At 45.5% G+C, this 64,199-nt stretch overlaps 1 protein-coding gene across 1 annotated transcript; it reads left to right on the top strand.

Moving 5' to 3' along the window:
• The first annotated feature begins 14,111 nt into the window (after window positions 1-14,111).
• Window positions 14,112-35,238, top strand: LOC134759982 (uncharacterized). Its single transcript, XM_063715338.1, is given in 4 exon segments — window positions 14,112-14,315; window positions 28,408-28,728; window positions 28,730-28,966; window positions 35,074-35,238. Coding segments are annotated over 4 exon segments (927 nt in total).
• The last annotated feature ends 28,961 nt before the right edge of the window (window positions 35,239-64,199 follow it).

Genomic DNA, 64,199 nt, shown 5'->3' with positions numbered 1-64,199 from the left:
CACAGAAGCCATGAGGAGAGCCATCCTAAGAGGACACCACTCTATGGATAGGAAAGGGGATAGATGTGAAGAATCCAGGTCCTTGTTGTCGGCATTGGCCCCTTATTTAAATAACCCTGGAATTGCCCTCTCTCACCTAACTTCTGCTTTTATGAAATAGTAAATGTTCCTACAATGTATGGATAATGTATTCAAACTCCTATGGTTCAAACTCTTTTCTGCTGGGCCTTCAGGCTGTGGTTCTTATATTCACTTCTAATATCCAAGGACATTGTGTAAGGGAGATAGTTCTGTCCTGATCATTTTTGGATCTTCTTATTTTGTTGTCTTTTCTAAACTACTATGTATTTCCTTTAAACAGTCACCCCAGCCAGGTATGGTCAAGTATCATATAATAAAAACTCTAGAAATTTAGGACTCACTGTCTTCTGAATTTGCTGCCTTTAGTGTTCTCTATTCTCAATTCTCCCAGCTTTAAACGTTTTCTCCATTACCCAGTATTCAACTCTCTCTCTTCCTCGGGTTTGACTTTGAGTCCTGCCTTTTCTATTTCGGCTTTAACTTCCCATTGGTTAAGACCCAGGGACTGAAGATTCTACTGCCTTCCCATGATTTCGGTAATGTCCCTAGGATTTTCCCTCCCATTTCCTACCTCCGTATTATCCCCTTGATTCCTTTCTGGGTCATCTCAGGATCTTTGCTTCTAATCCTTTTTTGCTGGGGTTCCTCTTCTGGGCTATACTGCTAGCACATCTGCTTGCTCAGTCCAGAGGTTTTATCCAGTTGCTGGAGTTGCTGGGACTCTGTCTGCACTGGCTCTAAGTTCCCTCCCTTAAGTGCTGAGTTGTCATCAACTCTGCTTCCCAAGAGGGTTGCTCCTCTTGCGTGTGCACTTTATGAAAAAAGCCAGCAGCAGCTGTTACCTAGGAAGAGTTTCTCCCTCTGCGGAGTTCTGCACAGTTGTCTCTGCCCCTTCTCTGACAGACAGAAATTTAAATCTTGCTCTGGATATTTTTGATGCAAAGAGACACACTCTCAAAGGACACACTCTGTTTTATGCTGCTGACCACCTTCTCATCCCCAGGCTTAGAAACCAGGCTTCCTTCTGTTTGGTATTAGATATTTTAGGTATTTTGGTATTTATATGAGAACTACATTAGGAGCTGAGAGGTATGCAAAAATGTACAAAAAGTCTCCCTGCCCTTGTTTTAGTAGGAGATGCCTGCCTACCTTCCAGCTCTTAAATTCCGTGCTTCCAAATAAGAGAGTAAAATATTCCACTTTGTGGATTGCTAACAGATTCTTGGACTGAAGCAAAAGTCACCCTTAACACACCTGATTGGATAACAATGCAAAGTACAGTGGTATAACATGTGCAATGCATTGTCTTTTCCTTCTAAAAACTCATTTTATGAAACTCCTTAATTGAATCAGGCTTGAACTTCCTGTGGCATAAAACCAAATAGAATTACACCAATGCTAAAAATGTAAATGTATCCCAGATACCACTGACTGATGTATTCATGGGAACATTTAAGCCTGAAGACTTGTATGCACACATTTTGATGATAAAGCAGAGCCCAACGATCAAGCATTTGAGATAGAAACATTTATGGGAAATTTTTTAAAATTCTGTTTTCTTAGGATTTTAAAACTAGTTTTGACTTTGAAAGCCTAGAATGTCAGATCTGGGAAGATCTCGAAGAGATCATTGGTTCATTCTTCAGATGGTGAAAGGGTGCCTGGAGGAGTAAAGAGACCATCCAAAGGATGGAGCTGAGGCCAGGTCAGTTCAGCACACTTGCATTCAGTTTCTACTTTGTGCCTGTGACTGCCCTGGACATTGAGATCCAGACGTAAAGACACAATGACTGCTCTTGAGGTCACCCCCAAAGTGTTCAGATGTCCAGATCAGTTCTTCTTCTGCTTTCTTTCTCAATTCTGAATAGATTTATTGAGAAATAGGAAACGCTATATTTTATTTAATAATTGGTCAGGCATGGTGGCTCACACCTATAGTCCCTTGAGGCGAGCAGATCATGAGGTCAAGAGATCAAGACCATCCTGGCCAACATGGTGAAACCTCATCTCTACTAAAAATACAAAAATTTACTGGGCGTGGTGGTGCACGCCTGTAGTCCCAGCTACTCAGTAGGCTGAGGCAGGAGAATCACTTGAACCCAGGAGACAAAGGTTGCAGTGAGCCGAGATCCAAAATAATAATAATAATAATAATAGTAGAGCATGCTTAGGGGAGCCAGAAAAAATAAAGGAATATCTTCCTATCTCCTAGTCTTGAGACCCATTCCCCCAGCAGAATCCTACACTGAATGGCAGAGGGTCAATTAGCTCTGCCCATTGCAACTTCTTTCAGTGCCCATAATTCCACTGCAGAAGCTTAATTCTTATTATTCATTCATAACACATCAATGGATAGCCACAGCCTGGTGACATTTCGGCTCATCACCCTCTCCCTGTTCAGTGGCAGGTTAGGGGATATCCTTTGGAGAATGCATGTATGACATGCTTATTTTCCTTTTTTGGGGGTGGGAAAAGCGAGAGAAGGCAGCAACCCAAGTAGGAAAATTGCTCAGGGTGATGCTACTCTACTAGTGTGAAGATTTTGGCTCTGATGTTGGGACCTGCTATCTCTCTTTTAGTGCCGTTGCCAGGCAGACTTGTTACTGACACAAATTTTCCTCCCTGATAAGTTGAACTCTCCCCCCTCCCAACTTCATTATGTGTGCTGCCGGAGCTGTGCTATAGAGGAAGCCATGCCAGACACTGTGATTCACGTGCCTAAAATATCAACTGGCCTGAGTATGCGAGTGAGGCGATAAATCTGGAAAACATAAATCAGATCATCAGATGCTGTATCTGTTCCTGCACACAGGCTGCAGCAGCCATGGCAAAATGCCCTCCAACTCTGGGGGCTACACCCAGGTGGAGGTTAAAGGATATGACTTACAGACCAAGGAAAGCTGGGTGAGGAGGGCCAGAGCTGATATGCAGAAGAGGCCTTAAAACCACTGACATTCAGCACAGACACCAGACATGAGACTGGATTCAGCCTCTAAGACTGCAGGGAGAGGCTGGACAAGGAAGCATAAAGAGAGGTCCCAAAATCTTCTAATGTAAAGAACTTGGGCCAATGTATAGTCCCTGAATCTGGACATGAGAGAGAAGACAGGCTTCAGCTTCACTAGGAACTCTGTCAAGATGGAAAATAGAATTTACAGACTCTGGTAGGTGGAGAGCCTCCTTAAAGAACACTCTAGAAAAAACCAACCAACACTGCCCTTCCTTTAGTGAACAGAGAAAAGTGCTCCCATTGAGCCACTTAATCATTCCAAAGCACAGAAGAAAAGGGCCTTATCTCTATAGCTGAGGCTAGGCCATCAGATCACAGGCTTTCTTGACCTGGGCCTGGGGACAGCTGGCTTGTTCACAAATGACAGTGCTCCTCCGGGTCTGACATGCCAGGATTACTAGTTCCAAAGTAGTTTTAGAACCGCAGGAAAGTAAGGAGGGTTCATAGCTCAAATTTCTAAACCTCAAGCCCTGCTTTGCCAGGGTTAGGTCCTGCTGCATCAATATGACTCTACCCAAAAATCACATCAGACCCTTTGGGGCTTTGTGCCTGGGGATGCGGGAGAATAACTGGGAGTAGACAGGAAACAGACGTAGGGTGAGGTGGAGCTGGGAGTAGCATTGGATATCCATTTAAGGAAATTAAGCAGCGATCCAGGTTCCACCCCAAAATGTCCAAGAGTTACACCCTAGGGAGCAAAGGAAGACCCATGAGTGGATTGAAAGGCTCCACCTGACATCATGGTATCAGATGAATATGGTCAGTGCACCTGTCTCCAGGCATCAGCCAGTGAGAACCTCTCAATGCACCACAAGGTGAAATGCTGAGAAATTCATTGTAGCTTATCTCTTTTGCTACTGTGACCTGTCAGCAAAAACAATGGAAAGATAATTTTCCCCTTTCCCTTCCAGGAAAGGCAGCCAGGGCTTTGTGTTCCCAGACCTGGGTGCCTTGACCCCAGGCAGGGAATTTCCAGCTATTTGTGAATCAGGCCCACCTGGGGGAATTAAGGAGGCTTCCAAGAAAGGAAAGGGTAAGGTATAGAAGTTTTTGTTCTTTGTGAGTAAGAGCATGCCAGGGCCTGACCCTGAGGAGGTGATTGGATCCTGGGAACTTGGAAAACAAGAAAGGGTAGGTTTGTGGGATTCTTCAGATAGCCTGTCCCCTAAACTTTGTGACCCAGCCAGATAAGAGATGGGTGTGAATGTTCACTGATCTTAGACATTGTGGCTTTGGGAGCAGGATTAAGTGTTCTCTTAGGGTGCCTGGGGATGTGGAGAGGAGCCTCAAAGGCCATCTTTGTGGTTGCCTGGAGCAGAAATACCCAACAGAGGCAGGGACCTTCCTTTAGTGAACAGAGAAAAGTGCTTCCATTGAGCCACTTAATCATTCCAACACATGTGTCATGTCAACACATGACAGAGACTTCAAAGAGAAGAAACAGCCACATGATAAAAATGACCCAACTGATGGACTATAAGCTGCCGAATGAGTTAACCTTGATGATCCGCCAGGTCCAAGACTTATAATTCTACATGGCCTCTGTCTCCTCTTTGCAAGCTGATCACGATGCAGAATGACTGACGCAGCACCCATGAACTTCCAGATCACAAGCATGCTCTGTTCTCCTTCCTACCTGTGCTGGGGTGATAGTTGTACAGCTGTGCACCATCTGAGTGCCACCATCTAGTGATAAGTCCGTGAGTGTGGATACTGGGGGAAGACATGGGTTGCAGATTGGCCAGGTCCAAGGTGCTGACAAGAAACATTACAAAAGCTTCTATTTAACTTTAAAAGCTTCTATTCCTTTCACTGTCAGAATGTGAAGCCCACAGCTGCACATCATCAGGCACCAACATGCAGGAGGCCATTTCCTTGTTTGCACAGGAAGCTCCTGCATACTCTGTATTGCTCTAGAGTCACACCACTGAGCCAGCCAAGGTCTCGACTCTGGCCCTGACACATGGCTGGCTTTGACTTTGCTTTCTGAGTTCAGCTCATTTCCTGGGTCATCTCCCCAGTAAAGACAGCACTGCCTCATCAAGGCAGGTGCTCAGCTGGTCATGCTCAAAGTCCCTCGATGCCCTATGACTGGTCAGCGGTCTCAGGGGATGAGATGTGTGGGTGTCAGTTGGCTTCCTCATGTCCCAATGCTGTCCCCTTCACCTCTCCTTATCCCACTTTCTAATGTTCACCCTCTCTTCTCCATTAGTAAACTCCCAAGACTTCTTTAAGGTCGACCTTAAACACCCTTCTCTGGGATCCTTCCCAAAACCCCAGGCAGAACTCACTGCTTCTACCTCTACCCTTGGTCCGTGATTTTATTTCATTGTAGATTATAGTTAATTGCTTACCTATCTTCCTTTCTTTTCTTTTTTTTTTTTTTTTTGAGATGGAGTTTCGCTCTTGTCACCCAAGCTGGAAGGCAATGGCGATCTTGGCTTGCTGCAACCTCCACCTCCCAGGCTCAAGCAAGTCTCCTGCCTCAGCCTCCCAACTAGCTGGGATTACAGGGGCCCACCACCACACCTGGCTAATTTTTGTATTTTTAGTAGAGATGGGGTTTCACCATGTTGGCCAGGCTGGTCTCGAACTCCTGACCTCAGATGATCCACCCGCCTTGGCCTCTTAAAGTGCTGGGATTAAGGCATGAGCCACCATGCCTGGCCTCTTTCTCACTTAAAAAATCCTTGGAGAAAAAAAAGCCATCTTTTACTAATTCCCTGAGCCTTGTGTAAATATAAGTGTAATAAGTATTTTTCCTTATGTCATTTACAAATTCATTTAAAAAGAAATACTGTGTAGGTGGAAAGCCCAAACTAGGGAAATATCTGGTTTCCAAGAGATCATAAGCTATCCACGTCAAAATTTCTGGTAAAATTGCCTGTGGAAAGAGAAATTTTGTGTTTTAGAAAAATTGTAGTAAAATATATGTTAACATAAAATTTACCATTTTAACTATTTTTATGTGTACAATTCTGTGGCATTAAGTACATTCACATTGTTGTGCAACCATCACCACCATCCCTCTCCAGAATGTTTTTATCTTTCCCAACTGAAACTCAGTATCCGTTAAACAATAACTCTTTATTTCCTCCCTCCCACCCAGTCTCTGGCAGCCACGATTCTACTTTCTGTCTCTATGAATTTGACTACTCTAAGTACCTCATATAAGTGGAATCGTATTTGCCCTTTTGCAATGGGCTTGTTTCACTTAGCATAATGTCTACAAGGTTCATCCATGTTGTAGCATGTGTCAGAATTTCCTTCCTGTTTAAGGTTTAATCATATTCCTTGTATATGTATACCACATCTGACTTAGCCATTCATCTGTCAACAGACACTGGATTGCTTCCACCTTTTGGCTATTGCTGCTATGAATATGAGCATAAAAATATCTGTTCAAATTTCTGCTTTCAATTATTTTGAGTACATAGCCGGAGGTAGAATTTCTGGTAATTCTCTCTTTAATTTTTTGAGGAATCACCATACCATTTCCCATGGTGGCCGTACCATTTTAGAGACCCACCAACAATGCACAAACATTCTAATTTCCCCATACCCTCACCAACACTTGTTCTTTTTTTTTTGAAATGGAGTCTTGCTCTGTTGCTTAGGCTGGAGTGCAGTGTCTTGGCTCACTGCAACCTCCGCCTCCCGGTTCAAGCGATTCTCCTGCCACAGCCTCCCAAATAGCTGGGATTACAGGTGCCTGCCACTACGCCCGGCTAATTTTTTTGTATTTTTAGTAGAGACAGGGTTTCACCATGTTGTCTAGGCTGGTTTCGAACTCCTGACCTTGTGATCCACCCACCGTGGCCTCCTAAAGTGCTGGGATTACAGGCATGAGCCACCACACCTGTCCTCTTTTTTTTTTTTTTAATATCCATCCTAACGGGTGTGAAGTGGTATCTCGTTGTGATATTGATTTGCATTTCCCTAATGATTAGTGATGTTGAACAAAAGATAAATTTCTTTACTAAATATTTTTTAGATTATTAAAGAAATATATCATATACTGTAGAACATTTGGAAAACACAGAAACAAAAATTAAAGTATAGGAACATACAAGAGAAAGAAAACTTTAATTACCTAGAGGTAAATACTGTTAACATTTTAGGATATCTTTTCAGTCTTTTTTCCCGTGTAAATGAATTTTTCTGGCAAGAATCAATTTTCTTAGCAAGAAGCCCCCACCCAACTCTGCCCCCAGAAGAAAACTTTTTGTTCAGTGAGTTATATGCTAAGTTCCCTGAGGGGTATGCTGGAGGAAAAAGATATGTCGTTAGTTTTTTATTTAATACTGGGTTTTTTTGTTGTTGTTTCTGTTTTTTTTTTTTGTTTTTTTGGCTGAGCAGGCATGAAACAAAGAGTAAGAGTCGAATTGCTAAGGCGATGAGACTTTTAGGGCTGTTCATGCTGGAAGGAAAGCATTCAACCAGAGAAAAGTAAACAGGTGAGGTGAGGTTGCTGGCAAAGGAAGAGAGCTTTGGAGGAAAGAACAGATATCCATGGAAGACCTCGATTACATTTCTGTCATCACACCAGACCTCCAGTAAAATCTTTATTGTTTACCAGTGCATGGCAAAGTACATTTGCTTGCTAGGAACATCAGGAAGGTGCCAGAAGACGGACAAGGATGAAGAACAAAACAAAGGCTCGTCTCAGGGCTGAAGCAGAAAGAGATAAGAGCTCATGTGCTTATAGATACGGGCCTTTAGAAAGCTTGGGAGGGGGGCCGGGCGCGGTGGCTCATGCCTGTAATCCTAGCACTTTGGGAGGCCGAGGCGGGCGGGTCACTTGAGGTCAGGAGTTTGAGACCAGCCTGGCCAACATGGTGAAATCCCATTTCTGCCCAAAATACAAAAATTAGTCAGGCATGGTGGCAGGAGCCTGTCATCCCAGCTACTCAGGAGGCTGAGACAGGAGAGTCACTTGAACCCAGGACACAGAGGTTGCAGTGAGCCGAGATATTGCACCACTGCACTCCAGCCTGGGTGACAGAGAGAGACTCTCACACATACACACACAAAACAAAACAAAACAAAACAAATGCTTGGGAGGGACCAGGCAGGGTGGCTCACGCCTGTAATCCCAGCACTTTGGGAGGCCAAGGTGGGCAGATCACCTGAAGTCGGGAGTTCGAGACCAGCCTGGCCAACATGGTGAAACCCCATCTCTGCTAAAAATACAAAAATTAGCTGGGCGTGGTGGCTCACGCCTGTAATCTCAACTGGTTGGGAGGCTGAGGCAGGAGAATTGCTTGAACCTGGGAGGCGGAGGCTGCAGTGAGCCGAGATCATGCCACTGCACTCCAGCCTGGGTGGCAGAGCAAGACTCCGTATCAAAAAGAAAAAAAAATGCTGGGAGGGTACTGTAGACACTGTTCTGTTAGCGTTTCCCCCTGTGATTTAATAAGCTTCTAAAGCATCCTGTCTGCAGTTAATTATCCAAAGTCCACTTTTTCCTCCTGGGATCTTTTCAGTTAGATGCGGCTGTGTGGCTGAGTTTTAGCCAAGGTAGAGTGGATATGGTTTGTACCATTTCTGGGCCAAGGTTTTTAAGAAGCAGGGGTGTGCCCCTTCCTGCCTCTTCCCTTTCTGCCAGCTTAATGAGGGTGATAACAAGGCCTCAGGGGATGTGGGAGCCAAAAGGCGGAAGAACCCTGGGTTTCTGAAAAACCAATGGAATCATATGGAACAGAGCCATCTGCCGATCAGGATCGCTTGCTTCAGATTATTATGTGAATGAAAGTTAAGTTTCTATTATTACAACAGCCTAGTCCATCCTAATATACCATCAATATATGCAATTTAAATTACCTAATACTCTATTATTAGACATTCAGACTGGATAAACTGTATTTTGAAGTGTAGTATTGTGTGTTTAGCTCAACTTCCCAGTAGTGGGGTGCATCAGGTAAAATGCTTTTGGCTGTAAGTAACAGAACACCCAATTTAAACTCATCAACAATAAGGGATTTAACAGCTAACCGGGAGTCCATTGGTACGGTGGACTACACTGATTGCTACAATGACGTGAGGACTCAATTTCTTTCCGCCTCTCTTCTCTTTTATACAAATGTTATTTGCCTTCTAGGGCTAATTTCCTGGTGATTGTAGAAGAGCTGACTGCAATCAGGCTTACACGCTTCATTGTTCCCATGCAACAGGGAAGTATGTTTCCCACAATCAGCCAACAGCAGCTCAAAGCTTTGTGCTGATTGGCTCATCCCTGAACCAAATCCTGTGGACATGTGGGTTCGATTACCCAATTGTGGCCTTGACCAATCAGGGCTGCCTGCTGGAGCTGAAGTTGGCCTGGTCCCACACAAATTACATGACTGCCAGAAATGATGCCTATTTTTATAAAGGGACAGAGAGACTGGGTTGCCCAGATATACAGAGGAGGAAGTCACTTGACTTCAGTTTTTTTCTGAAATAGAAAAAGTTCTTTTGAAGATGCTAAAAAAAAAAAAGTGAAGTAATTTCACCCTTACATGGATTAAAATATATCTCTGGAAAAATTACTTTCTGCAAAAAAGACAAGAGGATTGAAACTGTGAATGTGATTTAAAGCCAAGGACACAGATTCCACAAACTGGGAGAAACTAAATGACTTGGAAACAAAGTCCAGCTCTTTCAGAAATTATATATATATGTAATACATAATATTCTATATACATTATTATATATATAATATACTATAATATATAATTTTATATATAATGTATACTTTTATATATTTTATATTAATATATATTTTATATATTATATATCATATATTATATATTTTTATATATTTTATATATATATACATATATATATTTTAAGATGGAGTCTTGCTGTGTCGCCCAGGCTGGAGCACAGTGGCATGATCTCGGCTCACTGCAGCCTCTGCCTCCCAGGCTCAAACGATTCTCCTGCCTCAGTGTCCCTAGTAGCTGGGATTACAGATGTCCACCACAATGCTCGGCTATTTTTTTTTGTATTTTTAGTAGAGACGGGGTTTCACCATGTTGGCCAGGCTGGTTTCGAACTCCTGGCCTCAAGTGATCCACCCGCCTCGGCCTCCCAGAGTGCTAGGATTACAGGTGTGAGCCACTGTGCCTGGCCAGAAATAATATTTTATAAGAAGCACTTTCGTAGTGAGATGGTACAAAGGCACAAAGCGGAATAAAAAAAGACAGTGGTATATCCTGATGTCATGTGCAGAATATTTAAGTTCAAATGTGTTTCTCAGACTGTTACCTCCATGTTATTGAAATATCTTGCACACTTATATGCCTTAAGCCATGAGTCAAGGACACTACCTCTATGCAAAGTTCAAGCTACATATGCTGATCTTAGCTGTTTCCTGGACTTTATACCATGTACTAGTAATAAAAGAGAGGTAGTTAAGTGAACGTTTTTCTTCCCATATTACATTACTCTTTACCTTTAAGACAGGAATTAGATTTTACTTGTTGGTTCAGAGAATTAGGCCAATTATTTTAATGCCACATAAATAATTTCTCTCAGTGCAGATGCTCTTTGATACACTTAAAACCCCTGCCTGTGAAATCTGCACAAAGAAAAGAAATGCGAAGAGATCTGCTATAATTAAGATTAAGCTCAACGACAAAGCAGGCATTGAATTTAAAATTAATTGGTAATGTCAACCACAAAATGGTCTAATTCACCTTTTCTACTGTTCTATGGAGACAACAAAAGCAAGGGAGCCTGCTCTGCTTGTTTTTCTGTCCTACCCCCTCCCTGGTACAATCCAAGTTGTCTTTCTAACACAATCCTCGACATCCAATTCCACTTCTCCTTCCTCCACCGAAACCTCCTGGGCTACTACAACCCTTATCTCCAGACTTCCTGGCACTCACTGAAAGGGCAGTAAAGAATAGGCATAAAAGCTCAAACAGTGAAGTCAGTCAGACCTGCAGTCAACCCAGATCTCAATCTACTAGCTATGTGACTGAAGGCAAGTTATTAATCCACTTTAAGCCTCAGTTTCCTCCTCTGAGATAACGCATGCAGAACACCCAGCACAGTGCCTGGCTAGAAGCGGTGAATGTCAGCTCTTACTCATATTTCTATTTTTTTTTTTTTTTGAGATGGAGTCTTGCTCTTTTGCCCAGGCTGGAGTACAGTGGCACAATCTCAGCTCACTGCAACCTCCGCCTTCTGGGTTCAATCGATTCTCCTGTCTCAGCCTCCTGAGTAGCTGGGATTACAAGCACGTCCACCACATCAGGCTAATTTTTATATTTTTAGTAGAGATGGGGTTTTGCCATGTTGGCCAGGCTGGTCTCGAACTCCTGACCTCCAGTGATCCACCTGCCTTGGCCTCTCAAAGTGCCGGGATTACAGGCGTGAGCCACCACCCTGTCCTGTTATTCATATTTCTATATAGTCTCTCCCCATGCCATTTAGAGTCTCACAACACTGGACAGGTAGTCCAACTGGACAGTGCACAACCTATCCCTCTTGTGCTGAACTAAAGGGAACTAAAAATGCATTTCGAAGTAGAGATGGTTGTGGACCAGGTTAGACCAGGAAGGCCAATGGCTGCAGGATGAGGGTTGCACCAGGTGAGTCTCTGTTCTAAGATGATAGGCTTGCAATGAGTACCCATAAATACAGAATGAAACAACCACAAAACTCCAACCAACTTAGGTGACTAAAAGAAACTCCAGGGCTTCTGCTGTAAGAGAAAGAATTTGAACTTGAATGTCAGCACCAGCGTCCAAAAGAGCACTGCTAGTCAGAACTTTTTGTTTAATGCCTGGTCAAGCAGACATTTGGATTTTGCTGGAATTTAGAAATGGGCCAGACTCACATGTGAAATTTTTGTCTTAGATTCTGTCTTAGTACATCTACTATAACAAAATACCATAGATTGGGTGGCTTATAAACAATAAAAATTTATTTCTCACAGTTCAGAGGCTAGGAAGTCCAAGATCAAGGTGCAGGCACATTTGATATCTAGGGAGCACCCGCTTTCCGTTCATAGATGGCTGTCCTCTCTCTGTATCCTTGCATGGCAGAAAGGGTGAGAAGGCTCTGAGGTCTCTTTTATGAGGGCACTAATCCCATTTATGAGAGCTTTGCCTCAGGACTTCTTCACCTGCCAGAGCCCCACCTCCTGATGCCCTTACCTTGGGGGTTAGGATTTCAACGTATAATTTGGGATGACCCAAATATTCAGACTAGCAAATTCCAATTGGGTTGGATGGGAGAGGCAATATTTTGTTATGGGAACTTTGGGGTGTCGCTTTTCTGGCCAGAAAACTCTGTGGCCAGTGGTGCCTCTGCGTGAGTTTTGCTCGGGTCTGCTGAGCAAACAGTGGGTGGGCTCATTCCACCCACTCAGCCTGGCAGGCTGTGCTGGGCTCATGCTACCAGCCTGGATCCCACGCCTCGAGGGAGACTGCGAGTCAGGTGTGGAGCAGTGAGGGGTGTGTGAGCAAGTGTGGGGTCCAGCCACTGTGCACAGTCAGATACACTGACTGCTGCCATGGGGCGGGCAGCTCCAGGTGCTGGCACAGGCGTCGGCTCTCTGCGAGGCTGTGGCTGGGCCAGCTGCACCACAAGCAGCTTCCACAGCTGGCACCAGGGAACACGGTGGTGCCCAGAAGCTTGGAGACTCCAGGAACCTCAGAGCCCCATACGGGTAGTCACAGCCCTGGCTTGGGGAGCTCCCAGGTCTAGGCTCCCCAAAGAGCTGCAGCTCCTCTCTTTCTCTCCTTCTCACTTCTCTCCTCCTTGTCACTCACAACATGGCGAGCAAGGGGCGTGTTTCAGCCCTGTCTGTATTACAGCTCTTTTAGCCCCGCCATTTGGCAGGTCCCAGATTATCGTCCTGTGTCCAGGAGGAATGAGGTACACAGACAAGTGGAGCGTGAGCAAGACGAAGAGGAGCTTTACTGAACAATAGAACAGCTCACAGTAGACCTGGGGTATGCAGCTCCTCTGCATAGCCAGGGTGTCTCGATGAGTGTTCAGCTCTCAGCAGGGAGGGTAGCGCCTCTCTGCTGGGCAGGTCGTCCCAAGGAGTGTTCAGTGTTCGGTAGAGAAGCTAGCTCCTCTCTGCAGCTGGTTGGCCCATCGTCTCTTCAGCTCTCAGCAGAGAGGGTAGTTCCTCTCTGCAGGCAGGTCTCCTGATAAGTGTCCAGCTGTCAGCAGAGAGGGTAGTTCCTTTCTGCAGCTGGTCGGCCTGTCATCTCCCCATCATCTTTTCTGTCCTCTGCTGGAGTCTGGCTGAATCTGAATCTGAGGCTTGCATGGGCCTTACCGGGGAAGAAGTGTGTGCTGATTGGTTCATGGGTGGCCATGGGCAGGCCCAGGGAAAAGCTCCATAAGTTCCCCCTGCAGTCTGCGGGGACTGGTGGCATAGCCCCCAGGCTTCAGGCCCTCCCCAGTTTGAAGGTGGGGCTTCACTCACTGGGGACCAGCCCCCTTCTGCCCAGGAGTCTGTCTGCCTTCTACCACTATTCATGGCGCCCAAGCTGTTCATGCCAGGCAGCGCCTGCAGACCAGTGACAGACTGTCCTCAGCCCCCCTCAGCCTCCTTCCAGTGCTTGTTGGTACCCAAAGTCCAGAGGGGGCCGAGGTGCCAGGGGGCTGGCATGTCAGGCATTCAGCACTGCCCCCAGTGTGTGCACACTCATCTGGGCTGTGACAGCCTAGGGCTTGGCCTCGACTTTGCTCCGAGATCAGAGCGGGCACCAACAGTGGAAAGAAGCCAGGCAGCGCAAGCAGGCATTTCTGATGGGGGTGAGATGGGGGCGGGTAGCAGGGGGCCTTCCTGGGCCCCCAAGAGTGCACAGATGCCTGGGTCTGTAGCCATGGCAGGGTGGCTGCAGGCTGCACCCGGGGAGCTTCCACCCCACCAACTCGGAAGGGGTGGGGCTTCTGCTTGTCCCCGGCTCCCACTCGGTCTGTGGAGTATGCAGCCCCAGCCACGCCTCCTTGCAGCCTGGGCCGGGGCCTCCAGGTCCTCACTGGGCCAGTCTCTGCCTGCTCCTCCATGCCCGACTGCACTGCTCCCCCACCAGTGGGCAGCTCAGCCCGCTCCATCATAGTGGCCTCTCGGGCGGTGGGCTCCAGGAGGCTCCCAGGAGCAGGCTCTGGGGACTGTCCACTTCCTTCTTGTGCCCTCCTTGCTGTGGCTGCGAGTGAGAGCAGCCACACGGGGCCAGGGTCCGGAGCGGTAGAGGCTCTGGGCCTGGAAGTGGGTCTCACCTAGCCACGCCAGAGTGGGACGATGCAGTTGGCTGCCTCAGGGACGTGGGGCACAGGGGTCCCACTGCTGCCATTGCCGTTCCTGCTGCCACTGCCTGCGTCCCTGCTGCCACGGCCGACGCGATGGCAGCAGATGCTCCAGATGGCCCGCTACTGCCATCAGTTTAACATTTTTAAGAGAACAACATATTTTCACTCACCCAAAAAAAAATGAATCAATAGTCTGGGCATGGTGGGTAATGCCTATAATCCTAGCACTTTAGGAGGCCAAGGTGGGGGGATCCTTGAGCTCAGAAGTTTGAGACCAGCCTGGGCAACATAGTGATATCCTGTCTTTACAAAAAAATCAAAAAATAGGTGGATATAGTGGTGCACCTGTAGTCCCAGCTACTTGGGAGGCTGAGGCAGGAGAATGGTTTGAGCCCAAGAGGTGGAAACTGCAGTGAGCCATCATCGAACCACTGCCCTCCAGACTGGGTGACACAGTGAGACCCTGTCTCACAATAAATAAATAAATAGGCCATTTACAAAGGATTTTTATAAATTTGTTAGTTGAAAGAAGACTGTTAGGCCCTGAATTGGGCAACACAAGCTAACCAGCACTTGTACTTGGAGTGACAGAAGTTTCTTTCTTTCTCAAATACAAATATTCATTCGTTGCTTTTTCATGGCCAGTGGTTAAGAGCCTGGACCACAGAATAATGTAAATCAGCATCAGAGCTCTGGCTCTGTTCCCCATAAGGCACAGGATCTAGAGTAAGTTACATGTGCTCTCCAAGTATCCATTTCCTCATCTATGAAATGGGAATAATAATTCTCCCTAATATAAGATTTGGCCCCACCCAAATCTCATCTTGAGTTGTAGCTCCCATAATTCCCACATTGTGGGAGGGACCCGGTGGGAGGTGATTGAATCATGGGTTCGGGTCTTTCCCACGCTGTTCTTGTGACAGTGAATAAGTCTCATGAGATCTGTTGGTTTTATAAAGGAGAGTTCCCCTACGCAAGCTCTTTTGCCTGCCGCCATGCTCTTCCTTTGTCTTCCGCCATGATTTTGAGGCCTCCCCAGCCATGTGGAACTGTGAGCTAGTTAAACCTCTCTCCTTTATAAATTACCCAGTAATATGTCTTTATTAGCAGCATGAGAATAGACTAATACAATACCTCACATGTGTGCTATGAGGATTAAATGAGCTAAACCATGCAAATAACTCAGCCTAATATCTTGCACATAATAAACACTCAATAAATGCAAGCAGTTAGGATAATAACTATTCCACAATTCAGGTTGCTTACTACCTTTCTTTAGCACTGTCTTTAAATGCTCTGACTAAAGTGTTTAATCACACACTTTACATGGAACTTGGAGATAGTACTTTGCTGTTTTGAGGAACTGACATTTTTTTAACCAATGAATTTTCTGAATAGTGTTCTGTGGATATTAAGAATGATAGGATGAGGCCAGGCATGGTGGCTTACACTTGTAACTGAGCACTTTGGGAGGCTGAGGCAGGAGGATGGTTTGAGCCCAGGAGTTCAAGACCAGCCTGGGCAACACAGCAAGACCCTGTCTCAAAAAAAAAAAAAAAAGAATGATAAGGATGAAAGTTGTCACCAAAGGTTTGTGTAGGAGATGAGAAAACTAGACCCAAAGGTGAGAGAGGTTGATATAACTTACAATTACTTACCTGAGAAATCAGCTCTTCTTCCAAATTGAGTTGTTTTCCTACCCTCAGCGAAACGTGCTTCAATTTATTCTCTGACTTCAGAAAACTTCTGTAAGTCAAATACCTACCAAATCATCTATGCCCTTGAACTGAATCTAGGAAACTCTGAGAGATGATATTTATGCACTATATTACGGCAAGAATGGGCTAAAAAGTGTAATTCTCCTTGAAGAACAGGGTGTCCTTTGTTTATGTATTCTGAGGTGATGTCATTGTCTCCCCGGTCACCGGGTCACTGGGAGGGTGCAAGGAGTTGCGATAGGGCTGGCCTGGAGCTGTGATGGATTGCACCTCTCACCTGAACTCTTCATGAACAATAGCCCATTTGTCAGGCTGTGGACCTAGGCCTTTCTGCTTATGAAAGGAGGCACAGTCATATGACCTTCATGAGGCCTGAAATTCTCACATCAGCCTTCTTACAAGAGGGCTGTAACCACAAAAGCCAAAAGCTATAGCTGGGGCCAGGCTCTGGCAAGGCACTGGGAATGCAGAGGTGACGACCCAGACAGGCATGGCCACTGGCTTCCTGAAGCTTACACTCTAGTGGGAAAGACAGCATGTAAACAACTGGCAAACAGGAATTAATTACAGTTGAAATGAGCACCATGAAGCACAGAGCAGTGCTGGGTTTTATAATAGGATCTAATGGGGAGGGAGAGGAAGAGCTAGGCATGACATTGAAAACACATTTTGAAAAATATCAAAACAAGTACAGAAACATGACATAGAACACCAACTGTGCTTCAGTTTTAAAGGTAAAGCTGAAGACAGCAGAGAAACATCACATTTACCTAGGGTGGGACTGATGGGGCCTTGTCCTTTCCAAAGTTAGGAGTTGAGGCTTCTGGTTGCTGGGAGTGGCTCAGGAGGAAGAGTTTGAGAAGCTCTGGCAGGGACATAGAGGGTTTGGGTTTTGGAGGTGGAGCCCTCCAGATGTAAAAGTCCCCTAAAACAATGAGAAGGAACCTGCTGGATGGCTGGAGGGCAGCCCATGTCCAGGAGGTCCACAGCCCAGATTGGCAGCCATCAATACCCTTTCCTGGCCACGCCATTCTCCAAATTGCTCACACAGCTGGCACTGTTGCCTCCTCAGCCCCGGCTGCCCCTCTCGTTTTATGCTGCCGTCCAGTCTTCCCTCAGGGTGCAGATGAAGCTGTTTTCTTGAGACACAAAGGAGTCTGTGCATGTGTGTGTGCACGCACACACAGAGAGAGAGAAGATGAGAGGAGAAAGACATCTGGGCCACTATCCTTTCCTGCTGCACTCTGTTCAACTCTGTTTATCTCTCTCTTGGGGGCAATTGTCAATTCATCTGCTAATTTACCTGATTTTCAGTCCATCTCCTTGGGACACAGTGGGCTCAAAGACATCACCAAATAATGTCAGCCACCCCTTCCCCAACCGTCTAGCTCCAGTCCAGCATCTTCAAACTTCTCTTACTAGACTTTCCTGGATGAGGCATTTCTGAGGCGTGGGGAAGAAGCTGTCAGATGGAAGCAGTCCCTAGCAGTCACTGCCGTGGGTTGAGGAATGACTGAGGGGAAGAGAAGAAAATGGAAGTAGAGAGGGCAGTCTTCCCTTTCACAAAGTGTGTGGGCCAAGGTGGTATCAGTTGCAGGTGAATTTCTGGGACCAGGAAAGCTCATAAAACAACAGAACCTGAATGTTTTGGGGGACTTACCCAGAACTACTAAATCCTAGAATTTTTTTGTTTCTTATTTTTAAAATTTTAAAAATTTTTTGTAGAGATGGGGTCTTGCTATGTTGCCCAGGCTGGTCTTGAACTTTTATCCTCAAGCAATCCTCCTACCTTGGCCTCCCAAAGTGCTGGCATGAGCCACCATGCCTGGCCTTGAATCATAGAATTCTTGAACATCATCAAACCTACAAAAGCCCGAAGTAAAACATAGTCAAGAATAACTGAAAAATAAAATGATCTCTTTGAATCTTTAATAATTCTATTCTGGCTGGGCGCAGTGGCTTACACCTGTAATCCCAGCACTTTGGGAGGCCAAGGTGGACACATCACTTGAGGCTAGGAGTTTGAGACCAGCCTGGCCAACATGGTGAAACACCATCTCTAAAAAAAATAACAAAAATTAGCCAGGCGTGTTGGACTGTGCTTGTAATCCCAGCTACTCCAGAGGCTGAGACATGAGAATCGCTTTAACTGAGGAGGTGGAGGTTGCAGTGAGCTGAGATCACACCACTGCACTCCCAGCCTTGGCGACAGTGCAAGACTCTGTCTCAAAATAATAAATAATAATAATAATAATAATAATAATAATTCTATTCCTACAAGACTCCAGTTATTTGTAATAGCATCTCACTTTCTTAGATCCCTTGACATGCGTCATTAGCGGTTGTCTTCCTATCAGATTAGTTTGTCACATACAAGAAGTTTTACCTTTATGACAACCACAACGAGCAGAGAATGTTGGTGTTGATACATGAATGCTGATAATTAATCTCATTCTCCCTAAGACTCCATTTTTGTATCCTAGCTTCACTATGAAATTTGATGCTTTATTATACTGAATACATTTTTTTAAATCTCAAGAATGTAAGTTACACAATGCTACAGTTTGAATGTGTCTCCCAGAATTCATATTTTGGAAACTTAATTCCCAATGTGACAGTGTTGGGAGGTCGGGGCTAATGGGAAGTGTTTAGGTCATGAGGAATCCATCTTCATGAACATATTCATGCCTTTAAGGGCTGGTGGGAGTGGGTTTGCTCTCTTGCGCTCTTGCCCTTCCACTTCTGCCATACAATGACAAGCAAGAAGGCCCTCACCAGCTGCCAGTGCCTTGATACTGGACTTCTCAGCCTCCAGAACTGTGAGCCAATGAATTTCTGTTTATTATAAATCACCCAATCTCAGGAATTCTGCGATAGCAGCACAAATGGGCTAAGATAGTGGCATTTCAAACCAACTGGAGACAGAATAAAATATTCAGTACATAGCATTGGATTGATATGCCACTTGTTTGGGGACAGAGAAAAGTTAGATTGCCCCACTCCACCTCATACCTTACTTAACAATTAATTCCTTATGACCAAAGAGCTGAGCATAAAACAAAACTAACAACTTTAAAATATATTTAGCAGAATTCGAAAAAAAATCCTGAGATGGGGAAAATCTCCTAAAACAAGATTTAAATCCAGAAACCTTAAACAAAATAACTGACAGTTTGTTTACATAAAGTGGCAAATTTTGCATCTAAAAAGATACCATGAACAAAATTGAAAACAAAATGGGTGTGGTGCAGTGGCTCATGCCTATAATCCCAGCACTTTGGGAGGCTGCGGTGGACGGATCACCTGAGGTCAGGAGTTCAAGACCAGCCTGACCAACATGGAGAAACCCCATCTCTACTAAAAATACAAAGATTAGCTGGGCATGGTAGCAGGCACCTGTAATCCCATCTACTCGGGAGGCTGAGGCAGGAGAATCATTTGAACCTGGGAGGCGGAGGTTGCAGTGAGCTGAGTTTGTGCCACTGCACTACACCCTGGGCAACAGAGTGAGACTGTCTCAAAAAACAAACAAAAATCCAAAACGGCTAGGCTGAAAGTAAACCTTTTTGAGTATACCTGACAAGCAGCCTCCCCAGGTAATCTTTTCTCAGTAGAACTCCTCTTATCTTCAACACTCAGACCTCATAAAATGTACATATCTCTCCAATAGAATATTTTTGAACCAATGTTTATGTAGAACATTTTATTTGTACATTCCCCAAACTCAAGATAATATTTTTAAACAAAGTAGGATGTGTGGGAGGGAAAGGGGAAGAATTTTCCAGTTACTTTCCAATTATAATTGGAAGGATGTCAGAATCACATGCAGATGTTTTGAAAAGTACCAAGTGTTAACAAAGGGATGTGAGTAGGATGTTGATGGCTACACACAAGCAAATGTCTGTTAAAAGTCACATGAACTGTTTGGTGATCAGGAAACAATGTTTTGTGAGGTGGGGTGGCTCACGCCTAATCCCAGCACTTAGGAAGGTCAAGGCAGGAGGACTGCTTGAGGCCAGAAGTTTGAGAGCAGCCTGGTCAATATAGCAAGACTCTTTCTACCAAAAATTAGAAACTTAGCCAGGTGTGGTGGCACTCACCTGTAGTCCCAGCTACTCAGGAGGCTGAGGTGGGAGGATTGCTTGAGCTCAGGATTTACAGGCTGCAGTGAAATATGATCATGCCACTGTACTCCAGCCTGGGCATCAGAGTAAGATCCCTTCTCTAAAAAGATTTAAAGGAAGCAATGTTGTATGCATCTTATGTACTAAATAATTTGTTAAATACATTGACATATTCTGGTGTTTTAGGAAATTGACTGGCAGTGTTATATTGATAGGAAATGGAATCCTCATTAGTATTTTCATTCAGTTTCTGGTGTTTAGGGATGGATTTCTGATATAATGGAGACATGTTTGTATTCACAAATGGTAATATAGACAGATTAGTATTGAGAAAATACATAAAATGGTTTGTTCAAATCTAAAAGAAAAAGATGAAACAAAAAGATTTAAAATCACTAGGAAATGGGTAAAGAATGGAAACAGACAATTCACAAGAGAAAAAAAATTGTGAAATTGTGAAATTAGCCAATAAATATGAACAGTACTCAACCTCACTGTAAGCAAAAAAATACATTAAGTGTATTCACCTGATCTTAGCCAAAAGGCCGAGAAGTGATATATTAAGTATATTCAAACAATGAATTACCCTTTTAAAATCCATCAGATTTACAGAAGAGAAAAAAATTGATAATATTGAGTTGTTGAAGATTTGGGAAATCAGGCACTTTCATGTTTCTAGTGGCTGTGAACATTGATGAAGGCATTTTTCAAGGCAAATTGCTAGTATCTATTAAAAACTGCAATGCATACATACTTTAACAACTTATTTCTAGAAACCTATCATTCCGAAATACATATATTCACAAAGATATATGCATCTATATGAATACATATTGCAGCATTATTTGTAATATCAAAACATATTGAAAAGATCCAAAATGTATACCAAGAATTTAAATATATTATGGTATGAAACACCATGCTATTGTTAGAGAGAGTCGGGTAGACTTATACATACTGAGATGAAAGGTCTCCAAAGCATATCAAGTGAACAGAGCAAGTTGCAGAAAAATACATGCAAAATTCGATATTTATGTGTATGCCTGTAGAGATATGTCAGCAAATACATAGGAAAGGAGACTGAAAGGATGCACACTGAACTGTCAGGAACAGTTGCTTCTGGGAGAGAAGTAGTTGTTGGAGGAGGTCCTGGACGATGGTATTCTCCATTACCAAACATTCCAGTTTCTTGCCCTGCAGTGCCCCTCTCTGCAGGAGGCTATTTTCCCACACTATTGACCTCAGGAATGACCATATTACTTGCTCTGGCCAATAACTAATGTTGGTCATTTTTGTGCAAAGTTTTAGAAGTCAGGGCACCTTTTGCCTTGTCTTTTTCCTTCTGCCACGAGATCGGTGATATTTCAGATAGAGGTTAGGTTCTTCCATCAGTTTTGGTTCTGGAGTCAAGATGGTAAAAAGCAGAGCTGTAGTGGACTCATGAAAAACATGCATGGCCGGGCGCCGTAGCTCAGGCCTGTAATCCCAGCACTGTGGGAGGCCAAGGTGGGCAGATCACTTGAGGTCAGGAGTTTGAGATCAGCCTGGCCAACATGGTGAAACCCTGCATGTACTAAAAGCACAAAAATTAGCTAGGTATGGTGGCACGTGCCTGTAACCCCAGCTACTTGTGAGGCTGAGGTGGGAGGATCGCTTGAACCCAGGAGGTGGAGATTGCAGTGAGCTGAGATTGTGCCACTGCACTCCAGCCTGAGCAACAGAACAAGACTCCGTCTCAAATAAAAAATAAAAAATTAATAAAGGCTGGGCGCAGTGGCTAATGCCTGTAATCCCAGCACTTTGGGAAGCAGAGGTAGGCAGGTCACCTGAGGTCAGGAGTTTGAGACCAGCCCTGCCAACATAGTGAAACCCTGTCTCTACTAAAATACAAAAATTTGCTGGGTGTGGTGGTGCACACCTGTAATCCCAGCTACTCGGGAGGCTGAGGCAGGAGAATCACTTGAACCCAGGAGGCAGAGTTTCCAGTAAGCCAAGATCGCTCCACTGCACTCCAGCTTGGGGGAAAGAGCCAGACTCTGTCTCAAAATAAATAAATAAATAAATAATTTTTAAAAAGAAAAATAAAAATAGAAAAACATGTAGTGTGAACAAGAAAAAAACCTCACACCTGTAATCCCAGCACTTTGGGAGGCTGAGGTAGGAGGATTGCTTAAGGCCAGAAGTTTAAGACCAGCCTGGGCAATACGGGACAAATAAATAAATAAATGAATAAAGTCACTGAGGTTTGGAGACATTTATTACTGTAGTATAACATGGCCTACTGTGACTGGTACCAATAAAGGAAAACTTCTACAGGTTTTCTTCCATATTTTTTTTATTGTATAGACATTTTGGAATACACATATACTTATGTATTACTTATAAACTAATTTTTAAAAAATGACATCTCAGGCCGGGCGCAGTGGCTCATGCCTGTAATCCCAGCACTTTGGGAGGCCAAGATGGGTGGATCATGATGTCAGGAGTTCGAGATCAGCCTTACCAACATGGTGAAACCCCATCTCTACTAAAAATACAAAAATTAGCTGGGTGTGGTGGCACGTGCCTGTAATCTCAGCTACTCAGGAGGCTGAGGCAGGAGAATTGCTTGAACCCAGGAGGCAGAGATTGCAGTGAGCTGAGATCACGCCACCGCACTCCAGCCTGGACGACAGAGCGAGACTCTCTCTCAAAAAAAAAAAAAAAAAAAAGACATCTCAGCAAAATTACAAATGACCACATGTCAAGGGCCTTCAGGATTGTTGACAATTAGAAACTGCAAAAGCAAAATCCTGGAATTCCAAGGGCAAATTTGAAGTGCTTGCCTGAAACATGACTGCACACCAGCACACTATGTAGTGCTGTGAGGAGGTAAGAGGTATGTTGTCAAGCCAGGGACCAAGAAATATAGTGGTTAACTAGACAGGTGAGAATTCTTCTTGTGTATATTAGAGGAAGGACATTCAGGCAGTCAGCGTTCCACCTTCTAACCACAGTGCTGAAGCGCATCCCAGTAAATGGTGGGATCATAGTGGTTGCTTATGTAGACATTATGAGATGTCGTTCTTCAGTAGTAGGGATTAAGTTGCAATAATTGCTGAGTCACTGTTGTCTGAAAGTGCCTGCTCTTCAAATGTGTCCTGAACACAAAGAATTTGAGAACCCCTGACTCAGGAAGTAGGGCAGGTAATTATGCATAGACTCTTCCTTCCTGGTGGCTGCTGCCCCTCGCCTAAATCTAAATGCTCAGCACCTACTCCTTGATGGAGCACCTGTTCCATGGGGGCCAGACCTATGCAAATCTACCCCCAAAAGTCCAAGGAAGCTGAGAGGCTGAAGAAAGAGGCTGACATGTCCAGTTCCTCAGAAATAAACACTTAATAGGACTTACAAACAGAAGCCATGTCTGTGTCTCAGGCAGCGGTGAGGCAAGATGGTGGATCCTGCACCATCTATTCTCATGACCAGGGCTTATATGCTATTGGGAAAGGGTATATGTGATTCAGAATGGATGTGTAGAACAATTGAAGTCCTATAACATCAAGGTTGTTTTGACCTCAGGGCAGGATTTACAGTAAGTACCTACTCTCACACAAGGAACATCAAATAAACTGGAAATCTTAGAGGACCTCCTAGAACAAGGGTTAATCAGAAGTTAAAGTGATGGATTAGCATCCAAGATGGAGTTGCTTTGGCTTCCACAGCACCTCCTCTTTGTCAGGCACTGGAATTGCTGTTAGCAATACAGACACAATTCTTGCTCTCAAATGCATAGCCTAGTAGAGGAGACAGATCAGTAATACATACATAAAGGCACAGATAACAGTAATAGCAGTAGTAACCCTTTCTGAAAGGGGTAGTAGTTTTCAAGCATTTATAGTTCACACATACACACACAAACCAACCCAGCAAGCCCAGTATAATTTCCCTACTTTTACAGATGAGGACATTGAGATTGGGAGAAATGAACTGGCTTCCTTACGTTCCGACAGACCATAGGTGCAGGCTCAGCCTCAAGTTCTTCTCGTCCATACTAAGTGACCTCCTGTGCAAAAGGATGAGTAAATAATAGCATCAGAGTGAAACAAAAGGCTGTGAGACACAGAAGAAATCAAAACTTTAACCTTGAATCAAAATTTTAACCTTCAGAGCAGGATGCAACAATCCAGCTTTTTGTTTACTTTGTTCCCAGAGGTTAAAGCAGACCCCGGTGAGTGGAGCGGCCTGGAAATCTGACTTTGGTTAGCTATGGTTAGAATTCCTTCTATTTCTGCCTGCATGCCCGCCCCCTTCTAGTACGGGAAGTAAACATCTTACTTGATAGGGGGATGGGGTTAGGGAGAAGGAAAGTCCTCACAATAGGTCTGCTGTTGTGCAAAGAATTCTACAAGATGCAGATTTAGACCAAGGCAGTGGGGGCAGTGGGGGAAGGGGTGGTGCCAAGGTCCCACCCATCAAGTCCCTTCTGTGGCTGAGGCTGAGAATTGGTCACATATGTTTGCCATCAGCTGAGTGATCTGTTTAACATTTTTCCTGGTTAGGCTCTCAGCACAGAGAAATATCCTAGGAGATCAAGCTCAGTCAGGTCTGTTCTCTGTTACTTAAGGGAGTTTAACCTGAACAAGGGTTTAGCAGGGCTCCCAGTCCCCAAGACCATTTTCATATGGGCTCATTTTCCCACTGGCAGGGTGAGTGAGAACAGTGAGTGAAGTTTTCACCAAAAGAAACCAAAAATCCAAGCAAGAGGCCTTGGTGGTGGTCTCCTGTTCTGGGCTCTGCTTTAGGGCTGAGGTCTCAGCCTTTGCACCACAGGATCCACAGGACCCCATGGACACTCAACAGAGGCAGTGGAAGCCAGATAAGAGACATTCTGGACAATGTATGGGATGGTGAGTGGCTCAGCTCTGTATTATGAATGGAAGTCAGAGGAAAAAGAGATTTATAAGAGTCTTTTAACAAGAGCCCCAGCTGACTAAAATGGTAAATAAAGACAGAGAGAGGCTGAGTGTGGTGACTCATGCCTGTAATCCCAGCACTTTGGGAGGCCAAGGCAGGAGAATCACTTGAGTCTAGGAGTTCGAGACCAGCCTGGGCAACATAGTGAGACCTTGTATCTACAAAAAATAAAATTGTCAGAGGCGGTTGAACTAGAGCAACTCCATCTTGAATGGGGCTGTGTAAAATAAGGCGAGACCTACTGGGCTGCATTCCCAGACAGTTAGACCTTCTAAATCACAGGATGAGAAAGAGGTCAGAACAAGATACAGGTCACAAAGACCTTGCTGATAAAACAGTTTGCAGTAAAGAAGCCAGCTAAAACCCACCAAAACCAAGATGGTGATGAGAGTGACCTCTGGTTGTCCTCACTGCTACACTCCCACCAGCACCATGACAGTTACAAATGCCATGGCAACATCAGGAAGTTACCCTATATGGTCTTAAAAGGGGAGGCATGAATAATCCACCCCTTGTTTAGCATATCATCAAGAAATAACCATAAAAATGGGCAGCCAGCCGCTGTCGGGGCTTTTCTGCCTATGGAGTAGCCATTCTTTTACTCCCTTAGTAAACTGGCTTTCACTTTCCTCTATGGATTTGCCTTGAATTCTTTCTTGTATGAGATCCAGGAACCCTCTCTTGGGTTCTGGATTGGAACCCCTTTCCAATAACAAAGTTAGCTGGGCATGGTTGTGTGTGCCTGTTGTCCCGGCTACTTGGGAGGCTGAGGTGGGAGAATGGATTGACCCCAGGAGGCTGAGGCTGCAGTGAGCTGAGACTGCGCTATTGCACTCCAGCCTGGGTGACAGAGTGAGATCTTGTCTCAAAAAAACAAACAACAACAACAACAACAAAAAACAAACCAAAAACAGAGAGGGAAAAAAAATGGGTGAAAGAGGCAGTTACCTTGTGCCTGGGAAACATGGAATGTTTCATGGAATGTGAGAAAACTATACAAACAGTTCAATAGAGCAACAGGTGGTGAAGGTTTCTTTTTTTTTTTTTTTTTTTTTGAGACAGAGTCTCGCTCTGTCACCCAGGCTGGACTGCAGTGGCACAGTTTTGGCTCACTGCAACCTCTGCCTCCCGGGTTCAAGTGATTCTCCTGCCTCAGTGTCCCAAGTAGCTGGGACTACAGGCGCCCACCACCATGCCCAGCTAATTTTTTATATTTTTAGTAGAGAGGGGGTTTCACCATGTTGGCCAGGATGGTCTCGATCTTTTGACCTCGTGATCCACCCGCCTTGGCCTCCCAAAGTGCAGGGATTACAGGTGTGAGCCACCGCACCCGGCCTGTAGGTTTCTTTAGAGCTGTGATTCAATGACATGTAGCATCAAGTTTATATGAGTGTCACATTTTCTTTGAATAGTGTTAAAAATGACTCTAAAATTTTGAATCATCAAAGGTCAGAAGTTAATCATCACTTAACTTTTTCCATTATATTCAGCTGCTCTTCTTAGGGGACATTTTGTGCTCTTGTGAAGTGAGCAATTGAGGTGCCAAAGGGCAGTGTGGTATGCCCTGTTTCTGACCTCTTAACCTGTGGGTGTCTTGAGGAAGAAAGTGGCTTAAAAAAAAATCTTTGTTTCCTTTGTGCCTGGAAGGGCCAGGAGGAGGCGGAGGGCAGACAATGCCAGGTGGCACTCACTCTCAGGGTTGTGCAAATGAGTTTCTCCTTAAACTTTGTCTGCTCAATGCCTCATTGGCCCCAGCCTAGTCCTGGCTCTGGGGTCAAGCACAGTGCAGAGAGGACAATAAGAGCTCCTTGGCCAGGCACAGTGGCTCACACCTGTAATCCCAGCACTTTGGGAGGCCTTGGCAGGTGGATCGCTTGAGGTCAGGAGTTCAAGCTCAGCCTGGCCAACATGGTGAAACCCTGTCAAAAAAAAGAAAGAAGAAAGAAAGAAAGGAAGGAAGGAAGGAAGAAAGAAAGAAAGAAGGAAGGAGAAGAAAAGTAAAGGAACTCCTTTGTTGAATGAATAAGGGGATAAGCAAATGAAGTGTATAGGGAAGGACACACACATCAGAAAACTCTAGATACTGAGTGTTTTCACAGCCTTTGTCTAGCCTGTGTTACAAAAGGGTCATGTTGAGGTAGATTAACTGGGCCTCCAGTATCATCTTAGCTCAGGCTGCTGTAACAGGGTATCATAAGGTGGCTCAGACAACAGGCATTTCTCTCTGGTAGTTCTGGAGGCTGGGAAGTCCAAGATCAAGATGCTGGCAGATTCAGCTCCTGGGGAAGGCTCTTTTCCTGCTTTACAGATGATTGCCTTCTCACTGTGTTCCTCACATGGCAGAGAGAAAGAGTAGGTGGTCTCTGTTCCTTTTCTTATAAGACACTAATCCCATCATGGGGGCCCACCCTCATGACCTCATCGAAACCAAATTACTTCCCAAAGGGCCCACCTCCAAATACCATCACATTGGGAGTTAGGACTTCAACAAATGAATTGGGGTGAGGCAAGGCACAAACACTCAGTCCATAATGTAGTGCATTAAAATTACACATTGTGGGTCCCTGCTTTGGCACAAAAGTTTGATCACTGTAATAGAATTCTAAAGTGGCCCCCAAGATTCCCTCATCCAGTGTGCACAACCTCTGTAATCCCATCCCTTGAGTGGGTGGGCCTGGCCTAATCAGGTGAACTCTTTAAAAGAGGGTGTAGAGGTTAGAGATCAAAGAAGTCAGAGAGATCAGAAGCATGAGAGGAATTTTTCTTGAAGGAGCCAATAGCAACATTGTAAGAGGGCTACAGGATGAGAAAATAGGAGAGGCCTCCAGGAGCTCAGAGCAGTCCCCAGTAACAGCCAGCAGTAGGTGGGCAACTCAGTCCTACAACCACAAGCAACTAAATTCTTGATGCCAACCTTATGAGACCCTATGCGGAGAACGCAGCCACACCACACCTGCACTTCTGCCTCACTTTCTTGCTGGCTGTTACTGGGGACTGCTCTGAGCTCCTAGGTGATCACAAATTTGTGTTTCATTAAGCCGCTAGGTTTATAGTAATTTGTTACATAGCGTAGAAAGCTTATCTCCTTTCTACAATAGATCAGTCCACCTCTCCTGGGTTCCCTGTCTTATTAAAAATAGCTCTCATGTGATTGTTGGTTACATTTTTCCCTCACATTAATATATAACCTGTTCCTTTTAATCTATAACCTTCTTCTTTTTTCCCCTATTGTTTCCTTTGGGAATTTACATAGCAATTTAGAATCTACTACATACATTGCTATTTGAACACTCACAGAAAACTATTGTCTTCCCCCCGCCCTCTACAAAGCATCTCCAGGGCTCATATTATTGTGAGGCCTCTATTTTCATCCTTGCAACCAATGTTCAGAGCTTACAGAGCTTATCATGTTTATTATATAACAATAAGACATAAGCCAAAACAACTTGCTGCTGGGCTTTTAAACATAGCAACAGCAGAAATCTTTTCTGGGCTTGAAGAAGAGCCACTTCAAATGTCTACTAATTTCAGCAATTTTCTGGTCTATGGAACGAAAAGTCTAAAACTCACAGAAAGCCCTCTGCTCCACCATCGGACTTCGTGATGCAAGGGGGCGGGTGGGGAAGAAAGTGGCATGCTCCCTGGTTGTTGGAATTCACAAGCTGCCTCTCAAAGGAGTATTGCCTGGGTGGCGAATGCTCTTGGAGGAGAAAAGAGAAAGGCATGAAACAGGGACCCTTCAAAGTTGCCACCATGGTAATGTCACTCAGTGGCACAGGGCTTTTTCCTCCCTTTTGTTCTCCTTTTTTTTTTTTTTTTTTTTTTGAGACGGAGTCTTGGAGTCTCGTTCTGTCGCCCAGGCTGGAGTGCAGTGGCACGATCTCGGCTCACTGGAAGCTCTGCCTCCTGGGTTCACACCATTCTCCTGCCTCAGCCTCTCGAGTAGCAGGGACTACAGGCGCCTGCCACCACGCCCGGCTAATTTTTTCTATTTTTATTAGAGACAGGGTTTCACCATGTTAGCCAGGATAGTCTCGATCTCCGGACTTCGTGATCCACCCGCCTTGGCCTCCTAAAGTGCTGGGATTACAGGCGTGAGCCACAGCACCTGGCCCCTTTTGTTCTCTTTTCTAATGGGAGGACCATTAGCAGTTGTATGCAAATGAAGAGCTTATTTAGTTGTAAGCACTAAAAACCCAATCTGGTTAAAGCACAGCAGGTTTCTTGGCTGACGTAGTGGATTGAGCCAAGGCTGTGCTGTTTCCCTTGACCTCTCTGTTTGGTTTCATTCTCGGGCACCCACTCCCCACACAATGCCCTTCACTTCCCCACCCCCAACCCAAATCTCTGGCCTCACCCCATGGAAAAAGGGTGCCTCTTTCCTCCATTCCAGCCATGAACCCTGGGCTGACCATTTGAGTTTTGGTCACATGTCCTCCCCTTAAATCAGTGCAGTGGCCAGGGAGATGGAACCTACCGTTTGGCCAGCACAGGGCATGTGTGTCTATTTCTAGAGCAGGAAGACGAGGTCACGAGGACTGAGCGTGGAGGAAAGCTGGGTCCCCAGAGGAAAACCAGGTTGCCGTTACCATTGGATGGTGGAGTGGACACTGGGGGAACCATGGATGGCCTCCAGCAGCGGGACCTATCCCAGTACCAGATAGAGCTGGGAAGCCTTGAAGCCCAGAGAGGCCAAGGGGAGCAGAGGCTTCTCCCCAGCTCTGTGCTTCCACTGAGCCACCCCAGCATCCTGCATGTTCATCTATGTGTGTGTGTACCTCTCACCCAGGTTGCCCACCTGGAAGTAGAGTCAACATGGAGGTGCATAGCACAGTGTTTCTCTGCCTCAGGCCCTCTAATTTCCTCTCTTGGCCCACAAGGGGTGGGAATTTCTGTACCCCTGTCCCTGTGTTCCTCTGAGAGTGGACTGCCTTCTCTCCCTTCACAAAAATCTGAGGGCTGGATGAAGACTTCACATGGGGGGCCTGGCCTGCTGTGGGTGGGAGTCTGCGTGCAGCAGGAAGTGGGAAGCTGGAGTAACCCTGGGTCCCAGGCCTTTGGAAACCCACATTGTCCCTAGAGCTGTTGCTTCTCTCCATGGGCTCGTGGGGTTATTCCGTCTCTACTCATGTCCTGTTGGATCTGCCACCCAGCAGGACCTCTCTGTATCCACTTCCTATGGGTTCTCCCCAGAGCATCTTTCAGGGGTGCCATGACCCCGCTTTCTGGATTGAGGCGGTAGGAAGGGCTCTCTCTTGTTTCTAATTGAACACTGGCCTATGCCAGACTAACCAAATACTTCCTGATCATTCAAAGTGTCTCCTCCATGCCCTTGGGCAGGTTCCATTTCTGCTTAGCCGGAGAGACTTCCCTATTCACCCAACAATGAGTTAAACACTCTTTGATGGGGAAGGCAAAAGGTTTTCCCTATGTAGGATACATACTTGGAAATTTGGCTGTTAGCAGTTGGGTGTGCTATATGCAAAAGTAAAGTGCCAATTAGTTTTGCTGAATTTCATTAATATTGGGGGTCCATTATAAAACCACCCATTAGGTCTATAACAGCACAACTTAAGATATATCCTAGTGGGGTTATCTATTTGATGCATGATGCTTAAGTCATTAATTTTATACTTAACATAGGGAATGTGATTGAATGATTCATTTATGTAGCAAAGTTGTACTTATTAAATATTTACTCAGTGTAAGGTACTGAGCCAAGGAATACAAAGATAGCTAACACTCATTTCTTCTCCTCCAAAAGTTTATAATCTACTAGATGAAGCAAGTGCGTAGCACAAAAATAGCTAAATCTGTTTCTTTAGGAAGACAGCTTATTTGAAGTTCACCTAACTTCAAGCTTGAGGAGCTTTTACTGAAACTAACTAAGGTTTGGCTCAGGTGTCTGGTACTAAAAAGGGCCACTCAGAAGCTCCAAATCCCAGGAAAGGTTCTAGATACTGGGGAGGGGCTATAGAGTTTCAGGGATTCTTTTGCTTCAAAATTAAGTAAGAATTTTTTGACTGCTCTGAAAGAAGCTGTGTGAAACCCAGTGGAAAAAAAATGACTAAATTATTCTTGATCTTTTGGCATTTAACAGAGCAAAATGTAAGTGGAAAGGAAGCAGGAATATCAGATTATTAATGGCACATTAACTATTTGAAGAACGTGTTGGTCCATAGAGTGTGCAGAGAATCCATTAAAGGGACTGTATCATGTGACATCAGAACAGATGGATGTCACATTGAGTCAGCAATGATGAGAGGACAGGTGTTGGACATTGACAGGGTCTGCTACAGTCACCAGGGAGAAGCTGTCTCAAAGACTTGAGCCCCAAGTCTAAACATCTCTGGAAAGGGCCCTGGTTTGGCCTATCTTTCTTCACAAGTCACCCTTGGGCCAATCACCTTGGTCCCAAAATAGCTGATGGTTCTGTAGTAGCCATGGGAGCTACTGGGGTGGGAACATGTGGGGAAAGTAACTGTGAGGGGTGTGTTCTAACTGGGGAGTTAGTCCTAGAAAAACGGTGTCCAGTATGCCTGACTTTAGCTAGAGACATTTCTGTAGCTCAGCTTTAATTTTCCAGTATTTGGCATTGAGTTACTCTTGTTGCTTCTACAACTCTGACATGAAGTCCCAGTTCTAAAAAAAAAAAAAAAAAACACCATGGATGAGACAATCAAATGCCCACCTGGATTGTTGCAGCAAGGTATTGTTCTTCACCCTGCGCCATATGAGTCTTGCCCCAGTAACTCGGTCCTTCTAGGACTGGACTTCTCAGAGATGGCGGTTTGTATGAGTCTGTTCTAATGCTGCTGATAAACACATACCTGAGACTGGGTAACTTATAAAGAAAAATAGGTTTAATGAACTCACAGTTCCACACGGCTGAGGAGGCCTCACAATCAAAGGCGAAACGCACATCTTACCTGGCAGCAGGCAAGAGAGAATGAGAGCCAAGCAAAAGGGGAAACTCCTTATAAAACCATCAGATCTCATGAGACTCATTCACCAGCATAAGAACAGTATGGGGGAAATCGCCCGCACGATTCAATGGTCTCTCACCAGGTCCCTCCCACAACACGTGGGGCTTATGAGAGCTACAATTCAAAATGAGATTCAGGTGGGGACACAGCGAAACCATCTCAGGGTCCTTACCCTCAACCTGGGCCTATGACCCAGCTCCACTCTCGCTGGTAGACTAACCTGATGCTAACTGCAGAACTTCCCGCTTTCCTGGAATCCCGGCTGCTGTGCTTTTAGCTCCATATCTGCCTCTTCCTGCTGCAGTTAGCTGAGCCACGATGACTGCGTCACAAAGGCTGCCTGCAAGGCAAGGCTCAGCGTGAAGGCTTTGCAGAGACTTGACCCACGGAGCGAAACAGTAAGAGACTGAGAGAGTCAGGTTCCTGGAGGCAGCCAGCACCAAAATTGTCTGGGAGGGCAGGGTGACTCCAAAAGACCGTCTGGGGGAGTTCTCACACGTTCCTGACATCTTCTCTCCATACTTTTGGCACAGGGAATTTCAGCTGGCTGGAGTGGGTGGACGAGGTAGAATAAAGAAAAAAGGAAGACAGCTTTAGACACCAAAATCACAAAATCTTACTGTGGGTTCTATCCATTACTGGACATTTGGCTTGTTTAGGAGGATGCTTGAAACCCACACGCAAATGCAGGTTACACTCAGTCCAACACATCGCCCTCCAGCGCTTTCCAGTGCTGGATGTGACCCTTCAGAAATCTCCCTGGGGAGGGTCTTTGCCATCTCCTCCCCTCCCCAGAGCATTGTAGGGTAAAGGAGGGCTAAGAGTGAAGCTTGGCAGTAAACTGGCAGTGTGTGCCTCTTCTTACTTAGATCATCAAAACCACTTCAAAGGATGTGAAAAGCTAGCCCAGCATCTGTGAGGCTTGCTGGACTCAAGAGATGACTTCTAAGACCGAGGCCACAGGCTAGGCAGGAAAGGTTTCTCTGCTCTCTAGGGAGTAAAGAAGTCATCAAGACTGGGTGCAATGGCTCACACCTGTAACTCAACACATTGGGAGGCTGAGGCAGGCAGATCCCCTGAGCCCAGGAGTTTGAGATAAGCCTGGGCAACACAGTGGGATCCCCATCTCTACAAAAAATACAAAATCCCCTGAGCCCAGGAGTTTGAGATCAGCCTGGGCAACACAGTGGGACACCCATCTCTACAAAAAATACAAAAATTAGGCCGGCATGGTGGTGCACACCTGTAGTCCCAGCTACTCTGGAGGCTGAGATGGGAGAATTGCTTGAGCCAGGGAGGTGGAGGCTGCAGTGAGCTGCGATTGCTCCACTGAGCCACCGCACGCCAGTCTGGGTGACAAAGGAAGACCTTGTCTCAAAAAACAAAAACAAAACAAAACAGAAAAACAAAAAAAAAGGAGTGATCAAAACATCTGGTTTTTAAAACTTCAGGGACATGAGGAGACAATGATCTCTAAGGTACACAAGTCCTTGGTTTTTAGAAAGAATCACTAGACTTTTTTTTTAAAGCAAACTCTCATAGTTGATAACAATATGTTGTATATTTGAAAATTGCTAAGAGAGTAGATCTTAAGTGTTCTCACTACAAAAAATAAGTGTGTGAGGTAATGCATATGTTAAATAGCTTGATTTAGCCATTCTACAATGTGTGTGTGTGTATATATATATAAACATCATGTTTTATACCATAAATATATACAATCTTTACTTGCCAATTTAAAGAAGAAAAAGCCAACTCTCAAAAGAGAGGAGTGGTAGAGATGGTGTTAATGCTCTGTCCAGTTCTTTGTTCTTTGTTCTTTTTATTCTGAGCATTTTGGTTGAGGCAGCGTGGCCCAGGAGGAGGATGGGGCCGGTAGGCAGGCTGTGTAGCGGGGATGCTGGCTGGGCCCTTTCCTAGCTGTGTGACCTTGGGCAACTTACATAACCTCTTGAGCCATAGTCTCTTTATCTAAAAATGGGCATAATAAGAGAATAAGAATAACTGTTGTGAAAAATGAAATGAAAGAATGCATGTTGGCTGGGCACAGTGGCTCGCGCCTGTAATCCCAGCACTTTGGGAGGCCGAGGCAGGTGGATCACCTGAGGCCAGGAGTTCGAGGCCAGCCTGGCCAACATGGTGAAACCATGTCTCTACTAAAAATACAAAAATTAGCCAGGTGTGGTGGCACCTACCTGTAGTCCCAGCTACTCGGAGGCTGATGCAGGAGAATTGCTTGAATGCTCCAATTCAATTCTTGAATTGAATTCTTGAACTGCGGTGGCAGTTGCAGTGAGCCAAGATTGTGCCATTGCACTCCAGCCTAGGCGACAGAGTGAGACTGTCTAAAAAAAAAAAAAAAAAAAAAAAAAAAGAATGCATGTCAACCGTTAGCTCACTACTTGACTCATGGTAGAATCTCAGGAAGACAGATGTTTTGTGAAAGGGCGAGTGAAAGGGCGAGTGTAGAAGGTGGAATAGGATGAAAGCAGGCATCTCCGGAGGGTGTCATGAATGGGCCTCACCCCTTTTAAGCTCCGTGAGCCTCTGGCTTTGTCCTGCCCATCCTGGAATCTCCAGCACCAAGCAGGGGCCTGGTGGAGAGTGGGCTCTAAGGAAGTGCTTGTTAGACTGAATAGAGTCTTGGCTGAACTCTCATGGAGGAGAGATTTGCGGAAAGGGAAGGAAGACACGTGAGAGAGGAAAGGACAGAGAGACAGGAGTGAGGCAGCAGGAGGGGACAAAGGCCACCATTGGGACAAAGATTCCCAATGATAAACTCTAACTGTGCCCTGTCTTTAGAGCCCCCATAAAATGAAAGGACTTGCAATGGAATTGTTTCACAAGTGCTTTGGAAGCCAGATGGGAAGCTTATGTAATTGTTTTTACTTGCGAGCTCAAGTGAAAATACTGAGCCCTTTTCTTGCCTTCAGGGGAAGAAGGTTTTGGTTCAGACATCCTCCACCTTTCTCTGTCCACCACGGCTGGGACAGAGCCCTCCTATGTGCTTTGCAGATGCCCTTCGGAAAAGCTGCCTCTTCTATGCGGTGCTTCTGGGTAGCTGGGGAGCAGGCATGGGGACAAGTGCTCGGAGGTAGGGCAGAGCGGGGAGAACTGGATATTCCATCCTCACAACGAAACACATCCCACATCTCCTCCCAGAGGCAAAGAGACATCAAAAGAAGACCAAATTCTGAGGCTGGGTGTAGGATGGTGGGGTGGGGACTAGAGAGAGACTTTTAAGGCTTTTAATCCTTAAAGAGTAGTTATAGATATGTAGTATATGAAAGCTGTTGGAAAATGGTAAAGTGCTGTACAAATACAGTCATTATTCGATATCTGAGGGGGATTGATTCCAGGATCCCCTCACCCCAGGACACCAAAATCCAAGGATGCTCAAGTCCGCAATATAAAATGGTGTAGTATTTGCATGTAACCTACACACATCCTCCCATATACTTTAAATCATCTCTAGATTACTTTTAAAACCTAATAAAATGTAAGTGCTATACAAATGGCCGTTACATTGTATTGGTTTTTAAAACTGTATTATTTTTGTTGTTGTTGTTGTTTTTTAATATTTTCGCTCTGCAATTGGTTGAGTCCATGGATGCGGAACCAGCAGGTAGGGAAGGCTGACTATACAAAGCTTTGTTAGTTATTAGTGTAGGGAGAAGAAAAAATACCAAAACAAGAGGTAGGGCAGGATTCTTCTGCCTGCCTTGCTGCTCACCCCTTGGTGGGCAGGCCCACTGGGAGTCTCTCTGGATCTTCATTTTTCACCTGTAAAACAAGGTTAATCTCCCTGATCCTACCCATGGTCAAAAATGATCCCCGGCTTTTTCATGCTCCTAAGGCACGTGGCCCAGGTTTTTACTTGACCTGTATTTCACTCTGTCTAGTGTGTGATTTTTCTCAATACTTCAGCTAATTGTTTACACAACTTCCGACTCAGCAGATTATAAGCTCCATGAAGGCAGGGACTGATGGGGAACATAGTCAATAATTTTTCATTTTCAGTCATTTACTTAAATATTTATTGAGGTCTCTAGGCACTGTGTTAAATTCCAGAAATATAGCAGCGAGCAACTCAGACAAAATCTCAGCTCTCTGACTTTGCTTTCTGGTGGAGAAGATAGATAGTAATGATAAAACATAACATAAACAGGAAAAGTAAAAGCAGGGCTCCTGTGTTGCACACCTGCAGGGGACACTATTTGCATGAATGTAATATTAATGGCTCTCTCTAATGTGCAAAGGCAGCAGCTCTGGGGATGCTACATCCCCAGGGTCTGGCCCAATGCTTGATATGCGGTAAGCATTCTGTAAATATTTATTCAAGAATAAGTGAATGAATAAATGAGTGGTCTTAGTGTGGTAAAGTCTTTTAATATCCAACTATATCCATGTTTCTCTCTTTTGGCATACACCTGCTGGCTCCTTGGAGTTAGTAAAGCCATGTGACTGATTCTGCCCAGTGAGATATAAGCAGAAGTGTTGGAATTTACTTCTGGATGAGCACCTGACCACCTCCAGCTGTTTCTTCCCCTGCTGCAATGACTAGGGCAGCTGCAAGATAGTGGATTCCCTGAGCCCCTGAGTGATTTTGTGGAGCGGAGCAGACCCTCACTGGGTATGAAGCATTTGCAAGATGAGCCTTTGTTATGTTAAGGCCCCAAGACTGTGGGGTTGTTTGTTACCATGGCATAGCCCAACCCATTCTGACTGATGGTCTCACTCTCCTGTAAGCTCTTTGAGGGTGGGGCCATGGGGCTCAGCATAGGAGCAATCTGTAAATGTTCAAAAAGAATTGATAGAAGAAAGAGTAATTCACATTGATTAATAAATATTATCAGTCTCTTTTCTCTCTGCTTGAATTCCTCAGCTCTTAGGAAACAGGATGGCTAGATTGTTCATTTCCAATGGGTGGGTTTCCTTTTACCCCTAAAGCTCTCTCTGTGGCAGGTGAGGCAATGCTGCCCTTTTCCACACATGAAAAAAACACCAGTTTCTTTCCATGCGACTCAAACAATCTGGAGGAAGGACATACGAAAACCCCCAGAGTTGGAGCAAATGGGGCCTTTGCCTACTCAAGCCTCTTCAGTGTGACTTGCACGAAACAGAGATATTTGCAGCTGTGGTGTGAGTCCAGACAAGTACGGACAAAAATTCTCCATTCCCCACAGGGTGGGGAATATACTACTATAGATCTCTTTCCTTAGACCAGGGGTCCTCAGACCCTGGCTTGCATCTGAGTGCCCTGGAGAGCTCATTCAAACAGATTGTCAGTGCCCACCCCAGAATCTGTGATGTAATTTGTTTGGAGTGGGGACTGGGAATGTGCATTTCTAATAAACTCCCCGATGAAGCTGATGCTACAAACCCAGGGACTGTATTTTGAGAAACCATTGCCTAAGACTGATGCTCTCTCTGCTTTTCAAAGTCAAGAGTAAATGCAACACCTGTGAGACTAGCGCTGTAACCTGTTATTAGTCATTAACAACATGGGATCAACTAATTTTTTTCAGATTACCCAGAGAAGGGGAGAGAAGATGGAGGAAAGAAAAGTTTCAGGAAGGGGTGGGCCTGGGAAAGAATACAGTTTTGAGGACTGCTGCCCAGAGGAAGGACTGACGATGTCTTAAAAGAAGGCCCTGGGGTTGAGAGCCAGAAGGAACCGGGGGCCAATATGGGTGCAGAGGTGGCCGTGGAAAGACAAGTTTGAGGGCTTATCCTTGCATATTGAAAAGAGGGCCTGGACTTGGAGTCCAAAATCCTGCAGGTCTCTCCCATGAGACCTTGTAGCTGCTGGCAGCAGCCAAGGTGAGCCACTTTGTTAAGTTGTTAAGCAGACTTAACAGCTCTTGTAGGGAGAGAGTGCCAGGGTTAACTCAGCCTCCAGCCTTAACCTCTTTTGCACCAGGAGGTAGGTAAGCCCTTCCCAGGACCCCATGCCCAGTGCACTGTCTGTATCGAGCCTGTGTTCCAGCATCTTCTTGCTGGCTTATTATCAGTGGTCCCCAGCAGAACAGAGTTGTGCTGTGCCAAGGGTTAGCGTAGGTGGCTGTGACTCACTCAGCCTCATGGGGAAGCAGATGCTGCCACTGTAACCAGCGCTGCCAGGGAAACAGGCTAAATAAATCCCAGATCCTTGTAGAGGGCAGAGAACAAGCTACCTGCAGCCAGTGAGCCAGCAGCTCTGGTTCTGTTCTGGTTCAGTCACTGCAACAGCCTGTGTCCAGCTCTTAGCTTCAGGGCTAACTGGGGACTGGGATTGAGAACAGAAACAATAGAGCCTTGTGCAGAGGCTGGAGCATGTGACAAGAGGTGATGTATTAGTCCATTTTCATGCTGCTGATAAGACATCCTCGAGACTGGGTAATTTATAAAGAAAAAGAGGTTTAATGGACTCATAGTTCCACATGGCTGGGGAGGCCTCACAATCATGGCGGAAGGCAAGGGAAGAACAAAGGCAGGTATTACATGGTGGCAGGCAAAGTGAGAATGAGAACCAAGTGAAAGGGGTTTCCCCTTATAAAACCATCAGATCTCGTGAGACTTATTCACTACCAAGAGAACAGTATGGGGGAAACCACGCCCATGATTCATTTATCTCTCACTGGGTCCCTCCTACAAAATGTGGGAATTATGGGAGCTAAAGATGAGATTTGGGTGGGGACACAGCCAAACCATATCAAGTGATCAGAAGGCTGTGTCTGATGATGGGTGCCCATGCACAGCTGCAGGACCCCAAGCTAAGCCTTAGGCACTGGGCTGACAAGTTCACACAGATCCCTCTCTGAAAATCTGTGTGATATTTGTGCTTACTGTTGGGTTGGGGAGAAGAGATGAGAAACTCAACTCTTTTTTTTTAAGACAGGGTCTCACTCTGTCACCCAGGCTGGAGTGCATTGGTGCGATCTTGACTCATTGCAACCTCTGCTTCCTTGGTTCAAGCTATTCTCATGCCTCAGCTTCCTAAGTAGCTGGGACTATAGGCGCGGGACACCACATTTGGCTAATTTTTGCATTTTTTGGTAGAGATGGGATTTCACCATGTTGGCCAGGCTGGTCTTGAACTCCTGATCTCAAGTGATTCACCCACCTTGGCCTCTCAAAGTGCTGGGATTACAGACTTGAGCCACCGTGCCTGGCCAAGAGACTCACTCTTGATTCTCTTCTCCCTCCTATTTGGAAAAGAGCAGCTCTCTCACTAGACAATGTGAAGCTGTCCTCTATTCCAACTGGCCAGAAATTGACCCCCTGAGAAGTGTCTGTTTTGTCATAAACCAAGAAGAGGAAACTGAGGCCAGAAGATGCAATGACCTAGCCAAAGCCCCACAGAGGCTTTTAGAGGCAGCGTCAGGCTGGGCTCCTGGTATCCTGGACACAGAGCCTCATCATTTCCCACTGGACACTGCACCCCATGGAAACAATCGTATGGACCTTAGGGAATTTGCTTTACCATGAATATCTGCTCTTACAGGCAGTGGGTGGTGCCATTAGTAACATACACTGCTTTTTCCATGAGCAACAGGGAGTCTCTAGCCAACTTTCTCCAACTTCATCAACTCCTAATCCAGGCTAATGTGTCCCTGGCTCTACCAGTCAGATAGTGGAAATCCCAAGAGTTTTTAGGTTTGCCTAACATCCTATCATTGCAGGGTCAGGAACAGAGCCAGAGGTGGGCCTCTTGGGTTTTCAAACCAGCCCTCCTGAGGTAGTGAATGTCCAAACTCATCAGTCCCACCTGATGATTCTCAGGTAATTTCCCCAGAAGTCCCCACTCCCTATTCCCAGACAAGGCTCACAACATGGCCCAGTGGTATTAGCACATTTTTATGGCCCCAGGTTTCCCTGAGGTAGGAGGCAAGACTTGACTCTGGAGGCTCGGCTCAGACACTGGACCAGATTGAGGACTAGCTAAAACAGGGAGGAGGCAAAAGCACCTCTCCATAAGACACATCCACTGGCATGCCATGTCAGTTTATCATTGCCATGGCTACACCAGGAAGTTACCACCCCTTCCGTGGCAATGACCTGACAACCCAAAAGTTACCACTCTTTTTCTAGAAATTTCTGCATAATCTTTCCCTTAATTTGCATATTATTAAAAGTGGGTATACACATGACTGCAGAACTGCCTCCGAGCTGCCATTCTGGGTGCACTGCCCTGCCTAGGGGTAGCCCTGCTCTCCTGCTGCTGCACACTGCTGCTTCAATCAAAGTTGCTGTCTAACACCACTGGCTCACCCTAGAATTATTTCCTGGATGAAACCAAGAACCCTCCTGAGTTAAGCCCCAACTTAGGGGCTCATCTGCCCTGCATTACCCCCAGGTCCCTAGCAGCCACCCCAAGCCTTCCTTGCTTCTCAAGCCCCACAGAGGGGGCTGTGAGGGACCTTCTCTCTCTACCTTCTCCTTAGATTTCACAGGAGGAATAAGGGCCGCTGGATGGGCCTCACTGTTCTTCCTGACCTTGCCTTCCTGTCTCCTGTTTAAGGAAAACCTCTTTTCCTGCATCCTGATCTCTTCCCTCCCTGCCATGTCTTTGCTCTATAAATTATCTCCCCTCTCCTAATTAGTCAACATCCTCCTTTCTACAAGTTCCTCCTCCTCAGCCTGTAAACATGTTTATGTCTCTCCCACATAAAAGAAAAAAACCAGCTACATCAAATGCGCGTTCCTCCCTGGTGACTCTCCTTCTCTACCTGAAACGCCTCTTGTCAGAGTAACCTGCACTTTTTGCCTCCCCTTTCTTACCTCTCAATGGGTCCCAATCTCTTTCTGTAACTTGCTGTGTAAGGTTGGGCAAGTGACTTAACCTCTCTGAGCCTCTCAGTGTATTCATCCATAAAATGAAAATAATCATACTTTCTTTGTAGAGTTGGGAAAATTTAATGAAATTCCACACACAAAACTCCCAACACAGTGTGTGGCACATGGTGGGTGTTGAGTAATTGGAGCGGCTGCTTTAGTTATTTCGATCCAATGCTGTCTGAATTTTGCCCTGTTGCTCTCTTGAAATTGTTCCTGCAAGGTCACCAAGAGCCTTTTTTTTTTTTTTTTTTTTTAAGATGGAGTCTCACTCTCTCGCCAGGCTGGAGTGCAGTAGCGCGATCTCAGCTCACTGCAAGCTCCGCCTCCCAGGTTCAAGCAATTCTCCTGCCTCGGCCTCCTGAGTAGCTGGGACTACAGGTGCATGCCACCATGCCCGGCTAATTTTTTTTTTTTTTTTTGTATTTTTAGTAGAGATGGGGTTTCACCATGTCGGCCAAGATGGTCTCAATCTCCTGACCTCGTGATCTGCCCACCTCAGCCTCCCAAAGTGCTGGGATTACAGGCATGAGCCACTACGCCTGGCCAAGAGCCTTCTAATGACCTGTTACATGGTATCCCCCTCAGTGCCCATCCTGCTTGGCCTCCCTTCAGCATTGTGGACTTTACCCTCAGTCTAGAGTTTTCCTTTCCCCACCTCTTGTCTGCTCCTTCTCCATCACTTTCCCTCACTCTTCCTCCACCCGTTCCTGCAATGTGTGCCCAGGTCTCTGTCCTTGTGGTTCTTATCACACATTCGCCTGGGCTTTCTCATCCATGTCTAGGAACTACATGAGTCTTCCCGATTAATCTTCATAAAGCATGAAGAGTCCTGAGTTGTCATTCCCTTTTTCAACAGTTGTTGGTGGTTCCCTGTCTCCCTCAGCAGGAAACCCTCTGTCCCCAGCACTGGCTCACAGGGATCTCCAGTGCTGGATCCCGGGATATGCTAGGTTTGGCTCTTGAACATCCACCTGCAGTGGATGCAGAGAGGGGCCCCCTAGATCCCTCTGCAGCAGTTATTCCCCCCGTTGCTGGGCGTGCTCTTGGCAGACCACCCTGAGCTATCAGCCCTCTTTGGGAATAGTCTCAGCTGAAGGGATTCACTTTGTCCAACATCACACCCTTTCCCAGAGCAGTCTGCATTCCGTGGCATCAGTGTGGGAGTGTAAATTCTTGAGCCCCGTGCCCTAACTCAGGAAATCTCTGAGGAGTTGCAACTCCAAAGCTCCTCAGAGGTCAGCTGAGGCCTTGGTGGACACTGCATCCCAGCTCAACTTCTCCTGCCCAGTCCTGCCCCTTTCCCTTCTCTTCCCCTCTCCTTTGCTCCCCTTCCCCAGATGTTACCCCTGGGAGCACTCAACAGACTCCCTGCACATTCATCTCCATCACAGTCCACTTCTCAAGGACACAGCCCAGGACACTACCCACATCACCCTATTTGCCTCACTTGAGGAATCCCCCTGCTGCATTCTTTCCTTCCTCGATTTCTTGGTTCACACCGTCCCCTCCAATTATCCTGTCCTTTCCTCCTGTCTCTATCTGTCGAAATGCTCAGCTCAAACGGCAACTTCCGCATGACGTTTTTATTTGATGTTCTCTGGTTTACCTCTCTCCACCTCTAAGGTAGAAGATACCACTCCCTTCTTTTTGCCTGGGCTCTGAAATTGCCCCAGAACCAATTTGTGATGGTTATTTTATTTTATTTTTGAGGCAAGTTCTTGCTCTGTCACCCAGGCTGGAGTATAGTGACTTGACCTCAGCTCACTGCAACTTCCACCACCCGGCTCAAGCAATCCTCTTACCTCAGCACCCCCCAAACAGCTAGGACTACAGGCGTGTGCCACCACACCTGGCTAATTTTTTGTATTTTTGGTAGAGACGAAGTTTCACCATATTACCCAGGCTGGTCAAACTCCTGAGCTCAAGATATCCACCCATCTCAGCCTCCCAAAGTGCTGGGATTACAGGTGTGAGCCACTGAACCCGGCCTGTGATGGTTAATTTTAATGTGTCAACTTGGCTGATCCATGGAGTGCCCAGATAGTTGGGCAAATATTATTCTGGATGTTTCTGGATGAGATGAACACTTAAACCAGTAGACTGAATAAAACAGATTGCTCTCCCTAATGTGTGAGGGCCTCATTCAATTGGCCAAAGGCCTGAATAGAACAAAAAGAGTGACCTCCCAAGTAAGAATTCTTCCTGCCTGACAACCTTGGACATTAGCTTTATTCCTTGCTTTTGGACTTGAACTGAAATATTGGCTCTTCCTGCGTCTCAGGCTTGCCGGCCTCCAAACTGGAACTGTATCACTTTTTCTCCTGGTTTTCAGGCCTTAGGACTTGGACTGGAACTAAACCATGAGCTCTCCTGGGTCTCAGCTTGTCGACTCATTCAGCAGGTCTCGGGACTTGCCAGCTTCTGTAACTGTGTGAGCCAGTTCCTTATAATAAATATCTTCCTCTCTATATATATACATCCTATTGGTTATGTTTCTCTGGAGAACCCTAACAAATACTATGGGAATAATGGATTTGGTGTGAAAATTAAGTGTTTTCATGCCTGTAGAAGCACTCTGAACAGTCCCTATACATAGTTATCCCAGCACAATGAGTGTTAGCTATTATTATTATGTGCGTCTTATTATTCTAGGCCTAGGATAATGTTTTAATAATTTTTATCTGACATATCAAGCCCAGAATGAATATTTGCTGATGGAACCCAATTATCTCCTGGCTTAAATGCTCCCACCCATGTATTACTATGATTTCAGCTCTCACTGCGTCCCCAGCTGTTTCCAGGGTCTCTCTCTCTGTATTTTTTTAGAGATAGAATCTTGCTCTGTTATCTAGGCTGGAGTATAGTGGTGCAATCATAGCTCAATGCAGTCTTGAACTCCTAGCCTCAAGAGATCCTCCTACCTCACCCTCCAGAGTAGCTGAGACTACAGTTGTATCCTGCCACCACTCCCAGGCTAATTTTTATGTTTCTTTTGTAGGGGTGCATTCTCACTATGTTGCCTAGGCTGTTCTTGAACTGCCAGCTTCAAGTGATCCTCCTGCCTCAGCCTCCCGAAGTGCTGGGGTTACAAGTGTGAGCCACAGTGCCTGGCCATTTCCAGGGGTGTCTAAGGACATGCCTCCCATGTGTCCTGTCTGTCAGTTGCACTCATCAGGATGCCTAGCATCTCAGCTCTTCCTCCTTGTCCTAGCCCCTCCCTCTTATCCTTGCTGGTGTCCACCATGGGCACATCAACATCTGTCTCATGTTCCCCACATGTCCAGTTGTCAGGGCACCAGAGGGGAGGTGGCTTCCAAGTAGAGGGGTAGGGGAGAGTCTTCCCTGAGCCACTACCTTCTCTTGAGCCCCAAAGAAGCTATACTTGTGCTCAAAGTTTCTTGAATAGCCTCCTTCAGCTTCGACCCTTGTCCTCCCTCCCTACCTCCCACCTCCAAATTGGACTCTAAACGAGTTCACAGGACCAACCAAAAAAGGAGATGTCTGGTCTCCTCTTCATCTCCTCTGGCCTTTTCTCTACCAAAAATCTTGTATCTTCCTGAGGCTACGGAAGAAGAACTTCCAGGAATGGAGACAGGAGAGCAGATACTGACGGGAGTGGGTAGCAGGCAGAAGAACAGGGGATTGACCATGCAGGGGCAGCAGCAGCTGCTGCACAAAAGTCCCCAGACACACTTAGTATATTCTTGTGGGATGCAGCAGAATCCCACCAAAGGACGAGCGAGGGTGAGACAGAGTAGGGACGGAACTCGGCCAACCCCCACTAAAGTATTTTTCCACACATGCCTGCTGACCACCAGGCCTTGTTCACCACCCCCACCGGCACTGTACCCGCTGACCAGAGCTTGCAAAGTGTCTGAGGAAACTAAGATAAGCAATATTCCACCATAAATCTTATTCAAGGGAGTTAACTCAATCACCCACATGTGCACAGGCCAGGAGAGTGACCGATTCTAATCCCTAGCCTCTTTCTAATTCTAAAATCTCTGCCCAGGAAGGGGTTTTTATCCACCACTTTCTGATCATGTGATGCATGTGTTAGCATGATTCCTTACTGCATCTGTGCATCTTGCACTCCACCCGGCACATGGAATGATGCTCACCCACCTCGTGAATTACGCATGTGACTATCCTTAAGATGGCGTAATGCACTCCCCTTGGGGAGCTAGCTAGACAACCCTTCCTCCTGCATTGTCTCCCTTATGTCCAATCTCTCTAGCCATAGGTCTTAATAAAGCCTTGTCTGGAAAACTTGCTTGATCTCATGTTAATTTCTATTGTGTGGGAGCCTAAGACCCTGTGGTCGGTAACCAGGGTAGAGCCATCAGGGACTGAAAGGGGAGGCTCTGATTCTTAGTCTTAGAGCTGATGGGTCTTTGAAAGATGCGGAAGGAAATGTTTCCCTTGACCAGAGTCCATAGCTAAGAATCACCAGGTAGGCAGAACTGGCTCATCTCCCAGGGGAGGTAGAGAGGAGGCTCCACTTACACAGACTTTGCAGGGTCAGATTTCATGGTTGAAGGCAGTAGTCCTCTCTGTCCAGGCACTTGCAGCTTTGTGAGTGGCCAGTCTGACCATCATCCTCTTCCCTTTGGAGCACTGGGCACAGCCAGAGCCTCTCACACTGTGAGACGTCATTCCCATTGGAGTCTGCCCACTGGGAAGACACAGAAGCTCTTGACTCAAGGTGCTGCTGGAGATGGCAAGGCCATTCTGTGATGCCAGAGCCCAGGTTGTCAGTTTGCTTTCCCCTAGATTTCAGTACCCATCTCCTGCCCCTGGGCCTGAACAGGCTTCTGGAAAATGTACAGAAAGGCCAGCCTACTTACAGCCTCATACAGATCTCCCTAGGGACCTCTACGTACACCAAAATGTAGACTCCTATCTCATGGTCTAGAAGGCACTCCCTCTCATGCAAGACTACTTGTCAGATGATCAATCAGTCTGGTTGGAGTAGTTTTCAGAACAGAAGGCTCTCTGCTTGATTAGGAAGTCTGTAGAATGGACTTTGGTTAGTAGGAATGTTGTATTAGGCCGTTCTTATATCGCTATAAATAAATACCTGAGACTGGGGAATTTATAAAGAAAATGAACAATTCACTCACAGTACTGCAGGCTGTACAAGAAGCATGGTGCTGGCATCTGCTCAGCTTCTATTAAGGCCTCAGGAAGCTTACAATCATGGCAGAAGGCAAAGGGGGAGCTGGTATGTCACATGGCGAAAGCAGGAGCACACGTGAGTGGGGTGGGAGGTGCCACACACTTTTAAATAATCAGCTCTAGTAAGAGCTCACTCACTCTGGTGAAGACAGCACCAAGCCACAGGGATTCGTCCCCATGGGCCAAACACCCCCGACCTGGCCCCACCTCCAGCAATAGTGATTACATTTTAACATGAGATTTGGGTGGAGACAAATATCCAAACTGTGTCAAATGTCTTCCTGATTTTGATCTGAAATCTGCTTCCTTGTGATAATCGAAATGAGTGACTGAGCAAAAGTCTCAATCAATCAAGTTTACTAAGCCAGATTTGGCGTGTGTCTGGGAAAAACGTGAGTTGCATACACACCTATGGTTATTTTTCTGAACAGGTTTTCAGGAGGTTTAGTATTTATACATTTCCTTCAAGGGGGTAGGCATGCAGGAAGACAGCCAGGTTGGTGGTAAAGGGAATGGTTACATTCTTGTGAGCCTTTTTTTTTTTTTTTTTTTCTTTTTTTTTCTTTTATTGTAATTATTATTATTATTATTATTATTATACTTTAGGTTTTATGGTACATGTGCCCAATGTGCAGGTAAGTTACATATGTATACATGTGCCATGCTGGTGCACTGCACCCACCAACTCGTCATCTAGCATTAGGTATATCTCCCAATGTTATCCCTCCCCCCTCCCCCCAACCCACAACAGTCCCTGAAGTGTGATGTTCCCCTTCCTGTGTCCATGTGTTCTCATTGTTCAATTCCCACCTATGAGTGAGAATATGCGGTGTTTGGTTTTTTGTTCTTGCGATAGTTTACTGAGAATGATGATTTCCAATTTCATCCATGTCCCTACAAAGGACATGAACTCATCATTTCTTATGGCTGCATAGTATTCCATGGTGTAGATGTGCCACATTTTCTTAATCCAGTCTATCATTGTTGGACATTTGGGTTGGTTCCAAGTCTTTGCTATTGTGAATAATGCGGCAATAAACATACGTGTGCATGTGTCTTTATAGCAGCATGATTTATAGTCCTTTGGGTATATACCCAGTAATGGGATGGCTGGGTCGAATGGAATTTCTAGTTCTAGATCCCTGAGGAATCGCCACACTGACTTCCACAAGGGTTGAACTAGTTTACAGTCCCACCAACAGTGTAAAAGTGTTCCTATTTCTCCACATCCTCTCCAGCACCTGTTGTTTCCTGACTTTTTAATGATCGCCATTCTAACTGGTGTGAGATGGTATCTCATTGTGGTTTTGATTTGCATTTCTCTGATGGCCAGTGATGGTGAGCATTTTTTCATGTGTCTTTTGGCTGCATAAATGTCTTCTTTTGAGAAGTGTCTGTTCATGTCCTTCGCCCACTTTTTGATGGGGTTGTTTGTTTTTTTCTTGTAAATTTGTTGGAGTTCATTGTAGATTCTGGATATTAGCCCTTTGTCAGATGAGTAGGTTGCGAAAATTTTCTCCCATTTTGTAGGTTGCCTGTTCACTCTGATGGTAGTTTCCTTTGCTGTGCAGAAGCTCTTTAGTTTAATTAGATCCCATTTGTCAATTTTGGCTTTTGTTGCCATTGCTTTTGGTGTTTTAGACATGAAGTCCTTGCCCATGCCTATGTCCTGAATGGTATTGCCTAGGTTTTCTTCTAGGGTTTTTATGGTTTTAGGTCTAACATTTAAGTCTTTAATCCATCTTGAATTGATTTTTGTATAAGGTGTAAGGAAGGGATCCAGTTTCAGCTTTCTACATATGGCTAGCCAGTTTTCCCAGCACCATTTATTAAATAGGGAATCCTTTCCCCATTTCTTGTTTTTCTCAGGTTTGTCAAAGATCAGATGGTTGTAGATATGTGGCATTATTTCTGACGGCTCTGTTCTGTTCCATTGATCTATATCTCTGTTTTGGTACCAGTACCATGCTGTTTTGGTTACTGTAGCCTTGTAGTATAGTTTGAAGTCAGGTAGCGTGATGCCTCCAGCTTTGTTCTTTTGGCTTAGGATTGACTTGGCGATGCGGGCTCTTTTTTGGTTCCATATGAACTTTAAAGTAGTTTTTTCCAATTCTGTGAAGAAAGTCATTGGTAGCTTGATGGGGATGGCATTGAATCTGTAAATTACCTTGGGAAGGATGGCCATTTTCATGATATTGATTCTTCCTACCCATGAGCATGGAATGTTCTTCCATTTGTTTGTATCCTCTTTTATTTCCTTGAGCAGTGGTTTGTAGTTCTCCTTGAAGAGGTCTTTCACATCCCTTGTAAGTTGGATTCCTAGGTATTTTATTCTCTTTGAAGCAATTGTGAATGGGAGTTCACTCATGATTTGGCTCTCTGTTTGTCTGTTATTGATGTATAAGAATGCTTGTGATTTTTGCACATTGATTTTGTATCCTGAGACTTTGCTGAAGTTGCTTATCAGCTTAAGGAGATTTTGGGCTGAGACAATGGGGTTTTCTAGATATACTATCATGTCATCTGCAAACAGGGACAATTTGACTTCCTCTTTTCCTACTTGAATACCCTTGATTTCCTTCTCCTGCCTAATTGCCCTGGCCAGAACTTCCAACACTATGTTGAATAGAAGTGGCGAGAGAGGGCATCCCTGTCTTGTGCCAGTTTTCAAAGGGAATGCTTTCAGTTTTTGCCCATTCAGTATGATATTGGCTGTGGGTTTGTCATAAATAGCTCTTATTATTTTGAGATACGTCCCATCAATTCCTAATTTATTGAGAGTTTTTAGCATGAAGGGTTGTTGAATTTTGTCAAAGGCCTTTTCTGCATCTATTGAGATAATCATGTGGTTTTTGTCTTTCGTTCTGTTTATATGCTGGATTACATTTATTGATTTGCGTATATTGAACCAGCCTTGCATCCCAGGGATGAAGCCCACTTGATCATGGTGGATAAGCTTTTTGATGTGCTGCTGGATTCTGTTTGCCAGTATTTTATTGAGGATTTTTGCATCAATGTTCATCAAGGATATTGGTCTAAAATTCTCTTTTTTTGTTGTGTCTCTGCCAGGCTTTGGTATCAGGATGATGCTGGCCTCATAAAATGAGTTAGGGAGGATTCCCTCTTTTTCTATTGATTGGAATAGTTTCAGAAGGAATGGTACCAGCTCCTCCTTGTACCTCTGGTAGAATTCGGCTGTGAACCCATCTGGTCCTGGACTTTTTTTGGTTGGTAAGCTATTGATTATTGCCATAATTTCAGCTCCTGTTATTGGTCTATTCAGAGATTGAACTTCTTCTTGGTCTAGTCTTGGGAGGGTGTATGTGTTGAGGAATTTATCCATTTCTTCTAGATTTTCTAGTTTATTTGCATAGAGGTGTTTGTAATATTCTCTGATGGTAGTTTGTATTTCTGTGGGATCGGTGGTGATATCCCCTTTATCATTTTTTATTGCATCTATTTGATTCTTCTCTCTTTTTTTCTTTATTAATCTTGCTAGCGGTCTATCAATTTTGTTGATCCTTTCAAAAAACCAGCTCCTGGATTCATTGATTTTTTGAAGGGTTTTTTGTGTCTCTATTTCCTTCAGTTCTGCTCTGATTTTAGTTATTTCTTGCCTTCTGCTAGCTTTTGAATGTGTTTGCTCTTGCTTTTCTAGTTCTTTTAATTGTGATGTTAGGGTGTCAATTTTGGATCTTTCCTGCTTTCTCTTGTGGGCATTTAGTGCTATAAATTTCCCTCTACACACTGCTTTGAATGCATCCCAGAGATTCTGGTATGTTGTGTCTTGGTTCTCGTTGGTTTCAAAGAACATCTTTATTTCTGCCTTCATTTCGTTATGTACCCAGTAGTCATTCAGGAGCAGGTTGTTCAGTTTCCACGTAGTTGAGCGGTTTTGAGTGAGATTCTTAATCCTGAGTTCTAGCTTGATTGCACTGTGATCTGAGAGACAGTTTGTTACAATTTCTGTTCTTTTACATTTATTGAGGAGAGCTTTACTTCCAAGGATATGGTCAATTTTGGAATAGGTGTGGTGTGGTGCTGAAAAAAATGTATATTCTGTTGATTTGGGGTGGAGAGTTCTGTAGATGTCTATTAGGTCTGCTTGGTGCAGAGCTGAGTTCAATTCCTGGGTATCCTTGTTGACTTTCTGTCTCGTTGATCTGTCTAATGTTGACAGTGGGGTGTTAAAGTCTCCCATTATTAATGTGTGGGAGTCTAAGTCTCTTTGTAGGTCACTCAGGACTTGCTTTATGAATCTGGGTGCTCCTGTATTGGGTGCATATATATTTAGGATAGTTAGCTCTTCTTGTTGAATTAATCCCTTTACCATTATGTAATGGCCTTCTTTGTCTCTTTTGATCTTTGTTGGTTTAAAGTCTGTTTTATCAGAGACTAGGATTGCAACCCCTGCCTTTTTTTGTTTTCCATTTGCTTGGTAGATCTTCCTCCATCCTTTTATTTTGAACCTATGTGTGTCTCTGCACGTGAGATGGGTTTCCTGAATACAGCACACTGATGGGTCTTGAGTCTTTATCCAATTTGCCAGTCTGTGTCTTTTAATTGGAGCATTTAGTCCATTTACATTTAAAGTTAATATTGTTATGTGTGAATTTGATCCTGTCATTATGATGTTAGCTCGATGTTTTGCTCGTTAGTTGATGCAGTCTCTTCCTAGTCTCAATGGTCTTTACATTTCGGTATGATTTTGCAGTGGCTGGTACCGGTTGTGCCTTTCCATGTTTAGCGCTTCCTTCAAGAGCTCTTTTAGGGCAGGCCTGGTGGTGACAAAATCTCTCAGCATTTGCTTGTCTGTAAAGTATTTTATTTCTCCTTCACTTATGAAGCTTAGTTTGGCAGGATATGAAATTCTGGGTTGAAAATTCTTTTCTTTAAGAATGTTGAATATTGGCCCCCACTCTCTTCTGGCTTGTAGGGTTTCTGCCGAGAGATCCGCTGTTAGTCTGATGGGCTTCCCTTTGATGGTAACCCGTCCTTTCTCTCTGGCTGCCCTTAACATTTTTTCCTTCATTTCAACTTTGGTGAATCTGACAATTATGTGTCTTGGAGTTGCTCTTCTCGAAGAGTATCTTTGTGGCGTTCTCTGTATTTCCCGAATCTGAATGTTGGCCTGCCTTGCTAGATTGGGGAAGTTCTCCTGGATAATATCCTGCAGAGTGTTTTCCAACTTGTTTCCATTCTCCCCATCACTTTCAGGTACACCAATCAGACGTAGATTTGGTCTTTTCACATAGTCCCACATTTCTTGGAGGCTTTGCTCGTTTCTTTTTATTCTTTTTTCTCTAAACTTCCCTTCTCGCTTCATTTCATTCATTTCATCTTCCAGGGCTGATACCCTTTCTTCCATTTGATCGCATCGGCTCCTGAGGCTTCTGCATTCTTCACGTAGTTCTCGAGCCTTGGTTTTCAGCTCCATCAGCTCCTTTAAGCACTTCTCTGTATTGGTTATTCTAGTTATACATTCTTCTAAATTTTTTTCAAAGTTTTCAACTTCTTTGCCTTTGGATTGAATATCCTCCCGTAGCTCGGAGTAATTTGATCATCTGAAGCCTTCTTCTCTCAGCTCGTCAAAGTCATTCTCCGTCCAGCTTTGTTCCGTTGCTGGTGAGGAACTGCGTTCCTTTGGAGGAGGAGAGGTACTCTGGTTTTTAGAGTTTCCAGTTTTTCTGCTCTGTTTTTTCCCCATCTTTGTGGTTTTATCTACTTTTGGTCTTTGATGATGGTGATGTACAGATGGGTTTTTGGTGTGGATGTCCTTTCTGTTAGTTTTCCTTCTAACAGACAGAACCCTCAGCTGCAGGTCTGTTGGAGTACCTGGCCGGCCGTGTGAGGTGTCAGTCTGCCCCTGCTGGGGGGTGCCTCCCAGTTAGGCTGCTCATGGGTCAGGGGTCAGGGACCCACTTGAGGAGGCAGTCAGCCCGTTCTCAGATCTCCAGCTGCGTGCTGGGAGAACCACTGCTCTCCTCACAGCTGTCAGACAGGGGCATTTAAGTCTGCAGAGGTTACTGCTGTCTTTTTGTTTGTCTGTGCCCTGCCCCCAGAGGTGGAGCCTACAGAGGCAGGCAGGCAGGCCTCCTTGAGCTGTGGTGGGCTCCACCCAGTTCAAGCTTCCAGGCTGCTTTGTTTACCTAAGCGAGCCTGGGCAATGGCGGGCGCCCCTCCCCCAGCCTCGCTGCCGACTTGCTGTTTGATCTCAGACTGCTGTGCTAGCAATCAGCGAGACTCCGTGGGCGTAGGACCCTCTGAGCCAGGTGCGGGCTATACTCTCCTGGGGCACCGTTTCCTAAGCCCGTCGGAAAAGCACAGTATTCGGGTGGGAGTGGCCCGATTTTCCAGGTGCCGTCTGTCACCCCTGGAAGGGGAACTCCCTGACCCCTTGCGCTTCCCGAGTGAGGCAATGCCTCGCCCCTGCTTCGGCTGGCGCACGGTGCGCTCACCCACTGACCTGCGCCCACTGTCTGGCACTCCCTAGTGAGATGAACACGGTACCTCAGATGGAAATGCAGAAATCACCCGTCTTCTGAGTCGCTCGCGCTGGGAGCTGTAGACCGGAGCTGTTCCTATTCGGCCATCTTGGCTCCTCCACCTCTTGTGAGCCTTTAGTTAATGCCTAGAAAATCTACATTTTACATAAGATAAGGGGAATGCTTCCAGAGAAAAAAATGAGTAAAAGAAGAATCAATTATACAGACATCTCTGGGTAGGGGAGGAATGACTGCTCTCTTGGTTCTGCACCTGGGAATGTATGCTTGTAATTGACATTATCAGCCTGGAATGAAACAGACTTTCGTTTTAGGAGCTAGACTTAGATTGTAGACCTAAAGTTACATTTGACATGTCCTTGTTTATGGGAGGCCAGCAAAAAAATAATTTACTTATGAATGATTTGTGGGAGTGGTCCTTTGTAGATGCCTGAGGCCTTACCCTTCTGTGGGGATCTGGCTAATGCAAGATGCTGGTAACAGCTACTTGGAAGGGGGTTCTGCCTGCTTAACCTCTTTTTGCACAAGGAGCATGGGAGTCCTGAGATCTTTTAATTTTCCTTTAGACTTGTAACTTCTACCCACCTCGTTCTGCTCTCTGGTCCTCAGAAGAAAATATCTAATCCATTCTCTAATTGGTCCTATGGGAGGTAAGGATGGAATTGTTTAAAGTGGATGTCTCGGGAGGCTAAAGGACTTGTGAAACAAGCTACAAGTGGAATTGGGGTTAGAGCCCAAGTGTCTTAATTTCCCAGGTCAGTTCTCTTTCCATCATTCTGTATTTCATAATCCTTGAAAATTGTTGTTGAATACTTACTGTGTGTGCCTGGAATACTGGGTGGGTGTTGGAGTCATAGGAGACCATGACCCTGTCTGCAGAGAGTTATCCGTTCAGCTCAGGGGATGTTCCTTGTGGAATAAACACACACACACACACACACACACACACACACTCTGTGTCTCTCTCTCTCACACACACACACACACACACACACATACACACGATTCAAAGCACTTGAATCCTGGCCTCATCTTCACCCAGGAAGGTCAGCCTGGAAAAATCAGGCTTCATCCTTGCTTTCAGCTGCTCCCTCCAGCACAAGCCGACAGACAGGGAGGAAGGGAAACCCAAGAAGGGAAGAGCCTGAACTCAAAAGGAAGAAGAAAGACCGGAAGAAGAGTTTGAAAATGACAGCCGCCAACCTTGGCTTGGAAAGAAGATCCAGAGCCCATAGGGGTGTGTGGGGGAGGGAGCGGGTGGAGCCCCTCATGCTTACTAAGTGCCAAAGACAGTGGGGAAGTAGGGGAGCTGGGCCCGAGCCCCAGAACTGCAAACTGGAAATGCCAGAGCCACACTCAAGCAAGGCAGGCCCCAGTCATTTCCAAGCACCTGGACTTCTGGGCCAGATTTCACCACTACCAGAGATGTGCCCTCATCTTTCTTAGAGGGAAGGCGTTCTGATTCCAGCATCCTGCTGAGTCTAGCACCAAGAGTAGTGCTTTGTAATCCAGCTGCATTCCCCGCCCCCTCCCTCCCCACCCCCCTGTCACCCCCCCGCCACCCAAGATGGTAGTACTTACACATGGCTGAGTCATTTAGGCACAGAGAGACCCAAGCCCTACTCTCTGGAGCTTGTGGATGCCAATGCTAACATCCTCCCAGATGCTCAGAAGTAGAACAAGTAGGGACTCAGTGGTCCATACAGCATTTACAGCCCAGCCTACCTTCTTTCACGGGGAGGGAGCTGGGAAAGGGAGCTGTGGCCTCTCCAAAGGCTGCACTTGGCTCTGGATGTCTGACTGTCAAGGAGCTGAAGGGCTCGTGTCAGAATCCAGGGCGCCCAGTGTGGATCTGGAGAAAGTCAGCTCCAAAGGGGAGGAAGCAATATTCCTAAGTAACAATTCTTAGTAAGGATTCCCAGACAGATAAGACATGGAAGATAGATAGGGCTCTAGTTCTATCTCTGCCATGAACAGCTGTATGGCCTTGGGAAGTCACTACACCTCTCTGAACTTTGGTTATGTCAGCTCTCACATGAGACATGATCTGTTCCACCTCCTTTGAAGGTGGTTGGGATCTGACATACATGAAAGTGCTTTGAAAAAGTCTAAATGGAAGGATGTTTTCTTATTCCAAATGAATGTTCTAGAAGGGTACCAGGCAAGGTTTTGCAATAAGGAATATTTTCTATTTTCCAGAGAATGTGCTTGTTTAAATTTAGCTGTGTGGAAGCAGGCTCTGGAACATAGGACCTCGGCCTCCCACTGTGCCTGTCTCTTGGTGGGACAAATGAAGCTTGTGAAATACAGCTGGCACTTTTTAGGGGGAGTCTGGCCACTCCAAGGAACCTGCTGGAGTCAAAGCAGGGATACTAGGATGCCGTGCAAATACCCGTGGAGCTCCTACACTGATGGGTGCTTAGTGTCAGGGTTTTAAAAGGCAAAGGCCCTGCCCAGGAAGATCTTGGAGCGCAATGGATGAGGCAGAGGGTCTCAAAAAGCAACACATGGTAAGAGCCAAAGCAGAGGCTTATGCCAATTGCTAAGTGTGTACGGAAGAGATTAATCAACACTAGAGAAACCAGGGAAGGCTTCAAATCAGAGGACCCAAGTGGCCTATACAGATGCCAATGGTGGTGACAGACTCATCTGAGCCAAGGCCAGGGCAGAGGATTCCTATTTGAGATCATGGGAAGAAGTTGGGTCTAGGAAGCTGTGAGTCAAAAGAAGCCACAGGAGGAAAGTGCTGCAGAAGCACAAGCAGATCAACAGCCGGGAGAGCAGGGGCCAGAGATTGCAGTCAGCGTCCCTGAGTCTAGAGCTTGGACCATGTGAGAGTGGAGCCCACCTACAAATAGCTCGGGAACATCCAAAGCTTCTAGGTTGACCCATGGATCCACGGCCTGCATTTTTTCCTCAGTTTCACGGGCCACCTGGTGTAGGGCACATGGAATGATCCTCCTGACTTAAAGGACCAGGTTCAGCACAGACAGTGAATAGGACTTCCAAAGATGGAGATGGGAGATAATGGGTGGGAAGGTAGGGGGTGAAATGCCAGTGAAGGCCCCTGTGTGATGACAGGCCCGGCGTGGGATGGTAGAGGCCACTGTCAGAATCAGGGAGGCTGCGATATCTGATGTGATTTTACTTGGTGAGGGTGGGGGTTAAAATGAAACGCAAGGATGGAAAGTCAGGGAAGGCCAGCGCTTAATGCACACCCAGAAATCTGTACTTTATTCTGCAGGCAGTGGGGAGCCGTTGGCTGGTTTTGAGAATATCTCACATGGCTGATTATTCTGGCAACAATGTGGGGAAACTCAGGTGAAAAAGACCTCTTGGCAAGAAGAAATAGAGACCTTAACAAGAGCAGGAGTAGTACAGAATAAAAGATTTCAAAGAAATTCTGGAGGCAGAATCAATAATACCTAGTAATAGGTTGAAAATGGGAACTAGGTGTGAAGAAAAAGCCCAAGGAGATTTTAAATTGCAAAAGCTCGTGTTGAGGAAGATGGTGATATAAACAGAGAAAATACAGGACTCAAAATTGGAAATATGAAAAGAAGAGGATGTTTATGAGAAAAAATGATGAATTCAGTTGTAAATATGTTGAAATTGAGGTATGTGTCAGGTCACCTGTGTGCCAGCATCCATTAGATATTTGGAAACACAAGTCTCCAGCAAAAGAGGGAGGTAGATTGGAGATGAGCAACAAAGTCATGGAAATAACTGATATTTAAAAGGAGAGGGTGTAAAATAAAAGAAGAAAAGGGCTTGAAAAGAAAACCATGAGACATTCACAAGCATAAGTTCTCAGGAAGGAAAGAAGAATCAAGGAAGGAGGCAAAGTAGTTGTGGTTGACAAAGGAGAAGGGAAAAACCGAGTGCTCTATTCCTGATACTGAGGAAGGGTCAAGGCATTAGTCAGGTCTCTTTGATTGTAAGGGAGTGAAAACAATGTCAATGTCAAGTGGATTTATTGGCTTGAAATTCAACCAGTGTGGAATAGTGATCATGGCTGAAGTGGCACTTGTTTTGCAGCCTTCCAATGTTGATGTCCCCCTCTCAACAGCATGCAGTTTTCCTTTTGAGGCATTTACTCTTCCCTGAGAGATGCAGTCAGGTGGGGCCCATCCCTAACTAAGGATCAGGCTTGTGCCTCCAGCTGGGCCAATCTAACAGGGTCTCTACAACTTGAATCTTGAACAGAATGAAATGACAAAGACAGAAGGGTAGCATCCTGCCTCTCAGTATTCTGTCTGCATAAACTGTTCCACTATGTGATTATTCTTATCTATCTTGCATCTTAGGCCTTAAAGTGTCCTGGATTCCCACCTGTTCCTAAGCTTGGCTCTTCAGACTTCCATCATTTCTCTGAAAATCTGACATCCTTCAAATAAATTCTCTTTGGCTGGAAATAACAAGGCTGCATGCAACCAAGAAATGCTGACTGATAGACCAGCCTTAGGGACACACTTCCACCTGACTTCCCCAGCCATTAGGACCTGGCCTCGGCAGCCTGAAGACCAGAGGAGAAAAATTCAGGGTCGAGCAATCGTGTGCTGTGGGGGTCTGTCCTGCAGACCCTGACTCAGTGACAGATGAATAATGTACAGTGACACAGATATTATGCTTGTCAGTCTGGCTGAGAGTTCCAGCCACTTACAGACTCTAAGGAGACTGCTGTCAGTCGTGGCCCCTGACTCACTGGCCCGCCTGGCATTTATTCAGCACACATTAGATGACAAACGTCTCAAGTAAACACCATCAGAGGGTAATCAATCTGGTTGCCTTCTCCCCAAGAGTGCCATCCTGCCTGCAAATGATCAGAGGTTAGTTTTAGAACCACATGAGTAAACCGGCTATTTAGATAGACTCCTCTACATTCCTATGTTAATTACCCTTGCTATAGCTTAAAGAGGATTAGGCTGCCTTCAGCCAAACTATCTAAAGCTATGCAAAAATCTTTTGGCCTTCCAAGAAACTTCTGTGTTTTATTTTATAATTTTCTCCACCATCCTGACTGAACGCCTACAGCATACATTGCTTGACAGTCACTGAGGCCTGGGATCATGTAAAAGGACAGCGGCCCTTACTCCTTAATTTGACAAAGTGGAGGAAGGAGCCATTCCCCTAAAGCTGGGTAGATAAAACTGTACCTGCGAAGCTGGGACATCTCACCAAGATGCAGATTGATTCCTTGAGGCTGGGGCTGATCCCTTGTTGAGTCTGATGCTGCTGGTGCCTGGTCCTCATTTCAGTAGCAAAGCCCTTGGGGGCATAAATAGGGAGATTATGTAGGCTGAAGAGGGGGGCATTTAGGCAGTTTAGAACATCTTTGGTAATCAAAAGAGCTGTTTCAGTAGCATTACTGGGGTGAAAGCCCAATGACAGTGAGCTGAGGGAGTTGGAGGGATGGAGGGCAGATGACGAGTGGTGGAGCTCCTGAGAGCACAGCAACACCTGCCTTCCTTGGGGTGTCACAAGGATGTGTTTCTCAGGGGAGTTCTGGATAAATACAAGCCAGTGTTTGCGGGAGGAGGACAGGTGTGTGGAAGCCTGTCCCACTCGCACCTGCCCAGTCTTGCCTTCTGCTCCTCCCAGCACTCGCCATGCCGAGCCTCACGGGCTTCAGGTGGTGTGGCCCCTCAACTTGCCCTCTCCTTTGCCCTTTGGGTGCTCTTGGCCTCTTAGGGGCTTTCTGCACTTTTCTCCCCTTTCTCCATCCTGTGCAATGTTTTCTCATCTTTCCTGTCACCTCTGAGAACTGTTTGAGGTAAAATAGAAGACTGGGGCCAGTCGTGGTGGCTCACACCTGTAATCCCAGCACTTTGGGAGGCCAAGGTAGGTGGATCACTTGAGGTCAGGAGTTCAAGACCAGCCTGGCCAACATGGTGAAACCCTGTCTCTACTAAAAATACAAAAATTAGCTGGGTGTGGTGGTACACACTTGCAATCCCAGTTACTTGGGAGGCTGAGGTGGGAGGATCACTTGAACCCAGGAGGCAGAGGTTGCAGTGGGCCAAGATCATGCCACTACACTCCAGCTGGAGGGGACAGAGTGAGACTCCATCTCAAAAAAGAAAAAAAGAAGATGGGACATGAGTCAGATTATGTCATTTCCCTGCTCAAAACCCTTCAATGGCTCTCATGTTACCCCAGTAAAAGCCCAAATCCTCCCAGTGGCTCCCAGGGCCTTCTGTGACCTGGTCACCCACTCCTCTCAGTCCTCTTCCATCCTCCACCTCACTCTCAACACTGGGGCTGCAGAAGATTCCTCGCTTTTCCTCAAACACACTACACAGGCTCCCGACTTTGATTCCTTACACTTCAGTACATAGTTGGTTCCATCTCTTTCTTCACATCTTTGCATGAAAATCACCCTCTCCACATAATCTTGACAATGCATGTTCACAGCAGCACTGTTCACAAGGGCCAAAAGGTGGAAGCAACTCAAGTGTCCATCAACAGGTGAATGGATACACAAAATGTGGTCTATCCATATGATGAATTGCTATCTGGCCATATAAAGGAATGAAATCCTGATGCATACTACAACATGCATGAACGTTGAAAACATTATGTTAACTTACAGAAGCCAGACACAAAGGACCACATATTGCAGGATTCCATTTAAATAAAATGTCCACAATTGACAGATCTAGAGACACAGACAATGGATCAGTGGTTGCCTAGGGTTGGAGGGAGGGAGGAATGGGGAGTGACAGCTAATGGGTAGAGTTTTTTTCAGGGTGATGAGAATGTTCTACAATTGATTGAGGTAATGGTTGCATAAATCTATGGGTATACTAAAAAACATTTAGTTGTATACTTTAAACAGGTGAATGGTGTATGCTATGGCTTAAATATCCCCTCCAAAACTTATTTCGAAATTTAAAATGTAATTGCCATTGTGATGGTATTAAGAGGTGGGTGGGAGCTTTGAGAGGTGATTAGATCATGAGGGCCCCACCTTCATGAATGAATTAATGCTGTTATTGCAAGACTGGGTTAGGGTTCCAAGGAGCCAGCTTCTGGTAAAAGGATAGGTTTAGCCCCCATTTTTTCTGTCCTGCATGCACACGTGCACACCATGTGGTACTGCAGCATGGAATACTGCTGCATGGAGCTTCTCACCAGAGGTCAGCACCATGCTCTTGGATGTTTCAGCCTCCAGAACTACAAGTCAAATAAGTCTCTTTTCTTTATAAATTACCCAGTCCATGGTACTCTCTGATAGCAGCAGAAAGTGGACTAAGACAGTTTAGTATTAGTCAGAGTTCTCTAGGGCTCAAAAATCAATAGAACATATATGCATACATATATGAAGAGATTTATTATAGGAATTGACTACTCAATTATGGAGTCCAAGAAGTCCCATGATCTGCTGTCTGCTATTAATAGCGAAAGACCCAGAAACGCTGATGGTGTAATTCAGTCTAAATCTGAAGGGCTGTGAATTAGGGAGCTAATAATGTGTATGAGTCCTGGCATGAGTCCAAAAACCTGAGAAGCAAGATCTCTGATGTCTCAGGGCCAGAGAATATGATGTCTCAGCTCAAACCGGAAGAAAGTGTTCCTTTTCTCCACCTTTTTGTTCTTTCCAGGCCTTCAAAAGATGGGATGATGCCCACTGGGATCGGTAAGGGTGATCTTCTTTACTGGATCTGCCTATTCAAATGCTAATCTCTTTCAGAAACACCCTCACTGACACACCAGAAATAATGCTTTAACAGCCGTCCAGATACCCTTTGCCCAGTCAAGTTGACATATAAAATTAATCATCACATATGTGAATTATATCCCAATAAAACTATTACATCCCCCACCCACCCTGCAAAAGTCATCTTGTTGGATTTGCCCTCACCACTCTATTTAGATGGCAAGCGCCTTCCTCACCCAGCCTTCTCAGTCCAGTGTGACTGCACTATTTCTTCCCAATAACACTAACATAAGCTATGCCACTTACTTTTTAACAAACTATTCTTTTATGTTTCTTGTTTCTCTCTTCCACTACAATGTAAACTCAATGAGGGGAGGAATTATTTTCCTTTCTGTTTTTTTTTTTTAAATTGACTATAAAGCCTAGAACAGAGTATGGCATTTTAGTACACTCTCAGTAAATATTTGTTTATAAATGAATGAATGGACAAGTGTGAGAGAAGTGCCGGGAAAGAAGCTTGCTGCTGAATTGCAACATAGCAAGTTGGAGGAAGTTGGAGGACACATTTGGCATCATAATTCTGCATCCAGTACCTCTCCTCTATACCTCTGTTTTCCACATTTGCCAGAGGTAGCTTCCTGCAGGAGCCCACAGGATCCCACGGGAGAGATGTGGCCACGAACTCCCATAAGCCTGGAGGCACTGGGCAGCACTGGGCAGCTTCCATCCGGAGACTGGCGTGTACCTAAAACGTGCGGTTCTGTGTTTTAAAAAAATTGTGGTAACATATACATAACATAAATTTACCATTTTAACAATTTTTAAGTGTACAGTTCAGTGGCATTAAGTACATTCACACTAATGTGCAACCATCACCACCATCCATCTCCAAAACTTTTTCATCTTCCCAAACTAAAACCATACCCATTAAACAATAACTCCACCTTCCTTTTCCCCCACCTGCTCATAACCACATTCCACTTTCTGTCTGTATGAACTTAACTACTCTAGGTGCCTCATATGAGTAAAACATACAGTATTTGTCCTTCTGTGACTGGCCTATTTCACTTAGCATAATGTCCTTAGGGTTCATCCTTGGTGAGCATGTGTCAGAATTTCTTCCCTTTTTAAGAATGAATAATATTCCATGATATGGATATACCACATTTTGTTTATCCATTCATCCATTGATAGCCATTTGGATTGCTTCCACCTTTTGGCTATTGTGGATAATACTGCCATGAACATGGACGTCCAAATATCTGTTGGAGATCTTGCTTTCATTATTTTGGGTGTATAACCAGATGGAACTGCTGGATCACACAGTAACTCCAGGTGTAACTTTTTGAGAAATCACCATCTGTTTTCTACATGGGTCTGCTCTTTGCATTCTGTGAATTTAAGGATCCTGCTCCAGCCCCTGAGCCCATGTCCACATCAAGAGGAACTTCCTTGTCTTGAGACTCTACACAGGGCTGGTGCTGTGCCTGGTGCTCTGTGCCCATCATCCAGGGGGTAAGTATTCTCACAGCCCCTTTAAAAGAGAGAGGAGAACAGGTGTGGTGGCTCATGCCCATAATCCCAGCACTTTGGGAGGCTGAGGCAGGGAGATCATTTGAGGTTCTTGAGTTCAAGACCAGTCTGGCCAACATGGTGAAACCCTGTCTCTACTAAAAATACAAAAATTAGCTGGGTGTGGTGACAGGCACCTGTAATATCAGCTACTCAGGAGGCTGAGGCAGGAGAATTGCTTGAACCCAGGAGGTGGAGGTTGCAGTGAGCCAGATCATGCAACTGCACTCTAGCCTGGGTGACAGAGTGAGACTCTGTCTCAAAAAAATAAAAAGAGAGGGGAGACTGAGGTCCAGGAAGTTTGTGAGGCCACCCTGGTTCACGAAGCTAGTGGGCAGCAGAGCTGGGATTTGAGTGTAGTTCTGACTCCAAGTCCTAACTTCCATACCAGCAGTACCTGGTGGCTTCCTGCAGGTCTGACTGAGTCCACAGATGCATTTTATTGGATCATCATATTTTAAAAATGTATTAGTTTCTATGGGAAATGATATTGTTCCCAACTATTCAGGGCCCCACTCTGTGGGAGACGTACACGTCCCTCACTGTGGACATCAGATCTGGCTATGCGCTTTGCTTCGGCTCATCCAGAGTGAAGAAATCACAGAAGCTCACAGTTACCGGCACGTGGTTCAGTCATTGCTCCTTTGCTTTTGCTACAAGAATGGCACGTCCTGGATGAGGAGTACAGATGAAGAATGAGCTCTGTGGGTTAAGGCCACCCAGACAGGAGGGAGGAACTCAGGACACCAAATTCAGGTCCTCTGCCACCTTCCTCTGCACCCTAGGTTATATGCAGTGGCTGAGGGTGGGGAAACTGACTAGAGACCCTCCATCGGGCACTCAGCATGGATCTTCCTCAGCTGTTGTTATTTCAGATCCCTGGCTTGAGCACCAGCTCCTCTTTATCTGGAGTTCCAGCAGGATCTGAGGGTCCCAGGGCTGAGAGAGGTAAATAAAATTCTGAGAAACATCTGAAGCCGGTTCTTGGGGCTCCCCTCAAGGCCCCTTAATGCTGCCATTCCCCACAGACCTCACCACCCCCCAGCTCCCTTCACTGCACACTCCTCTGCAGAGGAAGGTCATCAGTGTCTGGGATGAAGAGCATTGCAAAGGTCATCAGTGTCTGGGATGCAGAGCGTTGCCTGGCGCAAGGTAAAGAAACTTATCTTGTTCAACAACAGGATCTTGGGCTTCACTGTCTCAGAGAATATGCTGGCAGCTCCCTGCCCCGACTGGAGAGAGGAAGACACTGCCTTCCCTCCCTGCACTGCAGCCTTTGGAGAAGCTGCAAGGAGACGTGCTAGTCCTGTTTCTCTGAATTTTCAGGGGGGATTAGAGGATCCCTTATAACTCAGTCTCCAGCCTCAAGTTGTGGTCAGGTGGCAGGAGTCCACCTTTCAGGACCTGCCCGGGGAAGTCTGGCTGCCTCCTCAGGTATGAGAGTTGCTGGAAGCCCCACTTCCTCTGCAGACCCCAGATGAAGAAATTAGGCTTTTCGAGGAGGGGCTGAGAGCTCGAGTCAGTCTAGATTTGCCTAAGGCCTTAGGAATGCGAGCCGTTTATGGTCCCATGGCCCCCACCCCCTTTTGTGCCCTGCAAGTTAAGCCACACAATTTCCTTCTTTTTCTTTTTTTGGCTCATGCCCATTTTCTATACAGTAAGAACCCTGATAAACTGTGCGAGTAACATAAGATCCAATTCACAGGACTTAAACTCGCAGGACTTACTGTTCTAACATAACAAGGAGCCTGGAAGTCCACAGTTCTAGGATGATTTTAGTAACTCAACAGTGTAATGAAGTTCCCAGGTTTTTTCTTTCTTTCCTCTCAACTATCCTTGGTATGCAGTTTTTCATCCTCATGCTTGTGGCTTAGTAGTTGCAAGAGGGCTGCCACAGCCCCTGTCATCACGTCCATTTTCAAGTCAGGAAGAATAAAGGAAAGGGAGGCACCAGCCACGTTTTCTCCTTTTAACAGAAAAGCAAGGCTTAGAGAGGCCTCCTGCAGAATTTCCCTTATTTGTCTTAGTTTCTTACTGCTGCTGTAACAAATTGTGACAAACTTATTGGCTCAAAACAACCCAAATGTATTATCTTCTAGTTCTGGAGGACAACATCCCAAACGGGTTTTACAGGGCTAATATCAAGGTGTCAGCTGATGATGTTCCTTCTAGAGGCTCTAGGGAGGAGAATCCATTTGCTTGCCTTTTCCAGCTTTTTTTTTTGAGATGGAGTCTGTCACTGTCGCCTGGGCTGGAGTGCAATGGTGCGATCTCGGCTCACTGCAACCTCTGCCTCCCAGGTTCAAGCAATTCTCCTGCCTCAGCC

This window comes from Pongo abelii, chromosome 15, assembly GCF_028885655.2.
Source record: "Pongo abelii isolate AG06213 chromosome 15, NHGRI_mPonAbe1-v2.0_pri, whole genome shotgun sequence".
In the NCBI taxonomy this organism is placed as follows: Eukaryota; Metazoa; Chordata; class Mammalia; order Primates; family Hominidae; genus Pongo; species Pongo abelii.
Note: the sequence above shows the minus strand (reverse complement) of the source record. Positions and strands in the feature narration are given on the sequence as shown.